This window comes from Podarcis raffonei, chromosome 5 (genome assembly GCF_027172205.1).
Source record: "Podarcis raffonei isolate rPodRaf1 chromosome 5, rPodRaf1.pri, whole genome shotgun sequence".
Lineage (NCBI taxonomy): Eukaryota > Metazoa > Chordata > Lepidosauria > Squamata > Lacertidae > Podarcis > Podarcis raffonei.
Window position 1 is genome coordinate 99,070,142 of NC_070606.1, and position 71,350 is coordinate 99,141,491.

A 71,350-nucleotide genomic window follows, 5' to 3' on the forward strand; every position below is an offset into this window, starting at 1 on the left:
ATCGGCTAGTGCCAACTGCCCCACCCCTTGGAATGCCAGTTGATAAGGGAATGGCTGAGAGTGGGCCAGAACCCAGCCAAAGCTCTCGAGAAGTGCAAACTGGCGCGAACGGAGAAGGAAGCAGTTTGTCAGAATGGGAAGAGATTGGAGCTGAGCCAATCTCTCCTAAGAGTAGGCTAAGGGGAGGGCTCTTAGACCGGAAACAAAGCAAGAGGCACAAAGTGAGAAAGTTCAATATCTTCTGTAACCGGTAGAAGTCTTCAAAAGGGTCATCTTAATGGATGATGAAGGAGGCTGTGTGAGAGCCATCTGGAGCTGTTTCTTTTGACAATAAAGCAAACTTTTTAATTAACAATGCTCACTGTGTTATCAAGCCGGGGACTGGACTCCTGACAGAAGTGTTGTAATAGTGAGAGACCTCGTGTTGACTCAGGGATCACCCGCACTTCTGCTTGTGCCATGTTTAGAAAGCATGGGTCGGAGAGGTTCTTTGCTTGACCCATGCTTTCTACGCACAACTCCAAGCAGCTTTCTGCTTGCTCTGCTGTGGACGGATGATATTTCTATGCTTTTCATTCACAGGAATCACAAAGTAGGTTATAAACAATAAATTGTTGGCATCCATCTATCTCAGGAGACAATGGAGTACGTCTCCTGGCAGTTGGCAGTGGTGGCGGCGGCAGGGGAGTCAAACCAATTCATTAAAGGTAAAGGTAATGAGACCCCTGACCATTAGGTCCAGTCGTGGCCGACTCTGGGGTTGCGGCGCTCATCTTGCTTTATTGGCCGAGGGAGCCGGTGTACAGCTTCCGGGTCATGTGGCCAGCATGACTAAGCCACTTCTGGAGAACCAGAGCAGCGCACGGAAACGCCGTTTACCTTCCCACCAGAGCGGTAACCTATTTATCTACTTGCACTTTGACATCCTTTCAAACTGCTAGGTGGACAGGAGCTGGGACCGAGCAACGGGAGCTCAGCCGGTCATAGGGATTCGAACCACCGACCTTCTGATCGGCAAGTCCTAGGCTCTGTGGTTTAACCCACAGCACCACCCGCATCCCATAACCCCTGCATTAGCAGCACCAAAGTGACGTTCTTGGGATACAAGCCAGGGCAGTCTGTCTGGAGGTCTTGGGCTGCCCAGACAACAAGACCTCCTTTTCAGCCTCGCTGACGTGGTCCAAAGGAAAGCAGAGCGAGATGTTTGGCACCAGCTTGGCTGCAGAAGTTGCAGAAAGGAGGCGTACAAGGCGCCATCCAACTGCCATAGGGACTCCACTCCAGATTTGTGTAGGGTTTCCTCCTGAGTCTTTTTCTTCTTCCAAAGATATCCCCTAAGGCAGTGGAGGTTTTGAATCAGAGTTTTCCTTTTCCTAGATGGGCTACCTTCCCAGGTTAGGATCAGCTCCATCTGCCCCTCACTTCTCTCTACAGCACATGCAGAAACTACCATCTTGGCCCTTGGACCCGTAGCCTTCATAACCTGTGAAAGAATATTAACAGCATTAACAAAATAACAACCCAAAAAATAAAAGAAGCCTGTTGAATTCATACACACACTCTCCCTACCCCATGATTCATAATCACAAACCCTCTCTTTAGTGATAGATCAGTACTAATGGGAATCGGGGGAAACCCGAATTGCTGTTTACTCCAATTGAGCACTAAAGAGCAGTTTTTCCCGGGGGAAAGCAATGAGACAGGAGGAAGCGTGGTTGAGCCCTCAGTTGTATGCATTTTCAGATCATGACAAAGAGACAGAATGTCTTAGGTATGCATTCAGTTAGAACAGCGGGTGGCAAAAGTTCTTTAAGATGTGAAAAGTGAAATCACTGCTCTTTTGTTAAAAAAAAATATGCAGCAAAAATATTGCCATCTTTACTAGGAGATGAGAAGATTGCAAGGATGCACAACCCTAATTTTATTTTTTAAAAATAGGGATTTCAAAGAGATGCATGGATTGTGTGTGTGTTTAAATGAAATACTTTAGTCTCTGCAAAATCAGACATTCTGAACGTTAAGAGCAGGGAAGCTGCAGTGTGGGGGCTGCTCATAGCACAGCCCACTCCCCCTTAGTTGTGTGATGCCTGTCACACAAAATAGGCAACTGAGAAACCACAATCTAGATTGTGCGCTCTGAGCTTCGCAAAGCCTTGGGGAAATCTCATGGCTCTCAAAGTAGGGATGGGAAAATCTGAAATTTTTGGGTTCCCCCAGTTTCTCATTTTTTCAATCTTAAGCCCTGCATGCTTCTGCATCAGATAGACAGACAGACAGACAGACAGATATAGACAGACAGATAGATGATCATAGCTGTCAACTTTTCCTTTTTCTTGCGAGGAATCCTATTCGGAATAAAGGAATTTCCCTTAAAAAGGGAAACGTTGAGAGCTATGTAGATGATAGATAAATAGATGATAGAAGATAGATAGATGATAGATAGATAGATAGATAGATAGATAGATAGATAGATAGATATAGATAAATAATTTAAAAATCACAACACCAACATCAATAGCATTAAGTTGCTGGTGAATTTTCATATGGGCTTCAGTATTATTTCCTTCCCCCAGGAGACACATTTTTGCAGACCAATTTATACTGCATTTTTATGTTGCTTCCATTAATGCATGCATTCTTTTGTACATTGTCCCCAGCTGCACACATTTTTTGTACACATGACTTGGCTGGAGAACCACGTTGCAAAATTCAAAGGAATGTGGATTTCGAAGGATAGCTGTGTTTTGGTTCAAGTATTGTCTCAGAAAATTGTGAGTCAGGTAGAATTGCCTTTAAATTATTATTATTATTATTATTATTATTATTATTATTATTATTATCATTATCATTATCATTATCATTATTATGAAGAATTATGGTGCTGGAGGAGACTCTTGAGAGTCCCATGGACTGCAAGAAGATCCAACCTATCCATTCTGAAGGAAATCAGCCCTGAGTGCTCACTGGAAGGACAGATCCTGAAGCTGAGGCTCCAAGACTTTGGCCACCTCATGAGAAGAGAAGACTCCCTGGAAAAGACCCTGATGTTGGGAAAGATGGAGGGCACAAGGAGAAGGGGACGACAGAGGACGAGATGGTGGGACAGTGTTCTTGAAGCTACCAGCATGAGTTTGACCAAACTGCGGGAGGCAGTGTAAGACAGGAGTGCCTGGCGTGCTCTGGTCCAGGGGGTTACGAAGAGGCAGACACTACTAAACGACTAAACAACAGCAAATACCCAGAGGTCTCAGGGAGGTTCACAGATGCAATCTGCACCCTATTCCACCACCCCCACCCCCAATCCCAGTTCAGCAGTAGAGATTCTGTTGGGAAGCTGGGCAATGGTCAGCTTCCTTATCTCGGGGGGGGGGCAGTGATGGAGATTCTGTGCTTTTACTCTGCTGGACAGCCAGGAAAAGGAGGGTGCCCTCACCTTGTGCCACCAGTGTGGTGTAGTGGTTAAGAGCGGTGGACTCGTAATCTGGTGAACCGGGTTCGCGTCTCCGCTCCTCCACATGCAGCTGCTGGGTGACCTTGGGCCAGTCACACTTCTCTGAAGTCTCTCAGCCCCACTCACCTCACAGAGTGTTTGTTGTGGGGGAGGAAGGGAAAGGAGAATGTGAGCCGCTTTGAGACTCCTTTGGGTAGTGATAAAGCGGGATATCAAATCCAAACTCCTCCTCCTCCTCTTCTTCTTCTTCTTCTTCTTCTTCTTCTTCTTCTTCTTCTTCTTCTTCTTCTTCTTCCTCTTCTTGGGTGCTGGCAAGGCAACTGGAGAGGAAGGGCTGCTTGTCTGGCTGGGTGTGAAAAGGTTAACCGCCAGATGAAGGAAGCAACATGTATTCACTTCCCCACCGAGGAGTCTTCATCCGTTATGAATGTGCCAATATCTTTTCCTGACAAGAGGGCTGTTAATTTTTCATTGAGGTCTGGGCCTCCCCTGCCCACGTCAGTTTAATCTTTTATGGCTTCCCTCACATGTGTGTGGGCATTAAGTCCAGCAGAGGGGAATAATGAATTGATGCAGGTCAGATAATTCGTCAAAGTTAAGAAAAGAAAGAAAAGATGAACGGCAGGGGAGGTAGGGAGAAGGAAGAAGGAAGAGGAGAAGCAGATTCGGGAAATCAGTTTGAGTCCCACTGATAAAGGAAACCTGGCGGTGTTTATTTCATGACACGAAAACTGAATGTTTTGGAAACATCTGGACACAAAGGAGAGTCAAAACTTAGAACTGTAGAGTCGGAAGGGACCCGAGGGTCATTTAGTCCAACCCCCTAAACTGGAGAGAACTTCGTTGAGATTATGCCTATCTTAATAATAATAATAATAATTTGTTATTTATACCCTGCACATCTGGCTGGGTTTCCCCAACCACTCTGAGCAGGTTCCAACAAAATATTAAAATACAATAGTCTGTCAAACATTGAAAGCTTCCCTAAAGATTGGGGGGCTCTTATGTGCCAACAAACGCAGTTAACATATCTCTATTGTCGATATTAATATTGCACAGCATGAAGCAGTTGGATGCACAAAAACTGACTGTTTTGGGAATAAAACATTGTCCAGACCCATAAGCATTCCTTCTTTGAAGCTTCACTACCAGAACTTCTTCAAAATAGAAACAAAACAATCAAAGATATATCCAAATGATTCCTTAAGAAATATGCCTGACCAAGACATAGGTTCATCTTCTGAGAAATAAAATAACTTCTAATCAGAGCTGACAAACATAGCTCTCTCTCACACAGGCTCCATTAGCTTACATTCCAGTCCAAGGCCGTGAGCTCCTGTGAGAGATTCATGTTCGCATCCTTCTCCCACAGAGCCTGGGAACAAATAAAACAGTCACACACACCCCTCTAAGATGGTGAATTTGCAGTGGAATACATTCATCACATGATCTAAAGTTAAACACTCAGATTAAGAGCAGAGGACATCACTATCAACTAGTGGAAGCTCAGAGGTCTCTAAGTTTGCTGCCATGTAAAATCCCCAGTGTTAGCATTCTTCAGTTCAGTGTCAATCAAGCAATTATACTTAACAATCTCTAGGCCTCATCAGGAAGCAAGAGTCAAAAGGTGAAGCATAGTCCAGGTCCTCGGGAGCATATTTAGTGCCAAAGCTTTGCCCAAGAACATAAGGAGCAAGGCTCTGCCCCATATCAATGAGCCAGAGAGCAATGTGGAGCTCGGGGAAGTCTAATGGAAGCACTGTGAGTACTGCTGCTGGATAAATTTGGATTGAAAAAGGAAGGGAGAGTGTTTCTGGAGGTATGGAGGATTCAAAAGAGTGAGGAGCCCTTCTAAATCTGGCAGCAATTTTGGACCAATTTGGGCCTGGGCTGTACTCATAGGATCATAGAATTCTAGAGCTTGAAGGGACACAAAGGGTCATCTAGTCCAAGCCCCACCATGCAGGAATCACACCTAAGGAATCCCTGGCAGATGGCAACCCAACCTGTGTTGAAATAGCTCCAAGGAAGGAGAGTCAGTGTGATGGCCTGGGACTCGGGTTCGGACTCGGAACCAGAGGAGTTTCAGTCTGCACCAGATCCTTTGCTTCAGGCATCATCTGAACCAAGTCTGGGGCCTGGTTCTGAAGAGCCCCAGTCTGCACAGGTTCCCCTGCAACAAACACCAGCTGGGCCGAGTCAGGGGCCTGAGCCTGCCCTGGCTCCAGATGCGGGGATGACCTTGTTGCCTCCAGCTGGGCCATCACTTACAGCTGCTCCACTACCAGTTGGGTCAGGGGAGGCTGAGGCGGCCCCTGGGTCTAGTAACCCACCGACGTCTCCTGAGCTGCAGAGACTGAGGTCTGAGAGAAGGAGAGACCTGAGTACTCGCAGGATCAGGACCGGGGGGGATCAGGACCGGCCGCTACCCCAACAAAGATAAAAGGCTGTTGGACCCCACCCCAGGTTGCAGGAGCAACACTGCTGTATGCTAGATCCTGCCTGGGATCCTGTACCTGTCCTTGCCTGGTTTCCTGCCTTGACCCTGTCGGACTGACTCCCAGTGGAACCTTCAGATTCTGGACCAGTCCTGGACCGCGTTTCATGGGTTACCCCCAGGCCCAGCACAGTCTGCCTCTTCCTGAGGTGATCCATTCCACTGTCAAACAGCTCTTACCATCTGAAAGTTTTTCTTAATATTTAGTCCGAATCTCCTTCCTTGTCATTTGAATCCGTTGGTTTGGGTTCTATCCTCCGGAGCAGCAGAAAACAAGCTTCCTCCATCTTCCACGTGGCAGCCCTTCAGGTATTAGAAGAGGGCCCTCACCCTCTCGGCTATAAACATACCCAGCTCCTTCGACTGTTGCTCATCAGGCTTGGTTCCCAGACCCTTGGTCACCTTGGTCGCCCTCCTCTGCACAGGTTCCAGCTCAGTGCTGGCGAAACCACAAAATGGCATCCCCACCAGGGAAGAAGGGGTGAATGAAGATTTTTTATGTATGCTACAACAGCAGCAAGAATACTCATCGCAAAGTATTGGAAGACAGAAGATCTATCCACCGTGGAAGAATGGCAGATGAAGGTAATAGATTATATGGGACTGGCAGAAATGACCGGCAGAATCCGAGACCAGGGAAAAGAGACGGCGGAAGAAGATTGGAAGAAATTTAAGGACTATCTTAAGAAACATTGTAAAATTATTGAATGTTAGAACGATGTTGATTTTGAAATTAAGTGGTTTTTAGCTGTAATGATTAAGTAATTAAGAAAAGAAAGGTCAAAAATTATATAGCAATTAGGGGAAGGATTTGCTGAATTGAACTAATTAGAGATTGGAATACAGAAAGGGGAGGTATGAGGAGGTCGGGAAAGTAAGTTTTATGAATATAGGGGATTGAAATTATACTTGTTGTTGTATGTGTTTTGTATGTATTTTTGTTGTTTCTGTTTGTTCTTTTGTTTTTTCTATTTTATATAAATCTTTAAAACTTTAATAAATATCTTATAAAAAAAGAAGAAGATCTCATTCCAGAGCAAAGGGGGTGGGTTAAAGATCTATATCAGGATCTTCTGCACCCATGGATCCTGTTACCCAAGACGGTCTCCTCAACTTGCCTCGTGGGTGAGCTTGCCTTGTTGCAGCTTATCAATATCCTTCTTGAACTGTGGTGCCCAGACACAATACTCCAGGCTCAATTTCCAACCCCCGGGCATTCCAAACTTCTGTGCTACCATTAATTTTATAATTAATCCTTGTTTCAGGGGAACAAATTTATCCTGCTTCCTTTCTTTTTTTTCTTTTTGGCTGAGTCCTGTTTGTGGGATGTAAAAATTAGTGTCATCTTTCTTCAAGTGTGGATTGTTTGGGTGGGCTAAGAACTCTTTCTAATGGGTCTTGATTTGTTTACTGAGGAGGATGTAATTAAATGTGAATAGATGTGATTTCTTCTTCATAATGAATATTAACTAAGGATAAATGCGGCATCAATATTCATTGAGGCAAACAGAAAGCAGGGCACGATCCTGGATGTTGCGTAAATTAAATTACTGGAGACTGGGAGGAAAATGAGGAAGGAACCTTTGTAGAGGTTCCCAGATGCAAAGATTCACCCTGCGCTAAGAAACCTGGGAACCACTTTGTGCACTGAAGTTTTTGTTAGACGTACACACGTCTCCCAGTTTAAGTGGACACCTAAGTTTTGGTGCAAAATGTCCCAAACAAATTCGCAAAGGTAAGGAGAGGTAAAGCTCACACAAAGGGATGACTCCAGACTGCCACTATTTTGTGGGATGGAGTCAAACACGTACTGTCTATTTGGGAATACAAGGCTCTGTCTTGAGGAAGGTTACCAGATTTTTTTCAAAGAATCCGGGGACACCTTTTTTTTTTGAAAAGAGAAAAAAAGTTATTACCGTATTTTTTGCTCTATAAGACGCACCAGACCACAAGTTTTTGGAGGAGGAAAACAAGAAAAAAAATATTCTGAATCTCAGAAGCCAGAACAGCAAGAGGATCGCTGCGCAGTGAAAGCAGCAATCCCTCTTGCTGTTCTGGCTTCTGGGATAGCTGTGCAGCCTGCATTTGCTCCATAAAATGCACATACATTTCCCCTTACTTTTTAGGAGGGAAAAAGTGAGTCTTATAGAGCAAAAAATACGGTACTTCTTTTAAACAAAAAAACCTTTTTAAAAATCTCTTCTGTGGTCTCCTCTTTCAGGCAGCCTTCCTCTGGGCCCTGGCCTGCTTTCTTGGAGAGCTAGCTGCCATGGCGTAGGCTTGGGTCAGGCCTGGGCTTGGCCACGTGTCCTTGTCTTCCCAGTGTTCTCCTACCTCTTTTCCTCAGCAGTGGCAGTGGCGGCACGGCAAAGTCGGGGCTCCCCTCTTTTTTCTCCTTCCTCTTTCTCTTCCTTCTCCTTCTCCTCTCCTCCTTCTCCCTGCATCCACTCAGGGGTTTTCCTGGCCCCGGAACGCCACTGGGAAGTCAGCCGGGTGGCCGGGCGCTCTTGCTCCCAGCTCAATTTGGATCACGGGGTGAGTGTGTCAGCAGTTCCCCCGGTTGACACGCCGGGCGTCCCCCGTTCCCCCTTGGCAGTGGCAGGGGCAGGGGCAGTCTCAGCAGCCCGGAGCCAGCGCCACCCATAAGTCTATATATATATAGAAGAGTGACTAGTGGGGTGCCACGGGGTTCTGTCTTGGGCCCGGTCTTATTCAACATCTTTATCAACGACTTGGATGATGGACTCAAGGGCATCCTGATCAAATTTGCAGATGACACCAAACTGGGAGGGGTGGCTAACACCCCAGAGGACAGGATCACACTTCAAAACGACCTTGACAGATTGGAGAACTGGGCCAAAACAAACAAGATGAATTTTAACAGGGAAAAATGTAAAGTATTGCACTTGGGCAAAAAAAATGAGAGGCACAAATACAAGATGGGGGACACCTGGCTTGAGAGCAGTACATGTGAAAAGGATCTAGGAGTCTTGGTTGACCAGAAACTTGACATGAGCCAACAGTGTGACGCGGCAGCTAAAAAAGCCAATGCAATTCTGGGCTGCATCAATAGGAGTATAGCATCTAGATCAAGGGAAGTAATAGTGCCACTGTATTCTGCTCTGGTCAGACCTCACCTGAAGTACTGTGTCCAGTTCTGGGCACCACAGTTCAAGAAGGACACTGACAAACTGGAACGTGTCCAGAGGAGGGCAACCAAAATGGTCAAAGGCCTGGAAACGATGCCTTATGAGGAACGGCTAAGGGAGCTGGGCATGTTTAGCCTGGAGAAGAGGAGGTTAAGGGGTGATATGATAGCCATGTTCAAATATATAAAAGGATGTCACATAGAGGAGGGAGAAAGGTTGTTTTCTGCTGCTCCAGAGAAGCGGACACGGAGCAATGGATCCAAACTACAAGAAAGAAGATTCCACCTAAACATTAGGAAGACCTTCCTGACAGTAAGAGCTGTTTGACAGTGGAATTTGCTGCCAAGGAGTGTGGTGGAGTCTCCTTCTTTGGAGGTCTTTAAGCAGAGGCTTGACAACCATATGTCAGGAGTGCTCTGGTGGTGTTTCCTGCTTGGCAGGGGGTTGGACTCGATGGCCCTTGTGGTCTCTTCCAACTCTATGATTCTATGATTCTATATACTAGACAAGCAAATATGGAATTTAGTTGTTTTCATACACACACACACACACACACAGAGAGAGAGAGATAGATAGCTAGATGATAGATAGATAGATAGAGAGAGATTGATACTTAGTCTTTCCTTTATTCCTTTATTTTTTAATTCACTTTTTATTTCCATTTTATTCTGTTCCAACACATACACACCTGGGGACAAGGTGACACTCAGCCTCTGGCCCTCCTGGAGGAAAGTGAACAGTTGAAGTTGTGTCTGGAATCCAGACTCTGTTGGTCACAAGTTAAGGAGGAGGGTGGTCTCCTCGATATGAGATTTCAGCGTTGCGCATAATAAACACAAAGCAAGCGAGGGAGACGATAGGCGTCACTTTCTTTCTTTTAATTAGGAATTTTTTAAGGATTTTACTTCATTGTTAGGAAAATGTTACGCAGGCTTATTAGTGTTTTCAAAATGCAATGTTTTCCTCCCTGTTGACATGGATGGGGAAGCGGAGTGGATTGATGATCACCCAAAGTGGGACAACACACATGGCTCTCCCCTTTGATCTCTGGTCTGAAGCTCAAAAATTGTGCAAGGGCTGGAAATATCTAATTGCTGTTTGTCTGAAGCTGTGAAAACTCCATGACACCTCGATTTCTGTAGCAAATGCTAAATCCCCTGCCTCCCCAAAATTAAAATCACCACATGCTTTATCACATGCATAACGCACATTTCCCCTAAATTTATGTTTTACGTCCCTGGCTGCTGTTCTGAAAATGTCTGGAAAGGACTCATTAGATGAGTGTGCGTTCACTCTACCAGTTTATAACTGGTACTAATTGGGCATAGGGACGCGGGTGACGCTGTGGGTTAAAACACAGAGCCTAGGACTTGCCGATCAGAAGGTAGGTGGTTCGAATCCCCATGACGGGGTGAGCTCCCGTTGCTCGGTCCCTGCTCCTGCCAACCTAGCAGTTCGAAAGTACGTCAAAGTGCAAGTAGATAAATAGGTACCGCTCCGGCGGGAAGGTAAACGGCGTTTCCGTGCGCTGCTCTGGTTCGCCAGAAGCGGCTTAGTCATGCTGGCCACATGACCCGGAAGCTGTATGCCGGCTCCCTCGGCCATTAAAGCAAGATGAGCGCCGCAACCCCAGAGTCGGCCACGACTGGACCTAATGGTCAGGGGTCCCTTTACCTTTTAATTGGGCATAGGCTCTTAAGGGCACCACATAAAATCCTAGAATAGTAGAGTTGGGCGGGATCCCAAGACCCACACAACCCCCTTGTGATGAAGGAATCTCAAGCAAAGCATCCATGACAGATGGCCACCCAAACTCTGCTTTGAAATCTCCAATTAAGGAGAACCCACCACCTCCTGAGGGAGTCCGTTCCACCTATAAAGAAGCTCTTACCATCAGAAATCTCTTCCTGATGTTGAGTCAGAATATCCTTTCTTATAACTTGAATCCATTGGTCCAGGTCCTACCCTCTGGAGCAGAAGTAAAAAAATCTGCTCCCTCTTCCAAGTGACAACCCTTTGGATATTTGAAGATGGCTCTCATATCACCCATCTCTCTTTTCTTCTCCAGGCTGTTGTTGTTGTTTAGTCGTTCAGTCGTGTCCGGCTCTTCGTGACCCCATGGACCAGAGCACGCCAGGCCATTCAGATATGCCCTGATTCTGTTTTCTGTTGAGGGCTACGGATTCCCATAAATTTGCACAAATCATTTCAGCTGAGCAATGCTCCAGCAATTAGGGGATGCGGGTGGCGCTGTGCTCTAAACCGCTGAGCCTCTTGAGCTTGCCGATCGGAAGGTTGGTGATTCGAATCCGCACTACGGTGTGAGCTCCCATTGCTCTGTCCCAGCTCCTGCCAACCTAGCACTTCAAAAGCAGACCAGTGCGAATAGATAAATAGGTACTGCTGCGGTGGGAAGGTAAACAGTGTTTCCATGCGCTCTGGTTTCCACCACTGTGTTCCGTTGTGCCAGAAGCGCTTTAGTCCTGCTGGCCACTTGACCCGGAAAGCTGTCTGGACAAATGCCGGCTCCCTTGGCCTGAAAGTGAGATGAGTGCTGCGAGATAGTCGCCTTTGACTGGACTTAACCATCCAGGGGTCCTTTATCTTTACCTTTTTTACTCCAGCAATTAGACTTATCAATTCTTAGTTAAATTCTTGGGAGCCCCTTAATTTGTCCCCTCTCAGCAGACTTGGTGCTGTAAAGATGACAACCCTTCCTAAACTTTTGGTTTTTGTTTATTTATTTCAAGTTTATGTTTCTGGGTAATTTTCCCTGCCCTTCTGTTTCCTATCGCTAGATTGTTCTGCCCATCACTTGTCTGCGCTTCATATCCCGGCCAAATCACCTGGACCAACTTTGAGAGCAAAATAAGTGCCATTCCAAATCTGGGGTGCTTGGATGTCTGGTGTCCTACTGAATATTCGGTGCAGTGCAGAAATATTAAGAACAGCTGAAGATTCTTTGAGCTAAGCAGCTCTTGTTTGATGTTGGAGAAATCAGGTACTCCTCTGCCCTCCACTGGGTTTCAGGCTCTATAGCAGGCATTCAACCTTTTTTTTTATATCCTAATTTTTTTTTTTAGTTAAACATTAGAGTGACTTTAACAGCCTGCTTTGGCACCATAATTGTCTCCTATATGGATTTGCCGCTACTGTTGCAGAACTGGCATTGTCACGGGCACCACATAATACTTGCTCTGCAGTTGCAAGAATTTGATCTTTGCGACCTGTTGGAATGTAATGTAAAAGTACTGTCCAAAATGTATCTTCTTCTTCTTTGGCGATCCCTCATAGCCGAGTAAGATTGTCTTCCATAAACACGGTTTTAACAGTGAGTCCATAAGTGACTGTGGAGGCCAGTTCTGGATCCACACGTCCTTCCACAGTGGGGACATAGGTTTCCGGGCGGGAGTTGATCACGGTGAGGGTTTGCCAAGCGTGCCTTCCTCTTAGCACGTTTCTCCCTTGCGTCCTGAGTTCGAGTGTCTTCAAAGCCCATGACACCTTTGGCAAAGGCTGTTCTCCAACTGGAGCGCTTGCAGGCCAGTGTTTCCCAGCTGTCAGTGTTTATACTACATTTTTAAAGATTTGCCTTGAGACAGTCTTCAAACCTCTTTTGTTGACCACCGGCATTATGCTCGAACTCAGGAGGCAAGGGAGAAACGTGCTAAGAGGAAGGCACACTTAGCAAATCCACACCGTGATCAGCTCCCGCCCGGAAACCTCTGTTAAAACCATGTTTATGGAAGATAATCTTACTCGGCTACGAGGGATCGCCAAAGAAGAAGAGTTAAGCACCATGCAAAAGGATGTAGGTTGGGGGCAAGATGAGTACCATCTTACTCAGCTACGAGAGATCGCCAAAGAAGAAAGAAGACTCCGAGTAGACTCATTGAAATGCATGGTAATGTTCATTAATTTCAGTGGGCCTAGTTAGTTGTCTGCATCCCCATGGAAGTAAAGTTACCCCCCAAAACATATTTACTCTTCACATGATACTTAAATCTTGCCTCAATCTGCCACCTTGTGGTTGTAGTGGAAATTGTCATTCTTGCTGCCAGTGGCATTTGATTAGCCCAGGGGTGCCCAAACTTTTTTCGAAGAGGGCTAGATTTGATGAAGTGAACATGCATGAGGGCCGGCTGGATTAGGCCCCTGAAACAGACTTTGGACAGTTTTATTTTGCAGTACTGCTGGGGCTTGAAATATTGCCGCAAGCTGCTTTTGTGGAGAAGGACTCTCAAAAAGCAGTGTGGCCATTTTATCAAAATGATTAAATAATAATAATAATAATAATAATAATAATAATAATAATAATAATTTATTATTTATACCCCGCCCATCTGGCTGGGCTTCCCCAGCCACTCTGGGCGGCTTCCAAAAAAATATTAAAATACCATAATACATCAAACATTAAAAGCTTCCCTAAACAGGGCTGCCTTCAGATGTCTTCTAAAAGTCTGGTAGTTGTTGTTCTCTTTGACATCTGGTGGGAGGGTGTTCCACAGGGCAGGTGCCACCACCAAGAAGGCCTCTGCCTGGTTCCCTGTATCTTGGCTTCTCGCAGTGAGAGAACCGCCAGAAGGCCCTCGATGCTGGATCTCAGTGTCCGGGTAGAACGATGGGGGTGGAGACGCTCCTTCAGATATACTGGACCAAGGCCATTTAGGGCTTGAAAGGTCAGCACCAACACTTTGAATTGTGCTCGGAAACATACTGGGAGCCAATGTAGATCTTTCAAGACCGGTGTTATGTGGTCCCTGCGGCCGCTCCCAGTCACCAGTCTAGCTGTTGCGTTCTGGATTAGTTGTAGTTTCCGGGTCACTTTCAAAGGTAGCCCCACGTAGAGCACATTGCAGTAGTCCAAGCGGGAGATAACCAGAGCATGCACCACTCTGGCCAGACAGTCTGCGGGCAGGGAGGGTCTTATCCTGCGTACCAGATGGAGCTGGTAGACAGCTGCCCTGGACACAGATTTGACCTGTGCCTCCATGGACAGCTGCGAGTCCAGAATGATACCACTCCATCCATCCTCAGAGGAGCTCAAAGTGGTATACAGTACATGGTTCTTTTCCACACACATGTTGTCACCACAACAACCCTGTGAGGTGTGCTGAGAGAGGGGGCAGAGGCTAAAAGTCATCTGGCAAGCTTCCAACTCTACCATTCTATGATTCTATGAATCTGTGAGTGGAGATTTGAAACCGGGTCTCCCTGGTCTTAGTCTGATGCTCTTACCACTCTACCACGCTGGATGTTTTTCAACATTCCAGTATATTCTTCACCATGGTTGCTGTACGTGAAGGGATCTGACTGTCGACTGGAGGCTAGACAAATAACTGGGCCACTTTGCCTTGGCGGATGTTGCAGCTGAAATGCCCCTTGCCTCTCAGAAAATAAATTGGGAATAATTATTGTCAAACTATAAGCTTCCCTTCGACCCAGAAAAAACTCACGTTTTGCTGCCTGGTGTAAATCTGCATAGTTTCCAGTGTGACGTACGATTCTGAGGCTTTGGAAGCAACGTAGCAGGGCTCACCAATCTTTTTTTTTTAATGTATTTTTATTAAAGATTTTCTTAGTTTACAAAACACATGTAATTATCATTAATATTGATTATTTTCGGTTGTTATCTCTGAGAAAAGTAGAAAATAAGAGGATATAGCTATACGAATTCTTCAAACTTGCACGACCCTTTAAAAATTAGTTAAGGAACCAAATGTTATATAATACTGTTTTATAATTTATGACTGTTTTATAATTTATGAAAATTTAGAATTTAAATGTATTTTCATGTAATATTTGATACTTCCAGCTGATGAAGGTGAATACATCAAAACAGGGCCCTGTCTGGCCTGAGTTCTTGGTGTGCTTTTTTTCTTGGTATATCGAAAGAGGAGTGGCAAGCGAAACTGATGGACTATGCGGAAATGGCGAAACTGACGGGAAAGATCTGAAACCAGGAAGATCAAGCATTTGAAAAGGACTGGAACAAATGCGTGCCTTATTTAAAAGATCCCTGTAAAAATGTAAAGACACTGGCGGGAATGTGAAGGTACTTGTAATGTGAAAGTCTACTATATTTTACTGATGATTTATATAATGATTTGGAAAACGTAAAAGATGCAGGTGATTAGGGGATAAAGAAAGAACCCATGGAAGGGTGGAGGGGAATTCAAAGGTTCAAAAGAACCTATTAAGCGGAAATGAAAAATTAATATTGTGAGGATGTTAAAAATGTGGAAAATTAATAAAAAATTACTATATCTGTCTATCATCTATCTATCTATCTATCTATCTATCTATCTATCTATCTATCTATCTGGTTATGCTATAAGTTTTCACAGACTATAAGCTTTCCCTTCATCAGCTGTGTTCATGCTGTTGTCCCCAAATCTTAAATTGGTGGTTCCCAAAGGTGACAGTGAGGGTTACCTAGGGGAGGTGCTAAGAGCCAAGCGGCCACAGCTGTTGGAAGATAAAGGTATAAATGGCTACCGGACTTTGGAAAACTGCTATCACTGGATCAAGTTCATTAATTCCGTTGAATTCATTAAACTAAATAGTTTTACAGTTGTACCTCGGCTCCCAAATCCCTTGGGAGTCAAATGTTCCGGCTCCCAAGCTATTGAAAACCGGAAATGAGTGTTCTGGTTTTCAAATGTTTTTTGGAAGCCGAACGTCTGGTGTGGCTTCTTCTGTTGTTTTCGGTGCCCCTGTGCAATCAGAAACCAATTGGAAGCTGTGCTTTGGTTTCTGAACGTTTTGGATGTCAAACGGACTTCCGGAATGGCTTTTGTTTGACTTCCGAGGTATGACTGTACTTGTTGGCATCTGTCTGTCTCAGGAGACAGTGGAAAATGCGCCTTGAGGGGAGAAGTCAAACCTGTGGCTGTAGAGACAGGAGAGACATATTTTGTTGCAGCTGGGGCAGATGAAGCGACCAGTTTTCAGTGAAGTTGCAACTACTTCGAATTTTATTGAGTCAGTATCTTCCTTAGTGGTTTGTGCAAACCACTATTCTGAATAATGCTTTTTACAGGGTAGGAGCCACTGGGGATGAATATATGGAACTTGTAGGGGGGAGGGCGAAAAAGTTTAGGAACCATTGGCTTAACCTATAATAAATTTGTTAGTCTTTAGGAAGCCACAAGGGACGCGGGTGGCGCTGTGGGTAAAAGCCTCAGCGCCTAGGGCTTGCCGATCGAAAGGTCGGCGGTTCGAATCCCCGCGGCAGGGTGCGCTCCCGTTGCTCGATCCCAGCGCCTGCCAACCTAGCAGTTTGAAAGCACCCCCAGGTGCAAGTAGATAAATAGGGACCGCTTACTAGCGGGAAGGTAAACGGCGTTTCCGTGTGCAGCTCTGGCTCACCAAAGCAGTGATGTCACGCTGGCCACGTGACCCGGAAGTGTCTCCGGACAGCGCTGGCCCCCGGCCTCTTGAGTGAGATGGGCGCACAACCCTAGAGTCTGTCAAGACTGGCCCGTACGGACAGGGGTACCTTTACCTTTACCTTTAGGATGCCACAAGATTCTTTGTTGCGTTTCCTGCGAGAGAGGAACAGAGCTCCAGCCCCTCTGTAAGTGGTTAACCTTATCATGGTTACCAGGGGGTAAGAGGTTGCTCGTGAAGAGAGGATTTCACAAATTAATACATGTGGACTGGTTTTTATTTCTGTATGGTTCAGCTGACCATGCCTTGGTATTCAGAGTGGAAGGGAAGCAGGGTCACTCTGTCATCTTGAAGTTACAACTTTTGTCATCTGTGAGATAGCATTTGACTGATACGTGTGGATACACCAGAACCCACTCGGTCAGGTTAGGACAGGGGTCAGCAAACTTTTTCAGCAGGGGGCCGGTCCACTGTCCCTCAGACCTTGTGGGGGGCCAGACTATATTTGGGGGGGGGAATGAACAAATCCCTATGCCCCACAAATAACCCAGAGATGCATTTTAAATAAAAGGACACATTCTACTCATGTAAAAACACACTGATTCCCGGACCGTCCACGGGCCGGATTGAGAAGGTGATTGGACCAGATCCGGCTCCTGAACCTTAGTTTGCCTACCGATGGGTTAGGAGGAATCACTTCCAAGACTTGTCCCTGCATCTTCCACTTCCCATCAGCTCCAGGCAACATGAGAGGCCAAAGTTGAATGGTCTTGCTGTCTGGGAATGGGTGAGAGTTTGAATTCTGGGGACCAGGAGGGCACCAGGTTGAGGAAGGCTGAATTGGACCTTGAACTGGCACAAAGGGATGCCTTCTCAAGAAACAGCTACTGGGGCGGGTAGGAAGGAAAAGAAACACACCACACAGCTTTGCTCATGGTTGCTTTCTGCCGTTTTATTTTTGAATTTGTACAGCTATATTTTACAGAACGCATTAATGCAGTTTGACACACCCCCAGACCCTGTCACCCGAGATTGACTGATTGTAACACAAGTGTATAAAATGAGACCAAATTATTATTATCTTTAAAAAAACAACAACACCTGACATTCTCCATCAAGAGTCTGCAACGACCCCCTTTATAGCGACACCGTACCTCAAAACTGGGCTCTAATTTAGTCGAAAAGAAAGGCACTGTGAGAAAACGCAAAAAAAAAGAGAAATAAAAATAAAACCCCAAACGAACATTGTACATATATACAGACTGGGGGAAAGGAAAGAAAGAAAGAAAGAAAGAAAGAAAGAAAGAAAGAAAGAAAGAAAGAAGGAAAACAGAACACAAAATTACATTTTTTAAATTATTTTAAATTCCTTCTGCAGCTTTGTTGGTTTAATACACACTCTTTTTTTGTAAATTGTAAACCTTCACTTGCAAAAAATACAAATACACACTCAATGCTCTTAGACAAAATATTTTCTCACTAATACAGATGCAATACTTTTAAAATATCTTGTTAAGTGCTTTGTCACAATAAAGACTCCCAGATCAGCCATCCGCCTGCAGAGGCCTAGCAGGAGACTTTAATGCATATATATATATGTGTGTGTGTGTGTGTGTGTGTGTGTGTATGCATTTAATATCTCTTTTTTAAAGGTTTATATTTTTTATATATTTATATTTATATATATATTCATATATTTACAACTCTGCCATAGATTCCATCACCTTTGGTTAAAAAGTTAAAGCCCTCTCCACTCTGATAGCATATACAATCTCCCCGCCCGCCGCCACCCCGCTCTCTCGTTAAAAAACACACAATTTCATTTGCAAAAAAAAGGAAAAAGAAGAAAGAAATAACAATTTGTTCCCATGAAACGATCTACATTCCTCGTCTCCCGGCTGCAAAAGGATCAGGCCTTTTGCAGCGCAGACTTTTAAAAGACGGGGCTTCTTCACCCCCAGCTTCAAAACCCAAACTCTCTTGCACGTAAACACACACGTGCACACACACACACATACACACAAAATGTCGATCTAGCTATATATATATATAGATATATATAGAGAGATATATAGATATATATATATATACTTTTTTGAAAATTCACATAATTGGGAAGCAGGAAAAAACAAAAAGGAAATGTAAAACCCGTGTCATTATACTAGTTCTCTCTTCCTCCTTTGCAACTGCACTCCAGGCTTCGAGAGGCACTCCATTGTGTGACAATAAAGAATAATAAAGTTTTTGTCCCGTCCCCCCACTAAAGTGTTACAAGTTTCCTTTGGACATCGCCCCCACTGCCCTTCCTCCTCCTCCTAAGCCAGACCCTCTTTTCCCGAGAAACAGGTTTCTTCCTTCAGCAAGCCTTCGGGAGCTCAGCGGCGCCTTCCACTGTCGAGACACGGTACTGCACCTTGGTGTTGGTGATGGCGCCGTGCTTCTGGCGCAAGTGCAGGCGCAGCTGGCTTTTGTGGCGGAAGTGCAGGTTGCACTTTTCACACTGGAGGGAGGGGAGAGGAGAAAAAGCGAAAAGGTGTCAGATCAGGGCTCTAATAACAACAGGGATAATAATAATAATAATAATAATAATAATAATAATAATAATAATAATTATTATTTTTATTTATATCCCGCCCTCCCCAGCCGAAGCCGGGCTCAGGGCGGCTAACAACAATAAAACAATACAAAAGTACAACACAAACAATACTCTAAAATCATTCATTATAAAATTAATTTTATAATGTCTTGTCTGGTCTTTCTGTATGCAACAGCAGCAGGGAGAATGTTGGTAGCCAGTCATTGGAAAGGAAATTATATCCCAACAAAATGGGAATGGTTAAGTAAACTATGTGAGTACCTGGAGTTAGCAAAACGGAAGGATTTAATAAGGCATAAACCAAAAATTATAATTCAGAAGCAATGGGAATGCTTAAATGAATATTTATACAAGCAGGTTTCCTGAGGTTTCCACAACCTGAGGACCGCTTCTGCGCATGCGCAGATCATTCTGATGCCCAGAACTGGACACAGTATTCCAAGTGTGGTCTGACCAAGGCAGAATAGAGTGGCGCTGTGGTCTAAACCACTGAGCCTCTTGCGCTTGCCGATCAGAAGATCGGCGGTTCGAATCCATGCGACGGGGTGAGCTCCCATTGCTCGGTCCCTGCTCCTGCCAACCTAGCAGTTCGAAAGCACGTCAAAGTGCAAGTAGATAAATAGGTAAAGGTAAACAGCGTTTCCGTGCGCTGCTCTGGTTCGCCAAAAGCGACTTAGTCATGCTGGCCACATGACCCGGAAGCTGTACACCGGCTCCCTCGGCCAATAAAGCGAGATGAGCGCTGCAACCCCAGAGTCGGCCATGACTGGACCTAACGGTCAGGGGTCCCTTTACCTTTCAATAAGCAATGCTTTGTCTCTGTATTAAATTTAGTGCTTTTGATATGTAAGTTTTATCTACGTTACATGTGATTTATGCAGTATTTTTAAGATGCATACATCTAAGTAGCAATGTGATTTTATACAGTATTTTATATTGTGGGTTTCTGCGCTGTACCTATTCATCTTATACGTGAATGGCCTGTGGCCTGAGAATTAATAAAAGCATGACTTTTAAAGCCATCCAGGTTTTTGGCCACGGCTACCTGCTGGGGGAGAGCAGCCAGCTTGGCGAAGCCTGGCTTACAAGATCCTAGAATTGTAGAATTGGAAGGGACCCAGTGGGAAATCTAATCTAACCTCCTGCAATGAAGGAATCTCCAGCCACGGGGCGTTCAGACGCCACAACTTACATGGTAGGGCTTTTCCCCAGTGTGGATTCGCAGGTGACTCTTGAGCGTCTGCAGATGCCGGAATCGGGTCCCACAGATTTCGCACGGGTAGGGCTTCTCGCCGGTGTGTATCAGCACATGAGCTCTCAGGTGTGCTACCTGGCGAAAGGAATACAGGTGTCAAGAGGGGCGGTTCCCACAAGTTCGTTTGGGGCGTCAAAAGAAACAGGATTAACAAGAAACCAAGGTTAAAAAAAAAGAATGGAATTGCTTTTTAAAGATGAATGGGAACCCTTTACAAAGTATTTCAAGAAGCAACAAAACGAACTGGACTCCTTGGCAGGCTTTGAATAAACATTCACAAACTTTTTATTGATAACATTCAGATAGATACCGTATTTTTTGCTCTATAAGACTCACTTTTTCCCTCCTAAAAAGTAAGCGGAAATGTGTGTGTGTCTTATGGAGCGAATGCAGGCTGTGCAGCTATCCCAGAAGCCAGGACAGCAAGAGGGATTGCTGCTTTCGCTGCGCAGCGATCCCTCTTACTGTTCTGGCTTCTGGGATTCGGAATATTTTTTTCTTGTTTTCCTCCTCCAAAAACTAGGTGCGTCTTGTGGTCTGGTGCATCTTATAGAGCGAAAAATACAGTAAATTAAGGATCTGTACATTTTTGTAACATGCAGAAAATAACATATGTTGATAAACCAGAGAGAGGAGCTGAGCGAAGTCTGGGTGGGGGGAGAGTGGGTTATGTTTTTGGGGAGGGGGAGGGGACAAACAGAGGGGGAGAATTTAGGGATGATATGTTTTTTGATAAAATGTGATGTTGACATTACTAATAAAAAAATTAAAAAGAAAAAGAAGAAAGAATGGGATTGCTTTAAAAGCTACCTGACAAAATATGGTTCCAATAACTATTCTTGGTTGTGTGCCTAGATTAACAGGAATAAGGGAATTTTCTTTTTATAACTGAACAGAGATTACTTAAATGTAAGAGAAGTGTTGAAGCCGCAAAGAGTTAGAGGGAAGTCAATAAACATGTAAGGGACTCAAACCAGTTTCGGGGAACAGAAATAATATGACTGTAAGGAGGGGGGAGGAAAGAAGAAATATGAAGGTAACTTCTTTCTATGAATTTTGTGTATAGAATATTCAAATTATGGTTTGTACTCCTTAAATAATTTTGTGTATTTGACAAATATCTTTTTAATTTTTACAATTTTCTTTTAAGCATTTTCTTTTCTTTTTAGTATACGTGAGTGTACGGATGAATTTATTCTTTTTTTGGTAAATTTTAAAAATGCAATGAAGATTATATTACAAAATTTAAAACAAAACAAAACACACACACAAAAGAAAGACCCCCTTTGGTGCTGGCAGAGGGGTTCCAGAAGGGCCAAATTCTCTCTCTCTCTCTCTTTTTAAATAATCTTTATTAATTTAAATTACGCACATATACAAAGAATTTACAATCCCATACTACAAAAAGAAAATTAAAGAAAAAAGAATTAAGAAAAAAGAAAAGAAAAGAAGAAAACACAGAAAAAAAGAAAGAAGAAAAAGCAGATTTACGTGCATAAAAAAACCCTTAATCTTCCTAATTACAGTCATACCTCGGGTTGAATACGCTTCAAGTTGAGCGCTTGGAGTTGCGCTCTGCGGCAACCCGAAAGTAATGGAGTACGTTACTTCCGGTTTCACCGCTTGCCCATGCGCAGACGCTCAAAATGATGTCACACGCATGCGCAGAAGCGATGAAAAGCGACACGCGCTTGCGCATACATGCCGTTGCTAGTCACGTTTGCTTCTAGATGCGAGTGGGGCTCCGGAACGGATCCCATTCGTATCTCGAGGTACCACTGTAATACTTAAATAAACACTTAAATAAAAAATACTTCTGACAAAACGAGTCTTCCAATCATTCTCATTGTACTGTTTATACTGTCATTGCCCCCCCCCCCGCACAATTTTATATTTTTTAATATTGTTCCTGTCTATTCCACGAACGGTATTTGTTGTGTTTACAAGTATCACTCAAGTTCTGCTAATATGGCCAAATTCTCCGCCTACCAGCTACCCACCTGGACAAACCTCGCCCCACAGGTCTCGCACTTGTAGGGCTTCTCTCCCGAGTGGATCCGCGTGTGGGTCTTCAGGTTGGCCGGCCGGTTGAATTGGGCCCCGCAGATGCTGCAGCGATACGGCTTCTCGCCTGTCTCGACAAACAGAACGGAGCCTGTTTAGTGTCGCGGTACGAAGCAAAAGAAAGAAAAAGAGAGAAGGTGCTTCTATGAAAGTGCATGTGGCCCACCTAGAAGGGAGGGCGCGCCTTTGGGTAAGGAATGGGGCCTGGGCGACTAGGGTGCCCCCTCGCCTTCAAAACTCTCAGCGCCAAGGACCCAAATGGATAGGAAAGCCATAGGAAGTTGTCTTATACTGAGCCACACCATTGGCCCCTGCAGTTCAGTATTGTCAACATGGGCTGGCAGCATCTTCTAGCCCTGCCTGGAGATGCCATGGGGAGTTTAACCTGGGACCTTAATAATATAATAATTTATTATTCATACCCCACCCACCTGGCTGGGTTTCCCCACCCAACAGAATATTAAAAGCACAATAAAACATCAAACATAAAAAACTTCCCTAAACAGGGATGCCTTCAGATGTCTTCTAAAAGTCAGATAGCTGTTAATTTCCTTGACATTTGACGGGTGTTCCACAGAGCGGGCGCCACCACTGTGGAACGCCCTCCCACCAGATGTCAAAGAGAAAAACAACTACCAGACTTTTAGAAGACATCTGAAGGCAGCCCTGTTTAGGGAAGCTTTTAATGTTTAACAGACTATTGTGTTTTAATATTTTGTTGGAAGCCGCCCAGAGTGGCTGGGGTATTAATAATAATAATAATAATAATAATAATGTACCTGCATCCAGCGCAACCAAACCTACAGCGTACACAGATACTTAGACTGCGTACACTTTTTTCCATGTTACATGTGAATAACTCTACAAGGATACAGCTCAGCTCTCTGCATACCCAGATTGCATACTCGTTAAAATGTGAGCGCCCCTCATGATTTCCCCAGAACCGGATACGGGTTTGCCCCCATTTTACAGATGGGGAAAGGAGGTTGCAAAGGCCAGCCAGAGAGTCCATGGCCAAGGCGAGGTCATTTGAACTGCTGACTCCCTGGCTCAAAGCTCGCTCCCTTAACTTGATGATACTGCCTGTCTCAGATCCTTCCGCTGCCACAGATCACAAAGTGCTTTACAAACAGAAACAGTTTCGTCCCTTGAGAAAGGGCACCTCAACACTGCAGGGACACAAATTCCCACCGTCCTCAGACAATGGTCAGGGAAGGGGGGAATTGTGGCCCGCCATTAACCTGCACCGGTTCTCCCATTTTTGGTCCTCACTGAAGGTTTTGGGGGTTTAGTTTCATTTCAGCCAGACATACGGGGGGAAATGGAAGGTGGAACGGACTCCTTGAGGACCTGGTGGACTCTTGTTTCGTGGAGGTGCTTTAGAAGTTGGACGGCCATCTGCCAGGGATACTATAGCTGAGATTCCTGCATTGCAGGGGGTCAGACTAGATGGCCGCTTGAGGCCCCTTCCAACCCGGCAATCCTGCGGTTCCACGGCCCCAGGCCGCACGGCTCCCTCGGCCTGACCATCCACCATCCCGACAGACCTCTCCCCTGCCCCTGTGGCGGCCCGGAAGCGCCATACCTGTGTGCACAGTTTTATGGCTGGCAAGGTTCCCTTTGTAGCGGAAGGAGGCCTGGCAACGGTCACACTTGTAGGGCTTGTCGCTGTGCATTTGGAGGGAGTGTCTCTTCAGCGACGCCTCTTCCGAAAAGCGGCAGTGGCACTCGTTGCAGAAAAAGGTTCCGTTCTCTGTCGGGGGAACCGAAGGAGGAAGAGGCGGCCGGGAGTCAGAGGAAGCTAAGCGCAACAGCTAAGCACACACAAACACACACATACGGGGGCTAGCTTGTGCCAGTATTGCTGCTTGGGGGACGGGAAGATCCAGAGGGACCCTCAATTCCTCCTTACTGGAAATCCTCGTCCGCCAGAGCCAACGTGGCCTAGCGCTTGTGCCGGACTTGGGTTTGAATCCCCATGAACTCGCTGGGTTTGACTTTTGGGGCCAGTCACTGCCTTCTCTGAGCCTAGCCTACCTCGTAGGGTTGTCGTTGTGGGGTTTAAAGGGGGGAGGCGGGAGCCACGTGCTCCACCTCGAGCTCCTCTGAAGGAATGATCGCTGGGTGCGGAGCACACTCCCCCTCACAGATAAGGCCACAGCTGTCTGAACATCTTGCCCTCTGTCTAACGTTTTGCGGTCTCAGTAGTCTGCCATGTCCTGTCTGTGACCTTTGTCTCTGAGACCTTTGTCTCCTTCGTCACACACTGTGCAAGGGGAAAATGACGCGGTGGAAACAGGTGCCAGAATAGCTTTGTACCACCCCACGATCTCGGGACTGGAAGATGTGCAAAGGTCGCAGCCCAAAATGTATCTGCCTGGGTTTGCATATTGTGTCAATAAAAGGAGCCTCCACAGAGCTGGCCGGCAGCTTGCTTGCAGCTCACCTGTGCGCAGCTCACCTGCATTATCAACTCCTGCCTCATGTCCTTCACTTCACTCCTTGGAGGAGGAAAAGGTGGACTACAGATGCATTGGGTAAGATAAACAGCTGCTGCATGCTCTAGGGCAGAGGCGAAATTGCACGGCGAATGCAGGCGCCGGCTTCTCCTGGCAGAGTGGGGCAAATGCCAGGAGACCCTGCCATTAATATAAAGCCCCATTGGCACTGGTACCAGAGCTGATCCAGCTCAGTTTCTGGGGAGGGGGAAGGGGGCGCTGTGCAAAACTCCAGGTGTGTGGGTGGAGCAGGGGACCTCGGGGCTACATGCCAGCAGGGTGGCGCACAATGTTGGATGGGTGGCTTAACACTCCCCCCCCCCATCCAGGCTTTATCTTACAAAAGACACGTCTGGCCTCCGCAAAAGAGGTTTGTACAGCACTATGTGATCCGAAAGGATGTGAAACGGCTTTGCCCACCCTCTCCCCCACAAATAGAGATTCTAAACCAGATGTTGCTGGAGCTAGAGAAATACATTTTGGGTGGTTGTTGTTTTTTTAAATCAAATATGAAAAATTTTCAGTCCAGTTTTGGAGAATTTCAGAGCCTTGGATCGCTTTGGCTTTAGGTTTTCGGAACCTGAATTCGGGATGTTCTGAATTTCCGAATTAAGGGATGCAATATTTGGATTGTGCGGATGAGACTCTGAAAGGGATGTGCAGCACAGGAATGATCTGGTTCCAGAAAGAAACCATTTGACGCTGGTTAGTTTTTTTAAGAGAGCTTTCAAAAAAAAAACAACCTTTGAATTGGGAAAGCCACCTAATCATTATCTGAACGGATTTCATTGGCAGAAGAGGGGTTTCCTGCTTGCTACGTGTTGTATCTTATAAGGCCAGAGATTGGCTGCTGGGTACCTATATACTGTGTGCCCGTAGAGTGAGCAAGCAGGGGAAATGAGAGCGTGCAGGGAACATAGGGAATCTGCTTTACGGCGAATCAGACCATTGCTCCGTCTGATCCGCTATCGCCCACAATGCTCTCCAGGGTTTCAGACAGAGGGCAATCCCAGCCCTGCATGGCAGCGCCAACCTGGGACTGAACTCGCCAGGGCCTTCTGCGAGCCAAGCACGTGTCCCTGTGCTGAGCTATGAAACTCCATTGCTGAAATAATCATGAAACGGATTGGTCTGGGCTTACCACAACTGGAGTCGGAGTATTCCGATTGCGTTTCTCCCATCTCTTCTCCGAAGTGTGAGCCGGGGGTATGAAGGCACATTTCAGAATGCTGTGGGGATTGCGAACCGCAGGAGCTGCACTTGGAAGAATGCAGGTACAAAGGCGACTGGTCGTCGCTGCCGCGAGGAGACCCATCTAGCGACCTAGGCAGAGTGGGGGGGGCGGAGTGTAAGCAACATAGACGGAATCACAGAACTGTAGACCTGGCAAGGGGCCCCCCGAGGGTCATCCAGTCCAACCCACGGCAGTGCAAGGAATCCCAGCTAAAGAACCCCTTTGGCAGATGGCCCCCCGACCCCTGTTTCATGGCAACCCCTGTTTCATCTCTCCTCCTTCTCTCATGACACAACCAGAACTCATGGACATCCAAAGTGTTGGAAGATTCAGAGTAAATAAAAGAAAGTCCTTCTCCACGCGCCGTAGAGTTAAACTGTGGAACTCCCTCCCGCAGGAGCCAGTGACGGCCAGACAGCTTTAAAAGAGGACTGGACAAATTCATGGAGTAGGGGGACTATCAATGGCTTCTAGCCACCATGACCATGCTGTGCCTCACACAGTTGGAGGCAGCAATGTTGCTGGAAGCGTCAGGTGGGGAGAGGGCTCTCGCACTCAGATCTTGCTAGCAGGCTTCGTGAGAACAGGATGCTGAGCAGATTGGGCCATTGGCCTTATCCAACAGGCTTGTCTGATGTTCTTGTTTGGGGGGAAATGGGATCCAACAGCTAATTCTCCCCTGATCTCCTCAATGGCCCAAATAGGACTAATTTAGCCAGCTAGCCTTGGTGATCATCTAATGTTTATTGAATGGATTCTCCCTCTAAATTGATTTTTGAATTTATCGTTATTCACGTTTTATACTGTATTTTATGCTGTTTTTTGTTTCATCAATTAAGTGTTTTAAATTTGTTGTTAGCCGCCCTGAGCCCGGTTTTCTGAACCGGGAAGGGCAGATAATAAATAAAATATTGTTATTATTATTATTATTGGATTATTATTTATTTTCTTATTATTTATTTTATTTTCTCACCCCTCTTTGCTCTGCCCGAAGCTGAGGGCTTCAGTGATGGGGAGGAGGGTGGAGAAAGAAAATAGAAGCTCTCCACCTCTTTGCCACATTCAGTGGGCCTTTGGTGAGCCCGTAAGGAGCCCCAACCAACCAGGAGCTTTTACCTGTTGACGATGTTGTTCAGCCTGCTGGCCTGAGGGATCGTCGAGTCCTCCCCGTTGATGCTCATCTTGGTGGGGGACTGAACATCCAAGCTCTCGGGCTCCATCGACTGCTGGCAGGTCAGGGAGGGGGCATAGGTGTGGGGGGAGAGGGTCCCCGCCTCGCCCTGCTCAGGGCCGTCCGGCTTGGCGCTCTGGTTGAGCGAGTTGAGCACGATGAACTTGTACTTCTTCCAGTTGCAAGCCTTGGGGTCGGTGGGGCTTTTGGCCGAGGGTGGCCCGCCGGGCCCTTGCCCGATGCAGGCGTTCTTGCTGCTGCTGGACTCGGTGGGCGAGTTGGGCTGGCAGTCTGACTTCTGCGGGCTCTGGGGGCTGACCAGGACCTTGCGGTTCATGGGGGCGTTGCTTGCCTCGAAGCGCTGGCTGATGTCGTCTTCGGCAGGCGACCTTTCCTCCTCCTTCCCTGCCTTGTCGCAGGGGAAGTAGGCGCTGTTCCGGGCTACCAAGGGGGCGGCAGGCTTGGGGGCAGGGGCGCCGCTGTAGTGCACATCACTTTTGACCTCTTCGGCAGCAGCTTTCTTCGGGGAGTAGATGGCGGCCTGGCACATGCCGGGAGATACCTCGGTGACGCTCCGGGCATAACCGGCAGCGCCCGTCCTGGATGCGCCGCACGGCAGCGCCCGCTCCCTCGGGAAAGGGTTGGCCCTGGAAATGTCCGACAGGGGCATCCTTGCTTCCCGCAGCTCATCGTCTGAGAAGAGGTACCCGCCGACCGGCATGGGGCTGTATCCAGTGTAGGAGATGGGGGAGCCCGAAAGGCCGCTGTACAAGCCAGGGACAAAGGCTCTTCCGTCGCAGATGGACCCGTTTCGGAGAGGCAGCCCGCTTTCGGAGACTTCCCTGCTGCTCCTGTATGCCATCATGTCCGGGTGGCTGGCCAGGCGACCGCCCAGAAAGTCTTCCCGCTGAGTCTTCACGGCAGACATCATCTCTGTGTCACTGGACGTGGCGGGAAGGGAGAGAAAGAGAGAGGGAAATGTTGGAATAATTGATAGATCATGGTCACAACATGCATTTCCTTCTTCCTACATTAGAACACAGATAGAAGATACTGTCCTCTGCCCCAGCTGCAACCAAGCATGTCTCTCCTGTATCTACAGCCACAGCAGGCGCTGTGACTCTCCAACAGTTTCATAGAATTGTAGACTTAGAAAGGACCCCGAGGATCATCTCGTCCAACCCCCTGCAAGGCAGCTGTCCCATATGAGGATCAAACCTGCAACCTTGGCATTAGCGCCATGCTCTAACCAAGTGAGCTATCCATGCGCTAGTTTGACCACCCCCGAAGGCGCACTCTTCTTCCACTGTCTCCTGAGACAGATGGATGCCAACTAACCAACATAAGAGGGTAAGATGAGCCTGCTGTAGCAGGCCAATGGGGGCCCATCTAGTCCAGCATCCTCTTCTCATGGTGGCCAAGGGAAACCCATGAGCAGGATCAGAGCAGAACAACAGCACTCTTCACCTCCTGTGGTTGCCAGCAACAGACCTCTCTTCCTCCAGGAATTTGTCTCCGCTTTTAAAGCCATCTAGATCAATGGCCACCACTGCCTCCTGTAGGAGCAAGTTCCATAGACAGATAAAAGAAGAACATTCGTTCTTCAAACATTCAGCTTCCTTGGATGTCCATGTTTCCTACTTTGGCGTGAAACCAGGGCTGGTGGTGGTAGAGCAACACAGCAGACCCCTAAGAGTGAGGACTGGTCAGGTTCTGCTGGACCTAGCAGTAGAAGGAGCTACCCTAAGACCACACAACATTCTCGAAAAATGCATAGCCATGGACTGACCTCACTGAGGTTAGCCCGGGCCAACTCACCTGGTGTTGACCAGCCTCCGGCACGTATCTACCACGTGTTCCATCTGCAGGTAGAGAGCCGTGGTCATGACAGCCATGATGTTGCTTTCCCGCAGGTTGAGACGGGAGGTGTACATGAACTCCAGGAGGATGCCGAAGCCTTCGGGGTTGATCTCTGGGTCCAAGTTGATGACGTTCAAATTGCACTTCAGCTGATCGGTGAAAATGCTGTAGAAAAGGCCACTGGGATGAAGAGAAGAAGAAAAAACAGAAGTGGAGAAGTGTTTATTTATTCATTTTACAGCCCACCTATCTTCCAAGGAGCTCAAGGTACATGGCTCTTACTCAGAAGAATTGCAGAGCATAGCCAAGAAGCCATTGAGAGCCCTCTGCTCCATCAATTAGCCTCCAGCCATCCCAGTCGGTGGCCGTCCTGTGGCAGTGAGTTCCACAGTTAACTATGCACTGTGTGAAGAAGGGACTTCCTTTTATCAGCACTCAGCTTCAGGGGATGTTGGCGAGTTCTGGGGTTGTTCTCCTCACCTGCAGGCCATCAGGACTGTTTTGTGGGCTCGGAACTGTTCCCGGTTGACAATGATCACCACGTCCGTCAGGATATCCCTGCTCCTGAGGCGGTTGAGATTGAGGAGGACGTCGCTCGCGTGTCGGGTGAACTGGATGCAACTGTCTGCCGGTGAAGCCATCTTGGGTCTGTCCTGTCGGCGTGCAGAAGAAGGGAGCAAAGGCGGAAATTATTACGAGCATTGCAAAGAGGTCCTGGCTGCAGGTGGTCCTAGGCGGAGATCTATGGGGTCAGGAGGGCTTTTTATTTCAGCAGTGAGCTCATCTATAGAACACACGCCTGAGGCTCTAGTCAAGACTTCCTCAACCTGGGGCCCTCGAGAAGTTTCGCACTACAACTCCAATCAGCCCCATACACTCCAAACACATGGTTAGGCCTGTTTGACTCCCACTTCAAAGCTGTTGTGAAGGAGCAGCAGCCTGTAGAGAAACAGGCCTGCTAGATATTACCAGCAGTGCATGGGACCTTAAAGTAGAGCCTCCATAGCCAGAGAGAGTGTACCTCTAACATAGATCGCAAGTGAACTGGTGGAACTGCAACCCACCTCCATGCCCTGCTTATAAGCTCTCAAAAGCAACTGGAAAGTGAAGCTTTAGCTGGTTGGGACTGGCCTGATCTAGAGAAGGCCATCCCAAACTGGAAAGATGCTATGCCAGGCCGGCAGTGACTGGGAGCTGAACGTTTTCACTGGTGAAAATTCCTTAGAGTGGATTTTTTCTGCCTAAGGAGGATTGTCAGCTTATTTCATCTGCCCCAGAAATTTCTTCAAAGGCTCGTTTTGAATTTTAGGGGCGGAGGGCTGAATGCTGGCGATTGTCCCCGTTGCCTTTTAATTGCACTTTGAAACTATCTTTTAAAATTCTTTCAAAGTGTATCATGGCGGGTCTTACTTGCAGTTTCTGGTTTTGACTGTGTGAAAGCTGCTCTGAGGCCTCAGGGGGGTCACAAACATGGCCAAGCATTTAAGGTAAACCAAAACACCAAGAAGTAGAGACCACAAAGTACCGTATTTTTTGCTCTATAAGACTCACTTTTTCCCTCCTAAAAAGTAAGGGGAAATGTGTGTGCGTCTTATGGGGCGAATGCAGGCTGCGCAGCTATCCCAGAAGCCAGAACAGCAAGAGGGATTGCTGCTTTCACTGTACAACGATCCCTCTTGCTGTTCTGGCTTCTGAGATTCAGAATTTCCCCCCCCTGTTTTCCTCCTCCAAAAACTAGGTGCGTCTTGTGGTCTGGTGTGTCTTATAGAGCAAAAAATATGGTATTTCAAAGTGTATCATGGTGGGTCTTATTTGCCGTTTCTGGTTTTGACTCTGCAAAAGCTGCTCTGAGGCCCCAGAGGGGGGTCACAAACATGGCCAAGAAATTTAAGAAAAACCAAAACACCAAGAAGTAGAGACCGCAAAGTAATTCCCTCCCAAAGAGGGGCAGGTGGAAGGAAGCCTTCGACACCCGACTGCGGGAGCGCAGCCACCACGAAACCCACCCACTCGGTTCCCATCAGCAAAGTAGGGAGGACGCCACTTGTGTTTTTATTTCCTTAAATCAAGCCAGACGCCCTCCTGGAAAACGCTTCCAGCTGAGACAGCTGCAATATTCCATTCGACACACTTGAAAGAAAGAGGCATGCAATTACGGAGCCGTACCTCCAGCTTCAATTCACAGTCGAAGGGTTTCTTTCAGACCTGCGCAGACAAAACACAAAAACACAAAGAACCTTGTAAGTATATATATATATATATAAGCAGAGCCTGCATGATTGAGCCAGTGGCCCATTTAGTCCAGCATTCTGTTCTTACAGTGGTCAGCCGGATTCCCCAACAGGAAAACCACAAGCATTCATATAATTATCATTCATTGTATTTAAATTCCGCCTTTCTCCTAAGCTGGGATTCAAGGCGGCTCCGGACATTTAAAAACAACATTATAAAATGCAAAGTAATGAATGCAAACTGGTTAAAAACAATAATTAAAATACACCAGGACACATGGAGAACCAGCAATTAAAACTACAGTTTGCCCCGGCAGCAGTCCAGCGGTCAGCAATGTCTGCACCTTCGTCTCCAAAGGCCTTTCTGAAACCAGGAGGATAACAAAGAGGGAGCCAGGCTGACCTCTCTTGGGAGTGAATTCGTAGGATCATAGAGTTGGAGGGACCCCAAGGAATCTCCTTCCTTGTAATCATAGAGTTGGAAGGGACCCAAAGCACAGCCAGTGCCACAATATGGGAGCAGCCACAGAAAAGGCTCTGTCTAGGTAATCACCAGCTGTGCTTCGGATGTTTGATGAGACTAAGGGAACTCAGCGAGACCGAGGGAAGATGCTCGCCCAGGGATCTCAGCATCTTGGGCTGGTTCATAATGGGAGATGTGATCTTTCAGGTAGCTTGGACACTTTGAATTGTGCCCAGAAACAGATCAGTAGGGAGTGAAGTCATTTTAACACGGGAGTGACATGTTCCCTTTGTCTGGCAACATTCAGCAGTCTGGAATTGCGGTCAACAACAACAACAACAACAACAATTATATGCTGCCCATCTGACTGGGTTGTCCCTGGCCACTCTGGGTGGCTCCTAACAAAATATTAAAAACAAAATAAAACTACAGTGCTAGCCAGGTATTAACATGACAGGGACCCAAGTGGTCAATGCTTTTTTTATATAGTACAGTGTGAAAGTTATAACTCCATTGAAGATGCTCAGTGCATGACCAGTAGTTTTCTTTCACCTACTCCGCCCCAAAGGTCTTACAAAGGCACTTGGGCCACAGAATCAGGGTGGGGTTTGTCAGAGCAGCAACAAAACCCAACACACCGGCAAAGCTCCCTTCCATGACCCTTTTCCAAACGTCACAAGCCACACAACAGATGTGTGGTTGTTGTTTTTTTAAAAAAATTAATAGAGGTGTTGGGCTCTTACACAAAAAGCACAGAAGAATCTTGTGGCACCACAAATTTATCATGGCATAAAGCTCCCATGGACTCGAGCCTATGTCGTCAGATACCCGTTGCGAAATCTTAGGTGGACGGTATCTAAAAGGAGAATATCAAAAGGTGGGAGTTGAATGGCAATGGAATGCAAAGATTACAGTTGGTGAAGATTACAGTTTAAATATAGTTTTGCTGCAACAGATGCAGTTTGCACCTCGAAAGCCTCTCCCGATTCAGATGGGACAGAGAGATGGAGCCGAGTGCGAACCATATATTGATGACACTTCACTCCAGACCTCCTGATGACAACTCCCAGATGTCAAGACAGCAAAGGGGATAAAATGTGGGACCCTGTGGGAAACCATAGGGCAATTCCTGTGGTGCCAACAATAGCTTCCCATCAATAGTCCTCTTCAAATATCTCAAGGGCTGTCACATGGGAGATGGAGCAAGACTGTTTTCTGCGGACTAATTTGGAAGGTGGTGGACTCTCCTTCCTTGGAGACTGTTAAGCAGAGGTCGGATGGCCATCTGTCATGTAAATTGCATCCAGCTGATATCCCTGCATTGCAGGGGGTTGGACTAGATGACCCTTGAGGGTCCCTACAATTCTCTGATCTGCAGGGATGGGAATGGAGGTGGAACCAAAAGCATCCCACACGTTATTATTTTTTAATGCCACAGTTCTTTCTTTTAAATCGAGCTGGGGACAGATCTCCTGTCTTCCCAGCGTTGCATTTTGAAATCTCAATAAAAACCACACTGTAAAAAAAAATAAATCTCTGTTATGTGGCTCTTGTGATCTGGCCCATAAAAACACTCCCACACCCATGAAGGAAAAACAGTGTGGGACGTGTGGCGCTGAATTGCAGTGCAGCATCTAATTGCCAGCGTAAAAAAAATGTGTGCCATTACGATTCCATTTCGGAGACATGAAAGGGAGAACAGCCCCTCCACAAAGCCGCCTGGAATCTTGCATAATTGCCGCTTCAGATTTTGAAGGCTCAGGGGAGAGCCTCTCTTGACACAGCTCGTCTCAAGCCATCAAGCTTGAAGAGGGAGTGCCAGGGGCGCGTTACGGCTGTGGCGGTTGTGATGACACAAGACGCAGGGAGCTACCGGCAGCTAGAACAGGCGTGCCAGCGCCTAACATTTGGGCTCATTAGCTACCAGACCAAATCCAAGGTGTTACTCTTGGGAGCAGTTTACCTGTGAGATTGCTTCATCCCAGATGTGCCCACTTGATCTCTTCAATCAGTAGAACGGGCAGCCCAGGTGCCAAATCACATCTGTTCTGCGTGTGTAAGAACTCAATGTTTGAGTGTGACAGTGCATATACTTTGGAACTCCCTGCCTATTGATATCAGTGTATTGATCTTGTTTAGACAAGCCTATCCTGATGCTTAGAAACTTGATGCGAGTTTTAACCTGTTTCAGTATTTTAACTTTTTGTAACTGTTTTCGATGGTGCTGGAGAAGACTCTTGAGAGTCCCATGGACTGCAAGAAGATCAAACGCATCCATTCTTAAGGAAATCAGCCCTGAGTGCTCACTGGAAGGACAGATTGTGAAGCTGAGGCTCCAAGACTTTGGACACCTCATGAGAAGAGAAGACTCCCTGGAGAAGACACTGATGCTGGGAAAGATGGAGGGCACAAGGAGAAGGGGGCGACAGAGGACGAGATGTTTGGATAGTGTTTTCAAGGTTACCAGCATGAGTTTGACCAAACTGCGGGAGGTAGTGGAGGACAGAGGTGCCTGGCGTGCTCTGGTCCATGGGGTCACGAAGAATCGGACACAACTAAACGACTAAACAACAACAACAACTGTTTTCGAGATATAGTGGTAATTTTTTCTTGATTTTCCCGTTTTAGCTTTTCCGTAAACTGCTCTGAGGATTTTTTTTAAATGATTTTTAAACCCATCAAGCATTGTATAAATTCCATGAAATAAATAAATGAACAGCAACAAAAGCAAGAGGGCCAATTGCTCTGCCTCCAGATTCCTGCGCTCAAGCGGGAAAACTTTTGATATTTTTAAAAATCAATGTTTTTATTAGGAATTTTTAAAACAAATAACGAGTCTAGTCTAGCGAAAACATCAATCATGTTGCAAAAAGATTCGCCACAACTGCAAAAAAATATTGCATAGGAGCTGATAAGGTATTTTGGACACGGTTTGCGGAAGACTAAACAATAAAATCTTGCTGGGGGCCTGCAAAGTTTAGCAACTCCTGCAAAGTTGGCAGAAGTGAACTCACGCCTTATGAACGGTACCCCATGAACATGCTAGCACCCTTTCCGAACCCCTCATTTCTCTTTCAGCTTCTAAAGGGAACCACCCCCCTTTCCTGCTCATAGCCTACTCCTGCTTTGCTAAAATGTGCAAAACTTTGCTCCAGTCGCCCATCCATATGTCCTCATCACTACCTGTTTGTGGACAACCCAGAGGCGTCTTGGGTTTTCTTGATCTCTCGACCAGAGTTTCCACTTTTAATAGTTGGGTTGTTTTCTGAGATTGTTTTATAGTGCGTTTTAATTACGGGTGATATAATGTTTGTGTAATTGGCGGCCTCACTTTGTAAACCACTCAGAAGCCTATTTGGGCATGAAACGATATATGAATTAAATTATCGTCATCATCTGGTTGGCAGCTGCGGGACAAAAGGCTACTGGCCTCAATAAGCCTTCTGTTCTGATTTGCAGATCTTTCTTCTTTCCCCCCTTGCTTAAATCAGCTGCACCAAAGGCTGGGGCAGGTCACAAACTCCCAGTTATATACCCATTCAGATGTTTGTCAGAGCTTCTTGTTAAAAGCCATCAAGGGAAGCTGTGATTCACTAGTTAGAGATTGGAACTATATTTTGCTATTTCTGACCAGCCTGTTTCCTATACCAAAAGGAAGAAGAGAAAGCACGTTGACCATCAACATATCAGATCTCACTTTCAGATGCAGAGAGAGCCCTTTCTGTGCATCTCCAACTCAGCTGCCATTCTCCGCTTTAAAACAAAAACTGCTACGCTAAAATTAATCATCATCACGCTTGCCTTCGTCAGAAAGTTTCACACTAAACTTGTAAGCACTTTTCTCTCCGCAAGAGAGCAGCCTTGCATGAGAAATACAACCAAGTCCCTTCTTGCAGTTCCTTTTATTGAAGGAATTTAGATCACAAGCCAGCCTTGCAATCATTGACCAGCTACCCACTTATACAGCTGGCACAACAGAATGGCTACACACAGAATGGAAAGCTACCGGATCCAATCATCCAATCGCCTGCCTTCCTGCTCCACACAATCTCCCGGCCTTCCCTAAGCCACAAATCTTTACACCAACAGAAGCTGGCCCAATAAAAGATAAGACATCAAGATCTCCCAAAGCTTCGGGGAAAGAGGATAAAAAAACGCTCATGCAATTTCTCACCATGCGCAAGAGAAATCCAGACTCCTATAGGGAAATCGTAGGACTGTGTCCACAATTTAAGAAGGATGTTGACATGCTGGAATGTAGGGTGACCAAGATGATCAAGGGTCTGGAAACCAAGCCTGATGAGGAACGGTTGAGGGAGTTGGGGATGAGGGAGTTGAGACTACGAGGAGAAAAGATAGCCGCCTTCAAATATCTGAAGGGCTGCCACATCATAATAATATTTTTTTATTTATACCCCGCCCTTCCGGGTTCAAAAACCGGGCTCAGGGCGGCTAACAACAAATTTAAAACACTTAATTATAAAAGCAGCATAAAAGACAGTATAGAAACATGAATAACAATAAAATTCAAAAATCAGTTTAGGGGAAATAAGCATTAGATAATCCCCAGGGCTAGCTGGCTGAATTGGTCCTGCTTGGGCCAGCAAGGAGGCCAGGGGAGAATTAGCTGTGGGATCTCAGAGCTTCATAAAAGGGGAGGAGGAGGGAAGGGAAGGGAAATAAAAGATGAGGCTGAATTCAAATTAAAGGCCAGACGGAATAGCTCTGTCTTACAGGCCTGACGGAAGGAGGTTAAATCCTGAAGGGCCCTGGTCTCATGGGACAGAACATTCCACCAGGTCGGAGCCATCACTGTAAAGGCCCTGGCCCTGGTGGAGGATAGTCTGACTTCCTTAGGGCCCGGGACCTCTAAACTATGGTTATTCATGGACCTTAAGGTCCTCTGTGGGGCAGACCAGGAGAGGCGGTCCTGTAGATACGGTCCCATAGATATGAAAGGCAGAGCAGGAGCCAAACCAATGCATTCAAGTTACAAGTCCGGAGATTCCAACTAAACATTGGGAAGAGCTTTCTGAGACATCGGAACGGAATTCCTCAGAAGGCTGTGGACTCTCCTTCCTTGGAGGTTTTCAAGCAGAGGTTGCATGGCCATCTGTCATGGATTCTCTGGCTGTGGTTCCTGCATTGCAGCAGGGTCAGACTAGATGACACCTGGTGTCTCTTCCAACTCACCCTTCATTGTCCCACTTTTTGAAGGCAGCATCACCTCTGCTGCATTTGGGTTCTTTTTCATAGAATTGGAAGGGACCCAAAAGGTCACTGGGTTCAAGGCCTTGCAGGGAAGGAATTTTTAACTGCATTCCGTACTGTTTCATTTCAGTTGCAAGGCAGGCCCTCGCCAAAAAAGGTGGCTTTTATTTTTAAAGTATATTTCTTATGCTTCAGCACCACCACTGCTTGGAAAAAATTTCATACATCATTTCTGAATTGTGTTAATTGTTTTGATGGATTTGCTGTCACCGTTTGCTTTGTCTATATGCTGTTCGGCTTGATAGTTCAGCGGCTACAATGTGTTGTTGTTCCTTAATGCTACTGCGATCCTTCTGAGCTGCCTTTTTGCCCAACATTTGTTTCTGGGAAAGCAAAATGCAAATGCCAAAGCAAATCCGAAGGGAACCTGGTATCCCTCAGAAGGAACCCAGCCACAGTTGTGAGGCTCCCCCTACCCCCCGGGAGCAGATCTGCAATGGCAAACAAGCCTCCCAGAAGGACAACTTATAGGCCCTCTGCATAACGTGGCCATAGGAGTAGCAGGTGCTCTCCTCTCTCTGCTCTCGGCTCGCCCAAGGCGATGCTGAAATCCTAAAGTTCTGGCAAACGCAGGAAGATAGGAAACTGCTTTAGATAGAGCCATAGTGCTGGTCTGACTAGCTCAGCATTTCCCACACTGACTGGCAGCATCTTCTCTCCAGGGTTTCAAGGCAGATATCCCAGGGATGGAAGGAGACCTTCTTTCTGCTTGCTGCTCCGTCACTGAGCTATGGCTGTTCCAACATTAGAAACTCAGGTATATAACCTAGGCGCCGAATGGCACCTTGAATCTAGATTGCGGTTGCCAACACAGAATGTCCGTTTGCCCAGGGGTTGGACTAAATGGCCTTTGGGATCCCCTAGACTGGTGACTGGGAGTGGCCGCTGGGACCATGTAACACCGGTCCTGAGAGATCTGCATTGGCTTCCAGTACATTTCCGAGCACAATTCAAAGTGTTGGTGCTGATCTTTAAAGCCCTAAACAGCCTCGGTCCTGTATACCTGAAGGAGCGTCTCCACCCCCATCGTTCAGCCCGGACACTGAGATCCAGCGCCGAGGGCCTTCTGGCAGTTCCCTCATTGCAAGAAGTGAGGTTACAGGGAACCAGGCAGAGGGCCTTCTCGGTAGTGGCGCCCACCCTGTGGAACACCCTCCCTTCAGATGTGAAGGAAATAAGTAGCTATCCTATCTTTCAAAGACATCTGAAGGCAGCCCTGTTCAGGGAAGTTTTTAACATTTAACGCTGTATTGTTTTTAATATTTGATTGGGAGCTGCCCAGAGTGGCTGGGGAAACTCAGCCAGATGGGCGGGGTATAAATAATAAATTATTATAATAATATTATTATTATTCCAATACTACAATTCCACGATTCTTTGATATTGTGTTTGCTCTTACAATTTGCTTGTCCCAGTATGCAAGAAGAAGAAACACGCACAGTGGAAACAGAAACGGTATTGACTACAGAGTAAGGCAGAGGTTTTTAAACCTGGTGCCCAGAAATGTCAATGCGGTTGCAAATGGGACCTGCACTGGTAGCAAAACGCGCCTGGCTAATTGCGAAGACTGGCACTGTTTGTGGTGCTCATGCACTCTATGCAAGGCAACTGGACCCCAACCAGGAGTTCTGCAGCAAGCAGACTGATGCAGAAAGAGTTCTCGGAAGAGGGGAAATTTGGAAGTCACTGATCCTCGCCACAGCATTTCTCACAATGAGCAAAGATGCTTGCTGGGTTTCCCCCCTCCTGGTGGAAGGACTTGAGAGGCCTTCTTTCTCTCACTTCCCAAGTTAGCCGTCCCTGTCTGCTGTCTAAGACAAGCGACCTGAGATTAGACAGCAGCAGCGAGAGGAAAATGGAGGTGGGGGCGACAAGAATGGAGGCCAACCACGGCTCTGAGCATCGAAACTCCTTAGTCAGTGCAGATCAAAGAGACTTTGATTCTTCCAGCTTCCTCCCCTCCTGTATTGTGCGCCTAAGAGGTTACCACACTGAGCATTTTGTTCCAAGCACCTGCCTGATCCAGTTTCCTGCCAGAGCAGAAACAAATGCTTCTAGGAAACACAATGGCAGAGAAAGGGGGCAGGTTTGTTAGCCTGTAACCAGGAAAACAAAAAGCCAGACACACACACGCACGCGGTTTCCACTCAGAATTGCTGAAAGGAGAAGACTAGGGAGGTGGGAATCCCTTTTTTTTGCGATGACTCAGGTAAGGAGGCCTGCAACTTTGTACGATGTCCTCCTTCCTCCACCCTTCAAAGCGTTAAAAACATGAGGAGAGGCTGCTGGATTAGGCCAGGTGCCCTATCTCATCTACCATCTTGTTCTCGCAGTAGCCAGCCAAATGCCTGAAGGAAACCCGCAAACAGGATTCGAACACAACACCCCTCTTGTGGCTTCCAGCAACTGGCGTTCAGCATCATTTGCTGCCTCCAACTGTGGAGGGCAGAGCATTGCCATTGTGGCTAGTAGCCACCCTCCATGAATTTGTCCAGTCCTCTTTTAAAGCCACTCTTGTGGGAGTTCCGTAGGCTAACTTTTGTGCTTCACGAATAAGTCATTTCATCCAGCCATCCAGAATCTTCCAACATTCAGCTTCATCAGATGTCTACAAGTTCTAGGCTTAGTGCTAAAAGGGCGCCGCCTCTGGCGGCAATCACTGCCTCCTGTGGCAGTGAGTTCCACAGTTTAACTCTGCAGCGGGTGAAGAAGGAGCTTCGTTCTAAAAACATCACAACCCCGCTCAGTGGTGGGGCACGTTTTACTAAATCCACGCTCTGCTTTTCAACTCAGCAGACCCACAAACCAGCTGACCATGAGCACAAACACTAATACAGCCAGTTACAAATGCATGCTGGCCATGCATAACCATTATGAGAAGGTTGCCTGCAAGAAGATCCCAGGTTGAATTCCCAGCATTGTCAGTTAAAGCAATCTGAGCGCAGGAACATAGGAACCCACTGGCCCATTGAGCTCAGTGTTGTCGGCCCTGACTTGCAGCAGCTCTCCGTGGTTTCAGGCGGAGGATTTTCCCAGACCTACCCAGAGATGCTGAGGATTCGAAGCTGGGACATTCTGTTTGCAAAATGCATGCTCTGCTACTGAGCTATGGTTCTTCTTCCCACAAAGGTGCAGGCGACGTAAGGTATACTTGAATCTAGCAGTAGATCTCACTGCAAGGATTTCTGACTCAAGCCCATTCTCATGGGCCAAGGTGCTCACCCCTACAGAACAACAAAACCCTGTGTTGCAAACTTAACACAACAAACAATACAAGCAACATGAAGACCAGTATACTAGGTAGCACTGCAATTCTTATTGCATAATATACATGATTTAGTACAACAAAAACAAAACGTGTATACTTGTAAATTCTCTAATATATTTGAAATCAAATGAACACTTGTCTGTCAATCTTCGGAAGTCCGTATAAGTATAATAAGTCTATGGTTGAAACAAAGTAATAGATGCTATCCTGTGGGCTAAGCGGTAAAACTTTTTTTAGGTGTTCATGGTGCCGAAGTAGTAAGTGAATAACAACGTAGGACAGTGATCCCGGATAATCTGACTGTTTCGCTGGAATCTTCTTCAGCACAACCCACAGATCAGAAAAATGCACAAGGAGCATTGGCCATGAGAATATGTAACCACTGCTCACCCTGACATGCCCAGAACTTGCCAACACTCCCTCCTTTATTCCTGCTCAGGGCACCCCATGTCCATCCCCCCCTTATCACACAGGCTGCCTGACTCACGCACAGACACACTCTCTTCTTGTGCGCGAAATGTTTGAGTTGTTGCTGCTTTCCCAAAGGCCAATTCCCGTATGCAAGAAAATTGGTCTCCCCCTATACACACACATATACGGTAAAAGTTCTGATAACAGGTCTGGAAACCAAGCCTGATGAGGAACGGTTGAGGGAGTTGGGTTTGTTTATCCGAGAAAAGGAGAAGGGGATATGAGAGCCATCCTATAAGCGGGATCTAAACCAATGGATTCCAATGACAGGAAAGGAGATTACAACTAAACTTCAGGAAGAACTTTCTGGTGGTAATAACTGTTGGATTCCGTGATTTCACAAACACCCTCCTCCTCTGCGAGTTCGCAGGGATCAGGGATCCTCCCGGTTGGATTTCAACCAGGGATGGAAGCTCAAACTCAAATGTTCTGACAAACAGGATCAGCTATGGATCTGGGTTCAAATCCTGGGTGCCAGCTGGTCCTGGGGAAAGTATGATCACTATGTCACAGCTGCCAGCTGCGGAAGGGAAACCTCAGCAGAGACGCAGCAAAAGAGGATGAACTAAGGGTTAGAGTCCATGGGGACTTCCTTACAGATCAGGCAGGCTAGTTAATTATAGAAGAAGAAGAGGAGGAGGAGGAGGAGGAGTTCGGATTCGATATCCCACTTTATCAATACCCTAAGGAGTCTCAAAGCGGCTAACATTCTCCTTTTCCCTTTCTCCCCCACAACAAACACTCTGTGAGGTGAGTGGGGCTGAGAGACTTCAGAGAAGTGTGACTGGCCCAAGGTCACCCAGCAGCTGCATGTGGAAGAGCGGGGAATCGAACCCAGTTCACCAGACTACAAGACCACCGCTCTTAACCACTACACAACGCTGGCTCTCATTTTATTCTATAATCAATGGACACTGGGGGGCAGGGATCTGGGGGGCGGCTAAGAGGCAAGGGGGCACTAGAGGTGTAAATGACTGCCAGACCATCTTCAGAAGCAGCCCCAAATATAACACGTTGCCATAATCTAACCTAGAGGTTACAGGAGCGTAGACAACATAAGTTTGGCAATCGTCACCTAAAGGGTACCACATTCCCCATCCCTGGGGGCTCAACAAAGGGTTGGATCCAGACTTAAGTTATGCTTAGAGGAGACCCAATGAAATTGATTAGATTTCCCCTCAATTACAGTGGATCTGGTAACAAATTTACTAAGGTCTGGAAGTCAACCGCAGACATATTCAGAAAGGGATAATTTCTTAACGCCTCTGCTTTATTTGGGGCACTTGACTTACAGACTTACAGACGCATAGAAGACCCTCCTGATATTTCACCTGTCCCTCCCCCAGAAAGGGAAAATGGTAGTAGCATTGCCACCGGGAATATTTTGATGGAGTGGGGACCTTGGATCCACATTGGGGCTATCACACAAAGTTATAAAGACCCCCGAGCAAATCGGAAGTTGTCTATCCTAAAATTTTCACTGTTGTTAATTTTGCACTGCGGTCATTTTATTGCTTTGTCTTTTAACGAAAACCGCTTTGCGGTTTTCTTTGCAATCAAGCAGTGTATAAATTTACTGAAATGGGTAAATAAAATCAAGCTTTGTGTTGGGGGGCTAAGTTTCGTGAGAATCGTTTGATGAATGAATCAAGAGCGCAGAAAATAAATCAGTAACCATAACATGCAAGAGGTTTTAATAATAATAACAATAATAGTAGTAGTAATAATAATAATAAATGTTTTATGCCCACAATAAGTAAGAGAACAGATTAGAAGTGGTGGAAGGGGACTTGCAAACAGAGTTTTTATATAACCTGCAACTGGGAGAGTGAGAGCGAGAGTGAAAACAGGACTCCGTGGCCGTAACCACTTCCCCAAAGCCCTCTCTTTCCTCACCCCCCCTGCTCCCTTGCCTCCCCAGTAACCACAAGTGATACTGACCCAAAAAACAAAGTGAAAGTTCGTGGGAGACGAAGGAGGAAGAGTAAACAAGCTTCTCGCACGCGGACCACTGTGCAAAAACCAGTGTTGCATTTCACTCCAACCAGCTCAGACGTTGCTAATGGGATTTGTTCCAGTGCAGAGCTAGCCTTTGCCAAGCCGGTGCCCTCCAGATGTTTCAGATAAAACACCTGGAGCGTGCTGGCTTGGCCAAGGATAATGCAGAGCCAACCTTGACGGGCCCAGTTCTGAACTGGCTCAGTACTTATGAGTACATATTTGTAGGGAGGTGGAAAGCATTGTTCAATTTTCCAAGGGTTGCTCTGCACACAGAGACTTCAGTGCAACATGAGCAACACAAAAACCCATTAATCCAGCCTATCAAGCACACAGAAAGTCCATTTATTTCAATGGGAGAGCTAAGCATGCGTTTCCTGAAACTGAAATGGCTGAAATCCTAGGATCAGGTTTTTTCCTGATTGACTGGTATTTTGGTTGTTGTTGTTTTTTTAAAGTCAACTCTGATGTGCCCTGCTGGCTTTCCAGTTACCAGCACCTGATCTCCAAATTCAAGTTTCAAAACTGACCCCAGACCCCCACCAATTAACACCCCCACTCACCTCTTCACACCTTTGCAGAACTCAAAAAGTTTTCTTAAAATTAAGCTACAGCTCTTGGCATCCTTTAGTTTGGGAAGCTGAAACTTAGGCTCCATCCACTGTGTTGCGCAAACCCCATTGAAATGAGAAGTTGTGCAAGGCAAAACAGTGGGTGTTGGCATATATGGGGAAACATACTCCAACAAGTGTTTCTCTTGCTGCTGCCCCCAAATCATTTGACTTCTGGTATCAAAGAATTGTCAAATTGGATTACCCTCCAAGGTAAGCCAGTCTACTGCCACACGGTATCCCTGACAGGTGACCATCCAAGCTCTGCTTAAAACCCTTCAACAACAGAGAAACCACCAGCTATCTTTCCACTCTCAAACAGCTCCTACTCTCAAAATGTTTAGTTGGAATTTCGCTTTCTTGCAATCTTAATCCATCGGTTTGAGCCCTACGCTCGGAGCAGGAGAAGACAAGCTTGTTCCTTTGCCGACCTTGCACCCTCCATAGATTGGACTACAACTCACATCAACCTCCCACAGGGGCTGATGGGAGTTGTTGTCCAGTACCTGGAAGGCGGGACGCGGGTGGCGCTGTGGGTAAAAGCCTCAGCGCCTAGGGCTTGCTGATCGAAAGGTCGGTGGTTCGAATCACCGCGGCGGGGTGCGCTCCCGCTGCTCGGTCCCAGCGCCTGCCAACCTAGCAGTTCGAAAGCACCCCCGGGTGCAAGTAGATAAATAGGGACCGCTTACCAGCGGGAAGGTAAACGGCGTTCCGTGTACTGCGCTGGCTCGCCAGATGCAGCTTTGTCACGCTGGCCACGTGACCCGGAAGTGTCTGCAGACAGCGCTGGCCCCCGGCCTCTTGAGTGAGATGGGCGCACAACCCCAGAGTCTGTCAAGACTGGCCCGTACGGGCAGGGGTACCTTTACCTGGAAGGCACCAGGTGGGCTACGCTTAGGTTAAGGGGCCATGCTTTGAGCCGGGTGCAAATAAAGCTACCGTTCTTCCAGAAACCTATCTGGAAGAGGGCACCAGAATAATGAAGGCTGATTTTAACCAAACCAGGTGATCTTTGCACAGCCAAGAGTCATCAGAAGACCCAACACTCAGGCGATAAAGATGTTTTTCCTTTTATAGGTTGTCTGACAAACTTCCCTGAGATGAAACAAAATTAAAAAATCCCTTCCAGTAGCACCTTAGAGACCAACTAAGTTTGTTATTGGTATCCAATTTGGAACCAAAGGTAATCCTGAGAGTTGATAGACCCTTTCCCTGGTGAAGTTTTGCACTTTCCCCCTACCTATATGAGAAGACCTTCTACTTTAGAGTAGTTACCCATCCATTCAGCTGGATAAATGTCAGTTATTGGTCCAGTTTCTCTCTCTTTTCAAATAGATTGCCTCAATTTACTCTGAAGCAAGCTTGGACACACACACACCCCTCTAAGAGTTGAAGGCAGCCTGTACTTTGTATTCCTCCTTTAAATCTCTCCCTGCGGCATCACAAACAATAATTAAAACAATTTTTTTAAAAAAACAAACAAACCTCCGATCAAGCCTCTCTTTGTGTTTTGATTTGATGGAAGTGGAAAAACACAAGCCTTGTACTGGATGGTAAGGAGGTTTCTCCTACTGCCAGACTCTAGTGTGTCAAACCCTGGAGCTTCCTGGTTTGATTTTAAGACCCAGGAGTGAGGAACCTGCAGTTTTTCAGATGGTGCTGGACTCCAACACCTGCCTGTCAGTCAGCCTGAGGATGGGCAACGGGATGAGGCCAGCGACCATCTAGACGGCCACAGGCTTCCATTCCGATTTTAGACCCTGCAAACTCCTTTCTATTGCTCATATACACAGTTTAAATGTGGGGCAGAATCACACGTAAGAATATAAGGAAAGCCTGTCTGGATCAGGCCTAGAATCCAGTATCCTGTTCTCACAGTGGCCAACCAAATGCGTTTCTGGGGAAACCCACAAGCAGGATCTGAGCACACGAGCAACCCTCTCCCCTTCTATGTCTCTAGTACCTGACATACAGACACCCATATTCAGACTCCCTGCTCTGCCCGTTGTTTTGAAGCCTCAGTTTCCCCATCTGCAAAATGGGCATGGAGTTATTTTAAACTCATGTTTTAAATTTTGATACAGCCCTTCATTTGAGGGTCACAGGGCAGGTTTGCTGGTGGACAGAGACGATTCAAAGCCCCAAAGAAAACTCCGCAAACAAACTCTACGCCTTTTGCAAAGCGTTGTGAAAGTTGGGCAAATGCGGTTTTATATAAGAGGCAGCACCTCACCCGCAGCACAAGGGCATATCCCAACAGCGCTCTCTACATTTCACAGCACCCACAACTGAGGTTATTTTGCAATACGGTACGCACACCCCACAGATTTGCCAAATAGGGGGCAGGTTGGGGGGGGAGGGGAGAGCGATCCTGCTCCGCTATTCCACACTTCACCACCAGGGGTCAATCTTGCCCCACACACAAACATACCGATTTAAATCAGAAGTCTCTCTCTCTCCCCCCCCCCATTCCAACTCACAACAAAGTTTTCCCAACCCCCCCCCCCCACTCCGGAGGAGAAGACACACCTAAACACACTCTGTCATGCGAAGGACGGGGAAATCCTCGATTATTATTATTATTATTTTTTTAATAAAGAGGTTGGATTTCTAACAACTTCCCCTTACACCTGGATAACTTTGTCCCCAAGAGAACATGATTCCCCCCCCTCTCTCCGCCCCCGTAAATATAGACCCCTTTATTCTAAGGAAGCGCTTTAAGAAATTTACAAAAAGTGCCGGAGGGGGAGAGAGCGAGGATTGAACTCTCAGAGTTGGCTGCGCTCGATCTCCTTTCGCCTTGGCCGTTCCTTAAGCAAACAAACAAGACTTCGCCGCCTTCTCCACGGCCACGCTCTCGCCCTCCAAAGCATTTTAATTTGGGGAGGGGGGGTACCAAAACAAACAGGCACCCCTGACTCGTGGGTCTTTGGCTCAGCAGAGGGGGCAGTTACTTGCCCTGGCCTTTAGGGCTTTGGAAAGGGCTCCCCACCCCCACCTTGTCCAAACCCAGATCCTAAATTTTGCCTCTTTCTCTGCAGGGATTAAGGAGATCAGTTTACAGACGGGTAAGTGTTAATAAATGCGTCTCCTTCCCCGCTATTAATTCCTGTGTTCCCTTCCAGGAACGCTTCTTCAAGCGTCTGGGTCTGTTTGTTTTTTAAAGGGGCCGTCTGGGCCATTCTGGAGAGATAGGGGAAGCCTGGAGCAACCGGCGAGGCTTAACTGCGCGGTAACTGCCCCACTTCCATAGTCAAGGGGTAGAGAAAGATGGGGTCTCCCATCTCCCCACACCTAGGCTTAATGTCTAAGGGAGCGGAGTGGCAAAATTTGGCTAGCATGGAATTGGCGAAGGGGTCTGTTATTCCGGGGTAGGTGACTCCAGAATAAGAGCAAAAAGACCCTCCCCCCCCCAAAAAAAAATTAAAACCGCACCCCAGGCTTGCCTGATCTTACCATCACCAATGCTAACGTCCAGCAATAACATCTATACATTAAATTCTAGTGTTCCCCATATCTGTTACAGTATATTACATATAGCTTTCAAATGCACTGGGGTTTTCTTCTTCTTCTAAAAATTGGGCTCGTGTTTCGGAAACCAGACTTCCTTACATCCTTCAGAGAGGCTCGTTTTTTAATTGTTTCTTGAAAATAAAGTCGCCACATTTGCTATCTGCCGAGGGGGGGGGGCGAAAAGAAGAGAAAACAGGGATTAATATTAATCCAACAGCCACCTCCACTAGGCAGACTCTGTTTTCATGGCACAGCTTCTGTTCCCAGGCCCAGCTGGCTGCCTCCCCCCCCGCCGCCACCGTCCCCACGCACACACGCCGGGGAGCCTGGAAACATTCGCGCGCCGGCAGGACCCGACGCGCGCCAGCCGAGATCGAACGCAGATGGAGTCTCCTCGGGGCCGGGACCTGCCTATTTTTCGCTCAGGAAAAACACAACAACCCGGCGCCCCGCGGAGGCAGGGGCGCGGATATAAATAAACAAGAGGGTCTGTCCCCTAACATTTTCTATTCACCCCGCCCTACCCAAATATAACCCACCCTGGAGAATTCTGCTGCGTGATAAAGTCCCCCGGCATCGCCAAAGTATCCAAGATGAAGGATTTCGCCTTTCCTAATATTTTTCAGAGACACGAGTCCCCCATATATTCATATTTTTAAAGAGAGAAACAAAACGCATCATAGCAAATATTTTTTTCTGCAGCTCCATTTTAATATATATATATATATTATTTATATATATATATATATACTGTACATGCACATGTGAAATTGCGATGCGGGGGTAGAGATGTTGGGAACTGCCTGCCTCTCTGGGTTTGCCGGCAGAGGCTGCCGGCAGAACCAGACAGGCTTTTTTCCTTTTTTTCTGGGGCTGTTACGGGAGGGAAGCACTGTCCTACGTTGGGCTCGTGCGCGCATCTTGCGCGCCGGGCCAGGGACCTCCGCCTCCCGCGCTCCTCCGCGCGCGCGCCCGCCTTTGGAAGAGCCCCGGCGCTCTCCGGCTTCGCGCGCGGCGCTCCGGCGGCCGCTACCCGGGCCGCGCCGGATGACAGCCGGCCGAGAAGGAGGAGGAAGGAGAGAGGAGGAGGCCGGCCCGGCCATTGGGAGGCGAGTGGCAGGCACGCAGCCCCGGCCGCCGCAGAAATACACACAGCGCGAGGCCAGAGAGGCGCCCCCTCCCTCCCTCTCCGGCCCCGATCCCGGGAGACGCGCCGCGGCAGGTGCCCAAAGCCTCGGGACCCGGCCGATCTCTTTGGGGGGCGAGTTGCCCGGCCATAAGTCAGTCGTCAGCTGGCTTTTTGTCTGCCCCCGAGAAAAGACAAAAAAGGGAATTTTGGGGGTGCGTGTTTTCTATCCTCTGCATGTTTCCTCGGGAGTAAGCCCCATTGGGGAAACCCCTTCACCCCGGCGCGCAATCCTATATATATACACGCTTTGTGGGTTTCGGAGCGCCAGCCGGTTGCATGTTTACTTGTGCTTGTTTATTTATATTTGGGTCGCCCGGTGGAACAAACAAACAACCGTCCCCTCCTCCTCCTTCCGCGGCTGCCCTTGTGCGTTTCGCCCGCGCGCACGCGAGGCCCTGGTCGGTGGAGCGGCGCCAGGCGAGCGAGGCGTGCTGGCGTTATCGAGCGCCCGAAAGGAAAGAGAAGAGAGGGGGGAGAAGGTAAAAACAAAACACGTTTCGGGGAACCCAGTTTTGCAAAGTGATTGAAAATGAAAATAAAAATAAGAGGGTGGGGGAAATTTGAAAAATGCCTCCATGGCCAAAAAATATTAAGACCCGGTCACGATGGGACAAACACGTGCAAAGGCGGCCGCCGGCTCTGTGCATGGAAAGGACTCGCGGAGAAGAGGTGCCCTGCTCGGCTCGTCCGGTCAGCACAACCACCAGCTTCCCCCGGAGCTCTCTCGCGCTCTCCCTCCCTCCCCGCCAGCTTCCTTCCACGGGCAGCCCTTCCAAAAAAACAGCCCAGGAAACACGCGATCCCAACACAACAGCCACGGTCCTCGGCAAAACGCCCCGCGCCTCCTCGCCTTTCCAAAATGAAACTGACAAGCGTCAAAACAGCCACCCTCTCTGCTCCCTGCAATTGACCAGCTCAGGAGAGCGAGGCAGGCAGGCGGCAAACCCCGCCGGGGAGACTGACAAGGCTTAAGAGCCAAGCATGGCTCCCCCCCCCTCCTGGTGGCTCTGGGCGATTGGAGAGCAGGGGGAGCCCTGCGCGCCCGCCCGCCCGCCTGCCTTCCACCTGCCGCGCCAGGGAGAAGGAAAGAGAGGGGACACACACACATACAACGCGAGAAACAGACCCCCCTTTGCAAAAACACCGGCGCCGAATGGGACCAGAGCCTTCCCCCCCCCCTCCAGCCACCTCCCCCTCCTTGCTCAAAAAGCCCCCGATTTCCAGGCAACAAAAAAGGTGGCAGTGGGATGGATGGAAATGAAAGAGGCGCAGCGCGCAACGGAGCCCTGGCACCGCCGCCGTCGCCGCCAGCATCTTGGCTGCGTTGCTATTGTTATTGCTCTAAATATTATTATGGTTATTATTCTGGTTATTATTAATCATCCTCATCCAAAGAGGCACGGCGCAGGCAGCAGCAGCAGCAGCAGCAGCCCGGACAGCGACAGCAATGCAAAGCAGCGAGCGAGAGCGAATCACCTGGTCTCCGCGCTTTCCTAGAAACTCCTTGCATCACCACTTCTAAGAACCCCAGTTCTAAGAATCAACACAGCTCAATTCTCGGAATTTGAGCGGCAGGCGCTACCATCGCAGGCAGCCCGGGGAGGATCCCCGGGAAGGGCTTTCTGCCAGGAGGGGCCAAAGGGGGCCCGGAACCCACCCGAGAACACCCCCGATCTTGTAGAAAGACTAATGGAAAGGGTCTCCAAGGAAACCCCCGGGAAAAAGCTTGCGGGAAGGGGCCAGGAGGGAGGTGCGGGGCCCGGGCCCCCCCGTCGCCAATGGTAGGATCCTCTCTGGCAGTCACGTGGGGACCTTGCCTACCGTGACGTCAGGGATCGGCCTCAATACAATGTTGCAGAGTTCTATTCGCTTTCCTCCCCCTCCTCCCTCCCGCCCGCCTCCCCCCGCTGGAATTCTGAGAACTAATTTGCTTGGCGGTGACATAAGAGAAATCCGGGGATCCGGGGCGAATTCCATTTCGCAGCTTCGGTTCCCACCCCCCCATCCCAGCATCTCTTTAAGGGGAGAAAAAAAAAAGCTTTAACAACCCCCCCCCTCGTTCCAAAGGCTTTTGCATTTGCTTTTCAGGTCCTAAGCAGAGAGAGAAAGAGAGAGGGAGAGAGCCCCAAAACATGGTGATAATAATATGCAGCTTTTGATGAGGGGGGGGGGTTGCTTTGACTTTTTGCTTTTTCTCTCCCCCCCCCCCCACCGCCGCCAGCAATATTCAGTAGGAAAGGGGAGAAAAAGAAACGAGAGCAGGAGGAGGGCAAAGAGAAATCCTCGTTGCGCCGCAGGCGCTGGTGAGGGTGAAGAATTGGAGTAAGGTTCGTATTTTTAAAAAACTGAAAAAGGAAGAAGGGGGGGGGGACAAAGACCTGCAGTTTTTCGGGCTGAGAGCGAGGAAGAAGGAGGAGAAGTCCGTTCAGAAATAAGACACTTTTGTTTTTTGTTTTGTTTTGTTTTTCTTCTTTGCTTTATTGGGGAATTTTGCGTGTGTTTGTGCGTGCAAATACCTTGTCTTTTTTTTAAAATTTATCGACAGTGCGTTTGTGGAACGTTCCTTTCAAGAGAGACCTGGGACTTGCTTTTTTGGAAAACATCTCCTCTGGGCTCGTGTGATTTCAGAGAAGGGGGAGGATTCGCTGCTGGAGAAACAAGGTCGTGGCTTGTTTGTGGATTCTTGTTTTTGTTTTTCCGTTCTAGATACTTTTTCTAGAAGTTTTTCAGTTTTGTGGGGTTCCCCCTCCGTTTCAACTGGCTCTCCTATAAATCGAGGACTCTTGATCAAACTCAATCTGCTGGGAGGACTCACTCGGCTTATCTTTCTGAAGGATTCTGGCGTGGTGGTTCGGTTCTGGGACGCTTCACTTTTCCCCCTTTCCCCTGTTCAGATTGTGGGTCTTCAGGGGCTCCCAAATGGATCAGCTCCTTTCCTCTGTTGCAGTGGGGAAGCCAAGAGGGAAAGTTGCAGAAGGAGCCCACATTGCTTATGGTGGAACCGCAAGCGGGCCTTGCAGTACCCACGCCTGGGTTGCAGCTGTGGGGTGGGCAACGGGGTGACGGGCGAGGGGAGATCCAGACCCCCCTTGTGCCCTGCAGGCCGGGTCATAGCAGATCTCTGGCTCTGAAGGGGAGTTGTGTGTGTGTTGGGGGGGGGTGTTCCATCTGGAGCAAATGTAAAATGAAACCAGGGTTTGGGAATCCCTGGCTGTCAAAACAGTTTTCTGCCTCGAAAGCTTGTCCTTGATTAGAAATGAGAGCAGTTTAATGCGGATCGTTCTGCGTGCTCCAGAGTCTCTGCAAAGCCTTTATTTTAAAGTTGTAGATTGAAAATTATTGCTAGGATTTTTTTTGGGGGGGATTATTTGTTCGCTTTGTAGCATTTCAGAACTGCCTGTGTGTTTGTGTGAAAAGGCCTCCCTTCTTTTTAACTGTTGAAGGAGACTTTAGACCTGGAAACTTGTGTGGCCTGTCGGGTTTTATCAAGCTAAATAGATTGTAAATATATATATGTATCTCTGCATGGCCTGGGAGGGGGCATGGAGGGGGAAGACGGTTTGCCAAAACTTTGAGGATCAAAGGTGTTGTTGTTCTTGTTTTGGAACTTATGGCGATGCAGATGTCTTTCCGACTTTCACTGTATCAGGGCCTAAGCAGCATGCTGTCCTATCAAGCGGAGTTCTCAATTATTTGTTTATTTAATGATAATAAACCTCTAATTGTTATGAGATTGTGGGAGGATCTATAAATAGCTCAGTGACTCTTTCTCTCTTAAATTCTCCCCCCCCCTTTGACAGAAGGGGGAGGGAAAGAGAATCAAGGAAGCCCGATAAACTGTGAATGGGAATTTGTTTACAATAATCTCTCCAAGTTTGAATCACAGCACAGTCACACTGGCTAATCAAATTGCTTAGGGAAACTGATTAAATGACATGCAAATTGTTTGAAACACTCAGCTGTAACTTCAGTGTGTGTGTTTAATTCTCAGTATAAATATTGCATAGATCCTCTCAGATCTTTGAGAAAGGAAAAAATACGTATGATTTTGGGGTTATGCACCTTCCAGCGATTAATGTCTTGCAGAGAATCCAGACTTTGAATGCAGTTTAAGAAAAATTGCAATTCAGGAACATGGATTTATCTCATTTTGTAGATTGCAGAGCAAAGGGCACAATGTTTTGGTGGATGTCTGCAAACTGAGCCTTAAATCAGAGGGACGATTTGTCCTTGCATTTGTTTGCTTGTGTGCAGATAGATAACAACTATATTTACAAGTCATTATTTTCCTGAAAATAAAAATCTATATTTCCCTGAAATTTAAACCTCTCGAGTTTGCGGCAGCAAATGGGCTGTTCGAACGGTTTGACATTGACCACCTTAATGCTTTAGCACAATCGCAGTTTGAAGGGGGAGACAAAATTCCTATTGTGTTTCCTTGGAGTATGAAAACTCGTTTCAAATTCATTATTGCGAACCAGGCTCCCACCCACTAGATGACAGGATGTCAGCCAATACAGGGCCAAAAAGAATATAAATGCATATGTGTGTTGTAAATAATGGACCAAACTGGCTGAAATTATTTACTTGGAAGTATGCCTGCCCTAAGTAAAATGGACCTCAAGGCTTTGAGTGCTCCTCCTATTTGCGCTCCTCCCTGTGTGCCATCATCTGCCCGCAGCCTAATATTTCCTCCCTATAGGCTGATTCTAAGTGGGGAAGAAATGTATTCTTCTTCAAAGCCATTCCCCTTCAGAGGTCAGAGGGTAGTGTTCCTAAAGTAGCCAGAGGGGGCACTGCAGAGCAGGAGGAAGAAGCCATGAATCGCCTTTGCAAATTCCCAGCTGGGTTTCAAGCGCTCTTCTCAAGGGACCAGATTCCTCCCCCTGCCCCCCCAAGCCCATCAACCGTGCAAAGCGAGCGTCTTTTAGCAAGTGCACACAAACACACACATTGCACCTGCTTCCATGTTTTTAAAGCCTCGGTAGAGAGGCCCCGAGAAAAGGATCTGGGTAGGAAACAGCTGTTTTTTTATTTGCAATAGCCCCTCTGTGCAAAAGAGAAAAGAATGGGGAGGAATACCTGATTTTCCCATTTTTCCCATCACTTGCTTTGAAGTCCCAGTGTTTACAAATATCCCTGCAAGGTGTCATCTCCATAAGTATCTGTCAGGGATGCTTTAGCTGAGATTCCTGCATTGCATTGGGGCTGGACTAGATGACTCTTAGGGGCCCTCCCAACTGTACGGTTCTATGATTCTAAGTATCTGGGGGGGGGCCCATCTCTGTTACACCCCATTACCCACTTTGAAAGTGGAACCTGCCATTTTTAATATGGGAATCGCAAGACTGAATGCCCTCACACAGTTGACTGTGAGGGGGAATTGTCTTATCGAGATGAACAACACTGAGAGCCCTGGAAAGGCACAATATAAATGCAAAGCAAAAGTGTATATGGGGTAAAAAGGTATAGACAGGAGCCTTGATCAATAGGTGGCTATGGAATTCGACCACCCACCATGCATACTGGAGATGAGGGAGAAATTGAGTTCGGTTTTGCATTTAAAGGCAAACCGACCTAATTCGCCCTTTCTGTGAATAATAAGCAAACCGAAAAGTGGAAGTATCCTTCGAAATTTGCACTTTTCTGAATTCTGCAAGGCAGTTCTACAGCCGAGTAATGTGTACGGAAATGCATATCCTGGGGCAAAAGGCATACATTACTGGTTTTTTTCTTTCTTAAAGAAATCATAACATTCTTTTCAATAGTAGCAAAAGAGAAAAATCATGGACAACTCTGGCACGATGCAATGCAATAGAATTGCATACAATATTAAGTCTGCTATACACCTGAAAGCCCAAACTAAGTCACTAATATTTTCAAATAAAACTGCCATGAAGATGACTGAATCACTGGAGGCTCTCTAAACTCACCTCCACCATTAATAAACTTTAAGAAGGGATATTATTCTTGATCATACAAGCTGAGTTCAGTATCCCCTTGAATTACTCAGCAGTGGTTAGATGTTTCAAGAGATGTTTCGATGTTTCGAGAGAGCTATACCTCTTGCATTGTTATAACAAATCTCTTTTACATTATATTGTAAATTACCCTGTGATCTTCAGATGAAGGGCGGTATAGAAAGTTAATTAATTAATAAATAAATGTTGGCATTTGCCCTTTAGATTTCCAATCCTTGTCTCACAGCAGCTAACAGCAGAACTGCCTGAGTCTTACGTGCTGCTGCAGAATGTATTGGAGGGAAAGGTTTTTGCAAAAAATATGTTTATTAGGCAGATCCGCATGCAAAATTGTGTATATTAGGAGATATTTGCAGTAGCGATGAATATTTATGAAAACTTTGAAAAGTGGTTTTTTTAAAATAAAAACTGATATGGAAAGGTGAAGTGAATTTAACATTTGCAAAAAATGAGAAACTGAAGGAAACTGAAACTGACCATTTCGCCCACCCACCCCTCCTGAAATACAATAAATAAGGTCCCTTATATTTTAAAATCTTAGTTCTGTCTCCAGCTGGTTCATCTATATATTTTCATCCAGCTCTCCCTGTGGATCCTGCCCTCTCCATCAATTTTGCTTCATGCAGCTGAGGAGAGAATTTAGCTTTTGCCCTAGGACCCTGCCGGATAAGTCACTGATTTTCCCATATAAGTGAATGGACGGGCTTTTGTTTCATCTGAGAGCAATCAGGAGAGAATGGGGTGTAGGACGTCCACTGTGGCCAGCGGGGAAGGGTTGGCCCTGCGTGCAGGAAAAAACCCACAACAACAACAACATCATCAACAAGTGGGCATCTGCTTTGCATTTGGTTTGGAGCTGCTATTTCTGATCGGATGGAAATTAAAAAGGGCATATTTGAGCCTTGGCTCCCCAGCCAAATGGCTCATTCCTGCCTGCCCACTCCCTGGCCTCGCATTCGGAGAAGTTAGCCTGCCGTTTCCCTTCCTGGAAAAGCAGGGATGGCACAAAACATTTTAGCCATTTAATTGTCGTGCTCTTAAGTGACCGTTCGATGAGCAGTCAGGTTAAAATGCACATTGCAGGACCCCAGCAAGCACGCTCAGAATAACCCTCCTCCCCAAAGCTTTACTGATCCAGCAAATGATGCAGGAGCGTTCGATGATGCCGTTGAGACGTGAGCATGTTTACTTGGAAGTAAATCGCAATGATTTCAACATGCCTTGGAGGAGCTTAGCCGGAGTGCTGCTTCTCGGAGCAGATTTACACTCAAATTCATCCCTTTAAATAAGCTGACATCCTGTCACTAAACTTGTTTTTTTCGATTGGAGGAATTAAGCAAATGAAGTGTCCTCTGAAGGATGGTGCCTAAATCACCAAAAAGGCACGGATATTTTGTAACGAGGGCCCTGTCACGGGATCTTTTCCTAAGGGGACTGAAGCACAGATTATGAAATACACATTTTAAAGTCACAATTGATTCTTACGGAACAATTCTGTTATGCTTTTGCAACTGCAAATAATTTTTATTTTGATACAGTGGTACCTTGGGTTACAGACGCTTCAGGTTACAGACTCTGCTAACCCAGAAATAGTACTTCGGGTTAAGAACTTTGTTTCAGGATGAGAACAGAAATCGCACGGTGGCAAAGGGAGGCCCCATTAGCTAAAGTGGTGCTTCAGGTTAAGAACAGTTTCAGGTTAAGAACAAACCTCCAGAACGAATTAAGTTCTTCACCCGAGGTACCACTGTACATTCTCTTGTTTCCCCTCACCCAAATTGTATGGTACAGATGGAGCAGATCTTTAGCTTGATGATCTCCGGGTGAATAACTGATGGAGTCCATTTTGCATGCCACAGTGCCCCCAAAAACTGAGAGCAGGGACATTGGGAGGGGCAAACAAGAGAAATCATGCAACTGTCTAGAACTCAAAAGAAGTGTTTGCAAATCTCCAAACTTCAATCAAGTCCCAAATTGGAATCTCCGGCATTAGAAATCTGAATGTGAAGCTTTTCAAAATTTGAAACTCTAGCCTTGTGGGTGTCTTGCTGATTGCACTGGCAGGCATGAAATGTGAAATCCCGTAAGCTGTCAGCTGTCAAGTGCTAAATGCTGGGCCATGCCCTGCTAGCAAACAGCATTGCTTGTCAGCTATCAAACAGTGTCAACTGGCAGTCATCAAAAGGTTTGGAATCAAATAATCACGAGGCTGGTTTCAATGAAAGTTAAGAAATCTTTGGTGAATATTGCTTGGCAAATATTCAAGCATTCAGGGAAGAGTTAGCAGCCGTTTTGTTTGGGCTGCACTTTAGGTTCTACGGCCGTCCCAAACCCGATGAAGGCTGTTCAGTGATCTCACTGTCCAAGAGGAACTGGCCTTAGATAGGGTGATCTCCAAGACCCTGAAGGAAAGCTGCCGAATTTATTCCTCGGTTTTCTTCCTGGTTCTTCACCACATGGTTTAAGGGCAGGATGCAACAATAGAATAACATGCAGTTCTAGGGAGCAGAACGAGTCCAGTTCCAAAAGAAAGCGAAGCCCTTCCAAATGGAGCAGGACAGCTCACGGGAAATTAAACCGGTTGCATGTTTATGCCAACTGCTGTCCTGTCCTTGGTTGTGACGGTTGTGCATCTTTCCCTTTCTGAGGTGGAGGCCTGGCAGCAAGGCCCACGGGGTAACATGACAGCTGTCATTACCTGCAATCAACCCTACCTTCCGTGGCAGGACATAATGGAACTTGTAAGATGATTCTTCTTCCTTTTCTCCTACCTATTTTCAAAATTAACCTCCATCTACGTTCCTCACTCTTTCCCCCCACAAAAACGAGAGAAGAATGCGTATTTTAATAAGCCAATTACATCTTCAATTGCAACAATTTTTGGGAGGGGAAGCATTAACCTATTCAGGGAACACGGGCTCATAAACGAGCTTGATAAGTTGCCCTGTAGCACATCTCCACTGCGGTTTATAGACCCTCAATGTGATTTATGTGATACACAGAGGGAAAGGAGATTTTCATCTCTTTCAGACCACAAGAAATATTTATGGGAAATTATCCCTGGAATTTTAATCCATGCATTTTTAAAAATGTTAAAACTTTGATTTATATCCCACTTTTAGAAGCCAAGGCAATGTACAAGGGGTTCCCCAGAAGTCTCCCACCTGGATTATGGCAAGAAGACATGTTTAGCATCTGCAATGAGGTAGCCTCATGAGTCTTCGGATCATTTATTATTATATTATTATTATTATTATTATTATTATTATTATTATTATTATTATTATTATTTCTGCGGATACTCAAAGGTATGCAGTACTGGCACCATTATATCTGGAAGAGAAGCACTGGTTAAAAACGTGGCACTGACTGTAATGGCGAGTACCAGTGCCATTTTTTCTAGAAGAAAAGCACTGGTGATAATTATCCAAAGATATATAATAAGGAATGTGAGTGCATATGTGAAACCGATAGTCATTCCTGACTGATTAACCCAGATTAAGAACAGAGTGGGCATATTCCATGCATATTATCTGGTGGATATAAAACCCATCTGCCTTTGTCCTTGCACTGGTGAATATTATGGGCTACATTTTAATGGTGTTTTTTAATTGAACATTTCTTCTTTTTCTTCTTCTCATGAGCCCACAAAATGCAAACAAGGGCATCCACTCTTGTTATCCCCCTTCATCCCTCGATATGTCAAAACAACGTAACTATTGCACTGCCAGATTTGTACTAGCTGCCTCCTGAGCATCCTAGCCAAAATATGGATTGTTTGCACATTAGGAAGAGCCCTGTTGTCTGCTATTTGTCCAGTTAGTGAGCACTTCAGCCTTATTTTGCAATCAATCTAGCCTTCTTTTTCCTCCTCTTCTTCTTTTAAAAAAGTTTGGGGCTGAGTGGCAGCTTTCTGTACAGCCCCTGTGCTATTTCCAGGTCTGACATATAATTTTCTCCTGCTACTACCTTTCTTATTTGTTTGTTCCCAAGCGTCGGTATAATTCACAGCAGACTGCATGAGGTGTCCCAAGATCTTATCTCCCTGATGTTCAGTTTTTAACTGCCTGCTTGCTTGCTTGCTTAATGTACATAAACATCACATGGCTGTATGATTTTTATTTTTTTTTAATATTATGTGTCTTCTGGTTTTATAGCATCAGCAATACATGTAACCAAGCTGCTAGGGTTTGCTTTTCTGCTCCTTGCCCGGACTACAGATGCACTTAAATAATTAGCTGAGAGCAAGCCTCCAATTGATCTCCAAAACAGCATTACTAGTCTATAATACCAGTGACGGCAGAATTGTTTTGAGCTGGGTGATGCACTAAAGCTGAACTTTTGCAAAAGCGTCATAATGTGTTCCTTCGTATGATGCAGCCCAAACGTTTCCAGGCCCCTGGAAAAGCTCATCTCCCTGTGCCCCTTACCCAACGCTATAAAAGGCATTATTCAGAACAGCAGTTGGCACAACTCACTAAGCAATACAATTCAAAAACAGCAACAATTAATTGCACGGTTATCCAAAATCCAATTAAAACTAATTTGTTTAATTCAGCAAAATTGATGATCCAACTTTTCTGATAGTCATTTATACCTCTGGGACCGCCCCCCCTTGCCTCTTAACATCACCTAGGTAACTCCAACCCACCCACCCCCCCGCGATTGGTACCAGCCAATTTGGTAACCAGTGTTTTAGATCATTTAAACGAGTGGACTGGCTGATTTAGATACATCCATCATTGCTTAACCTGGTGCTGAGTGTCTAAAGCTGGGATAGAGAAGATCTGTACTCCTTCAGAGCTTCTCGTAGGGATGCAAATGTTCCCCATCCCAGATCCTATAGCCCTTGGGCAGGGGACAGACCTTAGGATCACTGCAGGGGACAACCTGGGTACTGAATTTAGGACTTAATACATGTAGAACTTTGCATCTCCAAACAGAACCCTTCCTATGAGCAGACCCAGGGCCAGATTTAGGTTTGATGAGACCCTCAGCTACTGAAGGTAATGGGGCCCTTTCTATGTCCAGCTGTCCTTTGTCGACAACAAATTGCCACTGTTTTTTGTGTTGGATGAATGCTACATGGTAATTTATGGACCTCACAGGAGCCCACACAACACAAAACACTGTTGCTGCATGTAGGTTTTATTTTATTCGTCTTTTATATTTTGGAAATGTACATCCAGGGGTTTTTGGGTTTTTTTCCCTTTAATTTTTTTGGGGGGTCCCAGGAGAGTGGGGCCATAAGCTAGAGCTTGTTTAGCTTATACGTAAATCCGGCACTGAACAGACCCCATCGTTTTCTTCCCCTAAGAACATGCAGGTGTCACAAACGCCTTTCTGCAATGAGAGGCGTGGTTTGAGAATTCCTGGAAGTTAGGCTTTTTAGACCAGAAAACGCTTTGCTACCTCAGAGGTGTGGTAGCTAATTGTGGCTGCTTCGTGGCGACAATCCCTTAAAAGCTTTTGTTTATTAGGCGTGACGGCTGTATTTTTTTTTTAAAAAAAAGGACTTCCATTTGCAGAGGCAGTATACCTCCGAAAGCCAAACGCTCAAGCACAAATATTGGGGAGGGAGCATTCTGAGGGACCCACACCCTGCTGGCGGAGAAACTGCTTGGGCAGAAGATGCTGGATTCGGTGGGCAAATGGCCTGACCCAGGATGACCCTTCGGTTATTCGTATGAAGGAAAAGCACAGTCCTCTCCATCTCTCCAAGTGAAATTTGGTAATGATCAATCCTGGGTGAAGTTCCACATGGAGTATTACGATCTGGGAGGATGTAGGCAGATTTATATAAATAAATTTCTGCTATTAGAGGCCAGAATGCTCTGTGCTTTAAGTGCCGTATTTTCCCGTCTATAAGACACCCCCATGTATAAGACGCCCCCTATTTTGGGGAATCCGGTTTAAGAAAATGGGGGGGGGGGAGATACTATCTGTGTATAAGACGAGCCCAGATTTTGAGCATTATTTTAGAGTAAAAAAACCACATATACACGGAAATATACGGTATATCACCAGGGTGAATATTCCATCACCGCCTCATTTCCCCCTCTCTGGTTGTTTTGCCAAATGTAGGAATGCATTTAAGCTTAACCATTTGGACCGCTGGTATTCAAAGGTTTGGCAAATTGCCCTTCTGGAAAAGATATCTCAGAAACAAAGTACCGTATTTTTTGCTCCATAAGACTCACTTTTTCCCTCCTAAAAAGTAAGGGGAAATGTGTGTGCATCTTATGGAGTGAATGCAGGCTGCGCAGGTATCCCAGAAGCCAGAACAACAAGAGGGATTGCTGCTTTCACTGCGCAGCGGTCCCTCTTGCTGTTCTGGTTTCTGAGATTCAGAATATTTTTTTTTCTTGTTTTCCTCCTCCAAAAATTAGGTGCGTCTTGTGGTCTGGTGCGTCTTATAGAGCGAAAAATACGGTATCTAAAGAACTTGATGGCATGATTTTATTCCATATACAAATACTGAGGTACTACCAGCATATGCAAAGGTCTGGCTCATTTAAGACGAGATAGAACCTTTATTCTCAGTAACGATGGGACTCACACCAGTGGAGAATGCTTTTATTTTATAAATCTTTATTATTTGCAAAGGGAATCTTTGCATGAGTTAATATATTATTATTTCTTTGGAGCTTCCCTGTACCTTTGTGCCCTTTCAGACTGTGATGCTTTGTGGTTTAAATGTCTGATTCTTTGTCTTTCTTCTTCTGTTTTTGTTATGTTTGCCCTTTGTTCATAAATCAATAAAAGAAAATAAATCCGGAATATTAAAGTGGAAAATGCAGCATTTAGAAATTATAACAGAAATGTGTTGGAAATATCAAAATACCATGGCTAGTTTTCCAGAGCTCAATGAATAAACATGAGATATATTGGCAAAACTGTATCTTCTCTTGTCTTCTTTTTCTGAGTTAAATTATTTCTGCTAAGTTTTGACATTTGTGTGACGTGCCACACTTTGACAGATGGAGATGTACTGCAACACCGATTCTTTGCAACGATTATCTTGGTCGCTGCCTGAAGCTTGGGGAATCAGTAAAGGAGTTGTGCTCTGCCTAATAAATCTAAATAACCCAGCCAATAGATCTGACGAGAAAACCCAGTGTCTCATTAATTTTATTTTCCTTTCAACTGCAATCCTACTCACACCGATCTGAGAGTAAGTCCTATCGAACTCAGCGGGACTTTGGAATAAACATGCTAATTTCTAAACTCAATAATATTGTGGTCCGTTCTACAGATGTGTAGGAAAACTGCAAACAAACAGTTGTACCACCAGGGTTTATTAAAGCGCTCTCTGTATATTTTATCCAATTCATGCGGTGCGAAATGCAAATTTGCAAAGCATCCCACAATGGCTTTTCTCTAAGGGAAATTCCTTCGTGAAGTTCTTGCACAACTCTGATCCCATAATGCTTCTCCCCCGCACAATGTCCTATTTTGCTGGACATTATTTCGAGACGGATAATGATGTAAGTACCATATATTACAGTTGAATAAAACTTTGATCGTACCGCTTTGAATTCTGTGCCACAGTTAATCACTATGTATCAACTGAGCCGAGGGAGGACCAAATCCCATTTACTCTGATCATTAAGGGTATCTTCACATTCAAATTATTGAAGCCAGCCGGGATTTCCCCCTCCCCTCGTAAAATGCGTAATCAATTGATAACCGATTAAGCAAGTCCTCTTTTGAAATACACCCTTGACTCATCCCATCCCAAATTTTCTTATCCAGTGTGTGGTGAAATACATTTCCAATTTGATTTATTTACTTCCTTATTTTCTTTCTTTCTTTCCTGCAATAACTGGCACAGAGGCCAGTTGTGCCCAGGGAGGAATTTCCTTGCCGTTTCATGATTCTCAGAGACTTATTCATTTATTATTTCATGTATTTATTGCATTTATATCCTCTTCTCTCCCCCCCCCCGCAAGGAGCTCAAGGTGGAAATACGTGCCTTGTTCCCCTCCTCATTTAATCCCCACAACAGCCTGACAAGGTAGGACAGGCTGAAAGGTGGAGACTGGCGCCCACGGTGACACCCAGTGAGCTTCATGGCCCTGGCACTGGTATCTCCCAGCCCTTAGTCCAACAAATCTAACCACTACACCACACTGCCTCTCTCAGCAGAGGCAAATAATTGCTCAGCTTCTAACATTGTGTATGCCATCAAATGCCAGCAGTGCCCTTCAGCTCTCTATATTGGACAAACAGGACAAACCCTACGCCAAAGGATAAATGGACATAAATCTGACATCAGGAATCGCAAGGCAGAGGAGCTAGTAGGAGAACACTTCAATCTCCCAGGACATTCAATACAGGATCTCCAAGCAGCTGTCTTATTACAAAAGAATTTCAGAAACAGGCTTGAAAGAGAAGTTGCTGAATTACAACTTATCACTAACTATAGAAAACTATGGCGAGATCTGGTCTGAATAGAGATATGGGATTCCTGTCTCATTACATATGCTAATCATCTGCATACTATCCCTTGCTTTTTCCTGTAGGACTAATTGCAGTCGTTAACAGTCGTCATGAGTCAATCACCCATCTCCTAAAACCCCACCCCACCCTCCCACTATATATAAGGGTCTGGTGACTTCTGTTTCAGTGTATCTAAAGAAGTGTGCATGCACATGAAAGTTTATACCCAGAACAAACTTAGTTGGTCTATAAGGTGCTACTAGACAATTTTTAATTATTTTTATTCCAGAGGCAAATAGTTAACCAAAGAGAAAATGTGCTTCCTGGTTCTGTTCTGATTTTGTGGGGTGAGGGAAGTGACGCTGAGCTTAAAGAGCCTTACTCTCGAGTAAGTCCACAACTTTGGAGACCCTTTAGAGGTGCTGGCTTAAAAGAAGCCTATGGATGGCTGTGATATGTCTGGTTATTATTTATGGATAGCATTTATGTGTCCCAAGTCTGCAAGGTTTATAATAGCAATGCACACGTCCGCACTCAGACAACAGACACGTACAAACTCAGGTCGCAAATTTGGGAAAGCCCCACTGGAGAAACGCTGTCAATCAAAGCAGACAGTTCTGGACTAAGATGGATCAATGGATTTGATTCAGGATACGACAGATTTCCATTTCCAGCCATTGCATTGTACCACTAAAACAGAATGCTTCAATTATATCTGATATTTCCCTAAGCAAACCATGGTGATATTTCAGCTCCCTTCTTCTGTTCTAGATGGTGGAGGCATCTTAGCTGAATACAATTATCAATAAAAACAAGACAGCAGTGACTTTGTATTTGCTATAGGGTCCTTTCGGGTCGGGGGGAGTTCTCCGCAAGGCGGTAGGGCTAAGTATTTCATCGGCTGCAGAGAGTGTTTTGCCAGATGTTAACGACTGAGATTTCAAGAGCATGGACTTGAATGCAAAATCTGGGCTTTCTTAAACAGAGAGCATCTCTCGAGGCACATTTATCTCAACAGTCGCCGTTCTGCCTAACCACATAAACTACAGGCAGCAATCTCCCGGGACATCTTGAACCCGGTTTTTCACCTCGGCAATGAAAATCCCCTAAACCGATTGCCGGAGAGCTATCGTAAGAGTTTTGAGGGCCTAAATGCATATCAAATTCCATCATAATTCTTTTTAACTCTTGGAGGGTTTAGAATGAATAAAATGTATGAATTGTATTAAATGAAAAGTAAAAATAAGTAATATTCCTTTTATTTATAAATAAATAAATAAATAAATAAATAAATAAATAAATAAAGGATTTATATAATAGCTCTGTCCTAATCTTACTGATGCTATAAACTGGAATTTAACTTTTAATACTTGGTGGCATATTTATTCATGACTGCAGGCTGTATGCAGTGTCAGCCCTACTCGGAGTAAGCCCACTGATTGTAAGCGAGCAATCCCTGTGCACAAGAAAGGGGCATAGAGCAAAGTGTCTTAAATTAAATTTACACCAGATCCAAACCCCAGTCACCGACGGGGCTACTAAGCCTGGCAGACAGAAAATAAAAACTTTAAAATAGTGCTCAGCTCTGCGACTCTCCTGAATGGGCTTAGGATCCGACCTCTGTCCCCCTCTCTAGTCCTGCCTCTTCTGTGCCCCCCTTTGGGGGGGACTTACGCCAGCCTTGGCTCAGCACAGGAAAAGATCATTTCCGGATCAGGTCCCCTGCCCATCTAAACATGCATCCTGCCCTCACAGTGGCCAAGCAGATCTTGCTCCAAATGGGCCGTGATCGTCCCCAAAATCGGTGCCACTGGCAGTGGTGCTTCTCCAGCACTGGCAGAGGTGGCGATCAGGCAGGGCACTTATGGGCGTGCCACCTTGATAGCTTCTGCTGCCTGAAGCAGCACCCTCCCTTGCCGCCCGGCTGAGCCAGCTCTGATGACGGGAAACCTCAGGGTCAGATTTAGGTTTGATGAGGCCCTAAGCTCCTGAAGGTAATGGGGCCCTTGATATGGATAAATGCCCCCCATCCAAACAATGCAGGCAAGGAAAAAAAAATCATTTTCATTTTTATCATCTACAATACTGTTTTATTTATTATTTGTGAAGGCAGCCCTCTTAAGGGAAGCTTTTAATGTTTGATGCATTACTGTATTTTAATATTTCGTTGAAAGCTGCTCAGAGTGGCTGCGGAAGCCCAACCAGATGGGCGGGGTATAAATTATTGTTATTGTTATTGTTATTATTTTATAGTACAGTACACTGATCATTGCTTTCATTTTATGGATCAGTGGTCCCATTAGATAGCAAAATGCATGTTCGATTACTGTTTTAGGGGTTGTTTTTAAAAGTCTGGAACGGATTAACCCAATTTGCAGTACCTTCTATGGGAAAGCGCGCCTTGGTTTTGGAACGCTTTGGTTTTGGAACGGACTTATGGAACGGATTAAGTTTGAGAACCAAGGTACCGCTGTATATAGAAATGCGCAAAGCAGGGATATTTTAGGGAGCAGGCTAGCAGTCAGCGCCCACGATGTACATCCTAGGAGCCTACACAACACAAAACACAGTTGCTGCATGTAGGTTTTATTTTATTTGTTTTTTATCTTATATTTTGGAAATGTACATCCAGGTTTTTTCCTTTAATTTTTTTTTGGGGGCCCCCAATAAAGTGGGGCCCTAAGCTAGAGCTTGTTTAGCTTATACATAAATCCGGCAGGATCCGAGCACGCTTTTATTTCCAGTAACTGGTATTAGAAACATCGTCTGATACAGTTCAGTGTCTGGAGCAGTGATTTCTCCTTCTGCTTATTTATTTGCATTTCATGAGTTCCACGTACTCAACTAATTGCAACAATATCGATTACATACCGCAGATGACTCCATGGTAGGGAAAAAAACGTGGGTTCTAGGTTCATTAGGAAAACTTGTCAAAAGGCTCAATTTAGCACTATTTCAGGCCCTGTTTTCAGGAACCAGAATTTAATGTTCACTGTGCGACAATATTTCCGGTTTTTACAACCATCGTTCTCGCTGTGGCACTTGGGGTGCCAGCCAGTCCCCTCGGTCTTGCCATTTAATAATTCCCAGAGACCTCGAGGAGGTGAACGTCCCACTTAATTGCGCTATTAAAAGCAGATTAGATCATTAGACAAATTCGTGGGTGAGAAAGGCATGGGGGCTGTGTACCACCTCCACCATTTGGGATATTATGGGCTGTATTCAACTGTGTTCTCTTCTGCGTAGGAATTAAGGCACCTCAGTTTGTCATCTCTGTTCATTTCAGTGGGTCTACTTTGAGTAAGACCAACAATGCCCTGTGCCTCTGAATTCCAGTTACTGGTGATCACAAGGGAGAGAGCTAGCTGTTGGTTTTATGCATGGCTTCTGGACTTTGCAGAGACTTTGCAGAAGACAAGATACTGCATTTAATGGGCTGTTGGTCTGATCTAGCATGCTTTTTATTATTTAATAATAATAATAATAATAATAACCATTAGCTAAGGTTGCAAGCCTAAATCAGTTTGATCAGTATCTAATCAGCTAAAATTCTAGAAGATCAACAAGAGGAGAGGCTCATTTTAATTGGCAGGGCTGAGAACTGAGTTATTTATGTATATTTTTACAGAATATCTCTGCAGCCTTTAAAGTTTTATACCGGCTCTTAAAGTTGCTCATAAGCTTGAAGGCAAAATAAAAAATATTGGAAGCAGTACTGGTTTTGGAGCCAACCAAAACCTTTTCTTTATTTTTACCAAATATGTAAATTTGACCTAGAATTTAATATATAATTTTATATTATAAATTTTATTTTGTAATGTATATTTTAAAACTGCAGATGCCCCCCTAAAAATTAAGCCTAACTTGTTTTTAACATGTAGCTTTAATCAGTAAACTTAATGCAAGTTTTATATTTTTTTGTAAACCACTTAGAACTTTTGATGATTCACTGATAGAGAAACCTGGTTAAATAAATAAATAAAATCAATATTTCTGTGATATGATTATTAGTTTTATCCAAGTAACTTTTTAAATTACATTTTATGAATATTGCGTTATCTATTTTACATTTGTAATTATGTTTCTATGTTGTAAACCAAACTGTGGCCTTTCGGTGAAGAAAAGTCAGCAAAGGAAAAACAATCATCAATTCACCCAAGTAAAATCAGCCACAACAGTTTATTTAATTTTTTTTAGTTTAGTCCATTGAGCTTCTTTTGATTCAGGTTTCTTACTTGATCAAGGACGTAAACAGAGCGCGAAGCACCATTTACTGCTTCACATTGCAAGGTAACCTGCATGGAATTTGGCTAACCTGCACGTTCATTTTGATTTAACAGATTAATTAATTGATCCATCACTTCACTGGCAAATGATCAGCCAGCTGACAAATCTTGTAACTGGTTGACACCCCTGGATTTAGGGCTCTTTCTCAGACCCTCCAAGTCTCCCTGTTTTCCAGGGACAGTCACGGATTTGCAGAAACCGTCCTGGTTTCCAGTTTGATCTCAGAATGTCCCACTTTTCCTTCGGACGTCCCTATTTTCACCGGATAAATTTTGGAGTATATGGAGTTAGGGGACCCATGAGCTAAGGAGACAAGGAACTAAGCAACCTTGAGAAGACACCTGAAGGCAGCCCTGTACAGGGAAGGGCTTTTTTTTTTTAATGTTTAATGTTTTATTATGTTTCTCTGTATAAGTTGGAAGTTGCCCAGAGTGGCTGGGGCAAAGCAGTCAGATGGGTGGGGTATAAATAATAAAATTGTTATCATGATGGAATAGGATGCCCCTATTTTAACTGGAGAAAAATTGGAGGGTATGCTTTCTCACAGATCCTAGAATCGTAGGGACCCCAAGAGTCACCTAGTCCAGCCCCCTGCAATTTTCAGCTGAAGCATACCCCCCATTTTAAGCCATATGTAAAGTAGACCCCTCCTCTCAATTGTATGTTCTCAGTTATCTACATCAATGCAGATAACAGTAACAATTTATTATTTATACCCCGCTCATCTGGCTGAGTTTCCCCAGCCACTCTGGGTGGCTCCCAACAGAATATTAAAAACATGATAAAACATCAAGCATTAAAAACTTCCCTCAAAAGGGCTGCCTTCAGATGCCTTCTAAATGTCAGGTAGTTGTTTGTCTCTTTGACATCTGAAGGGAGAGCGTTCCACAGGGCAGGCACCACCACCGAGAAGGCCCTCTGCCTGGTTCCCTGTAATTTGGCTTCTCACAGTGAGGGAACCGCCAGAAGACCCTCGGAGCTGGACCTCAGTGTCCGGGCAGAACGATGGGGGTGGAGATGCTCCTTCAGGTCTACTGGGCTGAGGCCGTTTAGGGCTTTAAAGGCCAGCACCAACACTTGGGATTGCCATCTCCTCCTCCATGAATCTCTAATCCTCTCATAAAGCCATCTAGGATGGCGGCCATAATTGCCTCTTGTGGGAAAGAGCTCCACAGTTTAACCATGTGCGGCATAGTTTCTTTCTTTCAAAGCCAACTCTACTTCATATGTCTCCATTATATTGACATGGTTCTCATGCGCTCCATGCGAGTTGCACCCCAATCCAACCCCTTCCAGGCATTTCTGCCCTTCCGGCGACCATGAAGCATATTTGTGGTGTCTTAGTTGTGGGCACAGACCTTTCCCCATCAATGCTCATGTGTGGGGGCCTAGATAGAGTTACTAAATGCAATAATCCCACTGGAACGAGCCAGCCAGTGACTTGACAGAACGTGCAGCTCTCTGGGCATTTAATTTTGGTTGGGTTGGAAACAGATTCCACAGAGTGGGTGCCACCACCGAAAAGGCCCTCTTCCTGGTTCCCTGTACTCTCACTTCTCGCAGGGAGGGAACCCCCAAAAGGCCCTAGGAGCTGGACCTCAGTGTCTGGGCTGAACGATGGGGGTGGATAATACTGCTATCAGTCATACTGAGATTCCTGCATTGCACACCTCGGCTCCCTTCCAAGTCTACAATTCTATGATTTTATGAAACCACAGGAGGGGAGAATTACTCTTGTGTTCGAATCCTGCTTGCAGGTTTCCCACAGGTATCTGGTCGGCCACTGTGAGACCAGGATGCCGGACTAGATGGGCCGTGGGCCTGATCCGAGGAACAGACTCCCTTGGGAGGTGGTGAACTCTCCTTCCTTGGAAGTTTTAAAACCGAGGTTCGATGGCCATCGGCCAGGGATTCTTTGGCTGCCATTCCTGCATTGCAGGGGGGTTGGACTAGATGACCCTTGGCATCCCAACCACGCCGTTCCGTGATCTAGCGGGCTCTTCTTATTTTCTCCCTCGGATTGGGATGTTTTCAAAACCACAAGGCTGCTGCGACCACAGAAATGGGGGCAAAAGAGGAGCTGTTCCAGATTAATTAATCCGATCCAAATGGCGTGACTTCCTGCGACACACCCTCTCCGAGGAACAAAAAAAGCAGGCCAATGAAACTGGTGCTTATAAATCTCGCAGACTGTCTCCTGGGCACATTTGGAAGCAGGGGGGGGGGAGGATGTGCAGAGGGGCAAAGTTTGGAAATCTCAACATCTGCTCCCAGAAGCGTCCCCCGGAGAAGCTGGCAGCCGATCCTCATGAATTTTATTTGACTCTTTGAAATGCCAGCTCGCGTTATTTAGTTTAATAAGTTATAGGAGGGGAGAGGAAGGGAGCTGGTGTGTGTGTGTGTGTGTGTGTGTGTAGATGTCTAACACTCTCTGCCCAGCAAGCCGCAGATGTTCTGGCTGTGCCAGGGAGAAGTTCTGCTTTACCTCTCCACAAGTCAAGGTCTCGCTGCGACGCCGGGAGAACTCCTCAGAAACCAGAGGCTGCTTCTTCGGCCCGCCTGAGAGCTTTTGAGTCGTCATTGCACGGTTGCAAGAAAAGAAAGTAGCAGGAAGAATGTGCAGCATTGGGGTGGTGCAGGGAGAGAAAGAGACGATTTCTCCTTCTTGTCAAAACGAAAGAAAGGGTCTGGCATGACTTTTGCTCATTAGCCATTCCTATTTGTTTGACTGTGGAGTGTTTTGGTTGCATGTCTGGATCTTTTCCTCCCAGCCCAAGGGAGGGGAGCAGTCAAACCAGACTGGCCTGCCTTGTTTTTGTGCAACACGCCCTCCGTATGAACACACACACACACACACACACACCTGCCTGCACAAGGCAGGCTGCTCCACACTCCGCTCTGAGCCAGGCCTGCAACGTGCTTTGGGGAGTAGAGAGACGTTGTAGTTTTCCATTCCTGCAAAGTTCCCTTGTTTATCCCAGGCAAGAACCTTTAGACAGGGTGAGCTGCTCTTTCAAGGTGCCCCTGCTCTCCCTCTGGACAAAGTGTGCTCAAAGTCGAAGGGCAGATAAGAGGGTTTTTTAAAAGGGGGGCCTCCAAGGATGGGTGGTGGGCGATTGCGAACGGACAAGAGGTCTTTCGCAGACTCCTTCCCAGAGACAACTGCAGTTCCCAGCACTCCCACCCTCAGATGCACGGAGCAATAAACCACAATAAAAGCCACAAGGCATCATGAAAGAGCATCAATAAAAAAATTTTTAAAAAAATTGCACGGAGCGGCAAAGAAAAACATTGCCGCTTTGGATGGCAAACAACCGAATGGCAAACTATTAAAATGAAATTTCCATCTCGGCAAGAAATCAGACGTGGAAAAAGAGAAGGAAAGGCAGAAGGCGAAGGGAACAGTCAGGCATATGATCAGGGTGTTTGGGTTTAATTTAATGTCATATTTACATAGTATCCGAAACCTTTAAAAGAAGAAGAAGGCAACAAATGAAATGTGGAAAGTATTCAAAACACAAGCGGGTTCACCCCCGCCACGATTTCTGAAGTCACGTGAAATTTGTTTTCAACGCTCACAGAAATTATGCCAAGGGAAGTGAGTGTGATTGCTGTTGGAAATTTGGGGGCGCCATTTGTTTGTTGCATTTGGATCCCACCATTTTTCTCTGAGGAGCTCATGGTGGCAGGCACGTATCTTCTTCCTCTCCTCATTGCATCCCTACAATAACACTGTGAAGTAGGTCCAGCTGAGAGTCAGTGAATGGCCAAGGTCATCAATCATCACTACTGCAATGCACTCTACGTGGGGCTACCCTTGAAGGTGACCCAGAAACTGCAACTAATCCAGAATGCGGCAGCTAGACTGGTGACTGGGAGTGGCTGCCGGGACCACATAACACTGGTCTTGAAAGATCTACATTGGCTCCCAGTCCATTTCTGAGCACAATTCAAAGTGTTGGTGCTGACCTTTAAAGCCCTAAACGGCCTCAGCCCAGTATACCTGAAGGAGCATCTCCACCTCCATCGTTCTGCCCGGACACTGAGATCCAGCTCCGAGGGCCTTCTGGCAGTTCCCTCATTGCGAGAAGTGAGGTTACAGGGAACCAGGCAAAGGGCCTTCTCGGTAGTGGTACCCGCCCTGTGGAATGCCCTCCCTTCAGAAATGAAGGAAATAAGCAGCTATCTTATTTTTAAAAGACATCTGAAGGCAGCCCTGTTTAGGGAAGTTTTTAATATTTGATGCTGTATTGTTTTTAACACTCGATTGGGAGCCGCCCAGAATGGCTGGGGAGACTCAGCCAGATGGGCGGGGTATAAATAATATGTTATTATTATTATTATTATTATTATTATTATTATTATTATTAATATTATTATTATTATTATTATTATTATTATTATTATTATTAATTATTGGAACTTATCCAAGGGTCATCTAGTCCAACCCCCTGCAAT

The 71,350-nt window shown here is 46.1% G+C and overlaps 1 protein-coding gene and 1 long non-coding RNA gene across 7 annotated transcripts; one reads left to right on the forward strand and one right to left on the reverse strand.

Moving 5' to 3' along the window:
• Positions 1 to 18,120: 18,120 nt before the first annotated feature.
• BCL6 (BCL6 transcription repressor) lies at positions 18,121 to 49,735 on the reverse strand. 6 transcript variants are annotated; one of them, XM_053387359.1, is made up of 11 exons: positions 49,659 to 49,696; positions 32,605 to 32,717; positions 31,334 to 31,372; positions 29,648 to 29,820; positions 29,126 to 29,347; positions 27,253 to 28,248; positions 26,044 to 26,225; positions 23,990 to 24,157; positions 22,341 to 22,495; positions 20,278 to 20,415; positions 18,121 to 18,989 (listed from the first exon to the last, which is right to left on the reverse strand). In XM_053387359.1, the coding sequence occupies exons 4-11, from the start codon at positions 29,806 to 29,808 to the stop codon at positions 18,846 to 18,848; spliced, it is 2,166 nt and encodes a 721-aa protein (XP_053243334.1). In that variant the 5' UTR covers positions 29,809 to 29,820; positions 31,334 to 31,372; positions 32,605 to 32,717; positions 49,659 to 49,696; the 3' UTR covers positions 18,121 to 18,845. The 6 variants fall into 6 exon arrangements, with proteins under 6 accessions (XP_053243334.1, XP_053243337.1, XP_053243333.1 ...); XM_053387362.1 differs by lacking the exon at positions 32,605 to 32,717 and having other exon boundaries at positions 22,341 to 22,471; positions 49,659 to 49,735; XM_053387358.1 differs by lacking the exon at positions 32,605 to 32,717 and having other exon boundaries at positions 49,659 to 49,735.
• Positions 49,736 to 49,840: 105 nt separating this feature from the next.
• Positions 49,841 to 52,507, forward strand: LOC128413348 (uncharacterized). Its single transcript, XR_008330314.1, has 2 exons — positions 49,841 to 50,509; positions 50,728 to 52,507. It is a non-coding gene; the product is annotated as an uncharacterized LOC128413348 (long non-coding RNA).
• Positions 52,508 to 71,350: the final 18,843 nt, after the last annotated feature.

Excerpts from the sequence above, each read along its gene's own strand:
- BCL6 (XM_053387358.1), bottom strand. The coding sequence starts at position 29,808 with ATGGCTTCACCGGCAGACAGTTGCATCCAGTTCACCCGACACGCGAGC. Across the intron at positions 29,348-29,647 it reads ACAGTCCTGATGGCCTGCAG|TGGCCTTTTCTACAGCATTT; the intron begins GTGAGGAGAACA and ends TCTTCATCCCAG. Across the intron at positions 24,158-26,043 it reads ATACTCCGACTCCAGTTGTG|AGAACGGAACCTTTTTCTGC; the intron begins GTAAGCCCAGAC and ends TTCCCCCGACAG.